The following is a 50,787-nucleotide window of genomic DNA, read 5'->3' as shown; positions in this document are numbered from 1 at the left end:
ACATTCCTGATGAGTTTTGTTCTTTTTGCTTCTTGTTAGTGGAGCAAAATTTGATTTAAGATTATATAGTGTAGCAATGAGGGAAATAGTTTGTTTTATTAACAATAAAGATATCTTGTTTTCCAAAACCTAAATAATTCTGAGCCATAAAACTGCATGGAAGCTGTAAGAAGATACCCCAAGAATAACATAAAATATCAACCTATGGAAACCACAAATGTGTCAAATCCCTGATGTTCTTAAAGTCTGCAATTGTTTGCTGAAACCAGATTATTATACATACAGGCTTGATCTGTACAGAATGCATGTGTGGTATGTCTGTTCATGTATTTACCTACAGCTTTCAGTACCAGCATTACAATTGGCTGGTGTCAAGGTTCCTGTTACGTAACTGCTGTTTGGTATGCATGTAGAAGCCTTTTATTCTGAAGTGCCAGCTGAGTCCTGCAATTCAGCAAACACGGCCAGCTGCTTTTTTTGTTCCAATTTCTTTTTTCTTTGAAGTTAAAGGGTCAGAGTAGCATTGAGGTCTGTGGGCTTACTTTGCCTACAAAAAACCTTGGGAGGACCACTCAACTACCAGCACAAATAATAAATATTACCAAAAAGTTTTATAAGTCAGTCTACAGAAGCACTGCCTTTAGTTTTTGCAAATTTCAATTGTTGTTTCTATTTTAATCGGTGCCACACTGGGATGGAAAGATGATCTGTGGTGCGTCCAACAGATTTGCCTCAAAGTTTGGTAACAGAAATGTTACAATCAGACCAAGAGACAGGAAAAACATTTATTTTCTGCTCACATCTGTTTGGCCTTTTTGCACTTAAACCAATGAGACAAATTTCCTGTGATGTTGTAAACTGAAATATTTATACTTTGACGTGTTCTTCCTACCATGACCATGGTGGAAAGATTTCATGTAATCCATGGACACCAGTGAAGATCACAAATCATTGAAGAAAAAAGGTTCAGAGCACTGTCTAGTGGGTCTAGATGACCCAACTCCCAATGGTAAAGTGCCTAGGATAGCACAAGGGTTACGTGGAGTCCTTGCAACCTGCTTTCATTAAATATTGTTTTCAGTATTTTTAAGGCACACAAGCCTCCAGTTTTTATTTAGTTTTCTCATTTCACAAATGATAAGATCCTGTTCGATTTATGAACTAAACCAACTGAAGGGTTGGACCTTCAATTGTACAACACTATAGTTGAGTAAATTTGGGGAACCCTTTACATGTACTTGACGGTACTGAATTTTTGATTCTTCTTTGCCCCTGAAGCTTTCTAATGCTCCTTCTATTTAGGAACCTTAGGGTAAACTTTGATTGACATTTTAAAGCCAACATCATTGCAGTAGTTCTGTCTAATTTGTGATTACTTGAGGCTAATTCATAAAGTGAAGCCATATCTTCCCTATTATGCCCTTAAACAAGGAATCCAGCCTGGACTTCTGCAACTGTCTTCATAGTGTACAGGGCAGAATACAGGGACGGAGTTATACACAGTAGACTTTTACGGAAAGTTCAGATCATGCTGATGTAGTAGGGTCTGAGAAATGCTTCTATCAACTGTGACATTAATGGTTAAATCCCTTTAAAAAACCTAATCTTCTTCATAATTAAAGCTGATTGACTATTGATTGATTACGTATGAATAACAAAAAGTCCTCTGTACTGTATTGCAGCTTGGAAAGAGCTTGCACAACATTGTAAAGTTGTGAGTTGAGTTGTGTTCCTCATTTATTCCCATCAACCTTTAGAATTTCACATACTTCAGGATTACTGTTCATTTACGGCCTTGCTTAATTTCATGACAGGGGTTCCCCGATTGTGGTGCATATTATGTCACTTCCTGTGATGTTTTTGCTCCTGGATGTCACTCCTGGTTTGTAAAATGATGCTTCAAGGCCATAACGGTACAGGCTCTACGGAGCTGTAACCATAGAAAAAACAAAGAAAATAAATACAAGCCATGTGAAATGTGCAAAATGTGAAAGTCATTTTTGTTATTTAATAACACAGACCACAATTTCACAATATCAACAAAATAACTTTATATAAAAAAATGAAGGTTTTGGCCCAAAAGTAGATCTGAAACAGTTTGCTTTAGTTTTAGTAATTCTTTTTAAAACTTCTTGGTCTTTGGCACAAGATGTTTCAGTGAGAGAACAGGGGAACAAAATATCCCGGAGGCTTAAAAATAATCTGTACTGAGGTCTGAAGTCATAATTGCACCTTTGAATTTTAAGAATTACTCACTACTCCAAAGCTCTTTCTCTGAAAGCTGATGCATGGAACAATAACACAACACCGATGTGCTGCTGGGAAAAAAAGTTAATTTGTTTCTTCGAAAACGTTGATTTTTTTTTAGCCCGTAAAGTGGAACCAAGTTAAATTGGCAACACAAACAACATATAGCAGATTAAATGTTATCATCACGGTATAGAAAAAAAAGAGCAAGGCTGTACATGTTTAAGAAGTGAGCAGGGATTTTAGCAACACATTCTACCCACCAACATGTACAGAATGAGATGATGTCTGCAGGGGTTTCAGAAGCTTGGGAGGATTTTTCAGAGGTGAGTGTTTGAAACTCATTAAACTCAGAGGTGAAAGAGGAACAAGTCTAACAACCTCTCAATGTCACCTATAGAGTCTGTAAAAGGGGCACCAGACCTGAGGGGTGAAGACACTTGAATAGTGGAAAACAAAACAAAACATTTTGAGGTCATGGAATTGAGAATATACTGCAGATTCATTCTGTCGTAATCTCAGATAAAAAAAGTAAGGTTTTACCTGAGATTACTATTCTATTCAATAATAATCTGAACTGTAGTGCATTTAAACAATGAGGTGTATCTAGATACAACCAAATGATCCCACAGATGTTTTTCTTCTTTGGTTGAGAAAAAAATGCATGAAAACACTTTAAAGTTAAAACACTTTTAGATGAAAAATCAAACTTTGTATGTTCCTAAAATCTATGTTTTGACAAAAAATAATAATCTTACACTGGCAGGAAAATGTATCCTTTCGCTCTGCATGTAAGCAAACTTGATATCTGCTGCTATCTGCTGGCTGATCTTGAAACCACAACAAAACCACAATATTCTCACACCAACTGAAGTCAAAGCATCTGGGCAGGATTTCTTTGTTGGTTAGTTTTGTCTTTCATTCATCTATTTCTATTGTTAATGTGATGCTCTCATAAATATTTGATATTATTTAGGTTGTGGCTGTTTTTAGAAAACAAATTGGCAAATGTGAATTTAAAATAAATTATTTAAAAAAAAGTTAATGTCTTTTACTTATTTTACTAAAAAAGAGGAAAAGTGTGTTTGAATCAGATTATTGGATAAAGTTAGCCTTCAGGAGCCTGGGATTGATGGAGAGGCACAGCCGGCTTTTAAATTCAGTGTTTTCATGTCCATTGGCAGGTCGTAACCTGCACAGGAAGAAAGTGAGCAGAACAGCGAAAGGCAGCTGAAAAGGGTTTAAAAAAGTTTCTACGGATGAATGAAAATGGAGAACATGGCCTCTGGAGCCAAACGCACTTACTGACCCCTTTGCACACACAACCTCATGCAGCCGTGCACACAAACTCACAGAAACACAGCTTTTTCTCATCCTCATTCTGTGAGGAGGATGTGGTATACACCTGACCCTTTTAAAGTTTTCATCCCGCAGAGCAAATGTTCACACAAAAATGTGATTGGTTGCAAAAAAAAAAAATGCTGAGTTGGGCTTTTCAATCAGCTTTTCAAAACCACCACACAAAAGATGAACATCTTCTTGCTCCTGATTGTTATCTTCTCTTGTGCAGGTTTCCTAAATATATTTTAATTTTTCATTTGCAGGAATTGCAAGAAACAAAAGAACAGCGTCATTCTGGTGCATCGGCTTGTCTGCAGAACTTTATTCTGAACCACGACACAGTTTTGTGTTTCTTACTTTCTGTAAGGCCCAGTTGGTACACAACTCCGTCTCCACACAAACTCTGCTCATTTTTATGAAGTACTTTGATCTATAAAACATATTTACACGGCAACAATGATGCCTTTTCTTATTAAGTCTCTAAATTAGGTTCTAATGCCTTATTTAAAAAAGAAAGTCCATTTAGCAGTTGTTTAACTGATAAAAAAAGATCAGGGAAATAATTCATCATTTCAAATTGGAAAAATTAAAACCTTATAGTTTGTACGGAGCCCTGAAATGGACAGCAAGGTAATAAAATAAATAAAATAAAATACGTTTTTTATAAGTTAACCAGCAGGTGGAGCAAACAAAAGCAGACTTAGACAAGACTTCAGCTGTGAGAGAATTCATTTTTCTGAACAGCTTCAGAAAATCTATTTTTTAAGGTTAAACCTCATGTTAGCAGAATACACCATGTTAGTAACGTGACTGCTCTTCTGTGTGTTGACACCGTTTTTTCTGCTTTTGGTTTGTAGCTGTGAACTCTCAGTTCTCCAGGATGGTTATCTAGACTCCATTTTTTAAGTTAAACTAAATTTAGACAACCTATTTAAAAATAAAATGTTTGCACTACTTTTAGTTTGATACATGTGTATTGACTTATTTCGTTTTTTTCTGGTTTTGGCTTTAATAAAAAGGAAGATGTGAATGGAAACAATGCAGAAAAGGAAACTTTGGGTCTTTGTTCTAAGCTCTCTATGTAAATTGTTCACAGATAAACAGCTGAATAATTGAAATAGAAGTTTTGTGCATTTCAGCACAAAAATGCACCTTTTGCACATCCAACAGCAGCAGATCAGAGAACAATAGATCAGCCCCTGTTTGAATGGCATCCTCTGCCACATCCACCTTTAATTCTGCTTCAGGACTATTAACTGAAGACCTTTCAACCTGGCTGTGTCACAGATACTCTTCACCACATTTTACCCACAACCCTCATTGACTCTCCCCTTTCCCATTAAATAGTGTTTTGTCACCCTCTCCTGAGGCAGAATAAGAAGCTGCATTCACCTCACGGCCGTCCTTCTTTATGTGATTGAGCTTAACAGGACGCTCTGTACAGATGCTCTTGGACACAGCAAACGCTGACCACAGAAACTGTGAATAAGGGCCTCTGTGGTTTCCTAAAAGAGGTTTTGTGTGTTTGCACAAGATGGGTTCGTGTGCATCCTGCAGGGGTGGTTGGTTAGAACAATTTGTTGCTGTATGTGCCCATGTCTGAGTGGAGTTGTGAAGAACAAGCAGCAAAAGCTCAGAAATCAGGATCTTTGCACTTGTACAAAGAGTCTCTAGGCACACTGTATACGTCTTTTCATTGAATGTCATTTTTTTGTTCTTCTGTAATAATACACAGTAGTCAAATGGTTGGCGGTGCGTTCATGGTGGGCTTGAGCTTTTAAAAAGTACTATATTTAAATACATGATGAAGAGAGGGCATCCGCCTCCACTCTCAGATTAAAGTACTTTGCTGACGTTACCTCCCAGCCTGTGATGCTCAACAGGAAGAAGTTGGTGGAAAATGAACGAATAGGTGTGAAGGTGTGCATTTCATTTCTATTTTCAACACCGATAGGTTTCTTCAATGTGTTTTACTGTCACCCCTCAATTCCTCCCACTGTCTCCCGCTTAGGGCTAAGGGGGTCAGCAGGTTCTCGTCTCTACCGTTTCTGGGTGGGAGGCAAAGTGGAGCTCATGGGGAACTCTTCCGTTTATCAAAGGAACTCCCACTTTTACCTCACAAGCTCAAAGCTGAAATTAATCCTCATAGCTCAGGTTTCATATGCGCACAAATGAATGCAGAGGCACAGTTTGTGTCTGGAAACAGAGGGGGCGGGGAGGGGCCAAGCTCTAGATTTTCAATCAACCGTTACATAATTTCCTACAGCTATTTTAGATTAAAGCAAAGACAAATTTTGGTGAATTTCCATTTTGATTACAGACTACTTTCAATATGAATACAGTAGAAATGTTCATTTATGTCAGTCGTCATCATTTCTACAGTTTTATGAAATTAAATTCAATGATACCGTCCTAGTTATGCATTCTAGAAATAACATACATATTTTGATTAAAGTCCTGTTCTGATTATCTTTTGATCTTTTTCAAACCCTTCCCAGTGGTCTTTTAACATGATTGTGCTGTTTTTAGCCAAAATCCAAAACCTGTGTCGTTTTCTAGGACGTAGTTCCTGCAGAACGGCAGGAGTTCATCAGAATTTCTCCTCTGAGTTGTGAGTGGAACTGTTGGCACAGAGTAAGCCCGTCCCCACTTCCCGTCACCCATCTGTTTAAATGCACTTCTGCTAGCTTACAGCCCCCCCCCCCCCCAACCTAACATTAACGGTGTAACAAAAATGGTGATCAGTATCAGAGCTATCCAAGTGTACAGTTTAGATCCAGATTCCAGCTCAGACAAGGAAAACAAAGACGTTCATGGATCTATTTGTCTGCAGGGAACTTGTGGCCCGCCGATTGTAGATTCTATGTTACAGCTACAAGCTGGGCGGAGGCCCCGGCGAAGTCCCAGGACACGCTGGAGAGACTACGTCTCTCTGCTGGCCTGGAAACGCCTCTGGGTCGCCCCAGAGGAGCTGGAGGAAGTGGACGGGGCGACGGAAGTCTGGGCATCCCTGCTTAGACTGCTGCCCCCGCAACCTGGTCCCGGATAAACGGAAGAAGATGGATGGATGGATGGATGGAGCTACAAGGTTTTTCAAATACCCTTTTTTAAAATCTTCTTCTGATTCACTATTTTGAAATACTAATATAATGAAATACTCAGAAATGTTATTTTAATCTTAGTCTTCTTTATATATGCCTTTCATCATCCAAAAATGCTACAAGAATGTTTTATGAACATCAAAACCACAATTTTCATCAAAGTAGGTCTTTTATACCCCATTACCTTAGTGCCCTGCCACTTCCTCAATCCCATCATTTTTGCCCACCTTCGTCTTCCCGCTCTTCTTCCTCTCTTTATACCAGATCCTTACCAATCAAATGTAAGGGTGTTACTATAGGATCCAGCAAGGAAATATTCAAGTATTTGGCACATTATTGTATTGTGATAATGAAATAACTTTTATTAATATTTTTTGCTCTAATCACAACTTTTTTTCACACCCTTGTGATTAAATTTACAATACATGTTCCTCTTTTGTTCTTTATGTTTTCTTTTATTTCATGTACTTTAGGTTTCTTTCTTACTATAGGTTCCTTTTTAAACTAATTCTTGTTTTAGAGAAAGACCGGGCGATCCAGTATCCCTCCTCTTCTTCATTATAATAATGCAGGGGCTTCCGCTGCATTTTATTTTTTTAAACCCACCAACCTCACTTTCATCTTCAACCTCGGAAAAACATGGTTTTTCAACCTAACTGAGCCATAGTTTCACCTGCAATTCATCCTTATCATTTGTTTAACCCCTTCTTCACTGAACATAGGCTCTGTTTTATGGAAACAGGGGCATGTGGTTGTTACTGGATACAAGTTATTTTGTGATATAAGATTTTATAACAGATTTTATAATTTCTTTTACTGTTACTGAGACTGTGAGGAGTGAAAATTAATTATTGGGCCTAAACTGGAGCAGGACTCAACAAGAATTCAGGATTGAGGGAGAGAGGGACACAGGGGGAAACCCGGAGAGGGAAGCCTTTTATAAAGCCAAGTCCGGCTGCCTTTGGAAGAATTTGCAGGCAGGGAGACCGGGCTTTGGGTCCAAAATGGTTGTCCGATGAGCCAATGACTGTCTTCATAATTCTACTCAGCGTTGTGCCACGTCGAGGGGTGCAGGCTGCTGAAATAACTCCTGCAGAATAACTGTCTGTTGTGAGCATGTGTATAGAAACAAAGAGGACATGTGGACTAAAGGCTGAGGCTTCTGGCTTCTAAACCCTTTCTGCAGAGGTCAATTAGATTGCAATCATCTCTAAAAAGGTAAGCAAAACATTTCTCAACAGGGAGCAACACCAACCAAAATTCAATCAAGAGTCATTCAAACAATAAATATGCTTATTTTTCACATTTTAGACAGAAAAATTGTTACAGAATTTGATAAATCAGATTCATTATTTGACTGTGTTTACATTTTTTAAATTAATTTAAAATGTGTCTTCTAAGCAGGGATTTTGTTGAATTTCTCATTATAAATACATGTTTTACCCTTTAAAAAAAATAAAACCACAAAGTCTTCAAATCCATCACTGTAAAATCTTCAAAAACATGATAAATTATTAAGACCTTAAAAATAAAGTTCCTTTCTTTTGACATGTTTTCAATTTTACTCTTCAGTGCAAGGACAAAAAAAAAATCAATAATACATATTTAGAGCATAATGTTATCTGTGCATGTTTTGAGTGAGTTTTCCCACAAAATTGATTCATTGGACGCATTCAGAGGCGTCTGCAGAGTCTGCATGGACTCCCAAAGGTACTTCATGTACTTCTGTTAATAAAGTATTTGTTGCTGATTGTAAAATTTTCTTAAGTTTGATGCTTTAAAAAAAATCTTGTAAATTGTAAAATCATTTCAGAGTTTCAGCTTTATTGCTCATTTTGCATTTTAAGAGAAAAGTGAGGCTGTTTCAGATTTTGTAGAGATTCCACATTATTTCATCACTGCTATGTTAAACATGTTTGCTGTGCTCTTTCATCTATTAAATGTGTTCTGTGTTTGTTTTTTAGTCAGGAAAAGAAGACATTTTTACAAACACCAGCAGATGAAGATGAGAAAGTCAAATTTAAAAAGACAGAATTTGGAGCGAATGCTGTTGTGTTTAATTACTTTAATGGAGGAAATGTTCAGTCACTTCTAGCTCCAATGTACCGAAGAGGGAGAAATAAATGTAAAGAATGACTGTGTGCGTGCGTTTCAGTGTGTGTGTGCACGTGCACGTGCATGCAGAAGGGGGAAACAGCGATGGAGGAGGATTACGCCTCCCTCCTGAATACTAATAAGGCCTTTTGTTACAGATCTCCCTTATGTTCTCGTCTTCCTCCTCTCTTTCATCTCTCCCTCCTTCTTTTTGTTTTACATGGATCTGTCAGAGCTCAGGACAGATGCCCGCTACTAACCTTTCCTTACATCCCCCCCAAAACAAGCTGCAAATATTATAGTTTTGCTGTTTCTTTACAGAAAAAAACTGTTTCTATCTTTTGTAACAGGACAAAACTTTCTTGCAGGCATCCTTTTTGCAGCTCTTGAAACAAAAGTTACAGATGCTGGCATGCAGTGATCAAAATGCATGTAACTGCAATCCCACTCTCACATAATCACACACGTCCACACAGTCAGATGGGCACAGAGTCGTTTTTGTCAATGGCATCTTTTGTTCCTTTTATCTCTGCCCTCAACAAAGCATTCCTGTGTACACAGAAAAGAGAGGGAAGGAAAGAGAGGGAAAGAGGAGAGTACAACCAGGGAGGAGAAGGTAGGGAGATCAGGAAAACATCCAGATTCGCTTTTGTCTGGCAAAGGAAAACTTTTGGTTTTGTTTTGGGCTTTGGCTCTCTGAGGCTGCAGGTCAATAAACAGTAAAAAAGAAGGCGTTGCCATGGAGATGGATTACTTCCGACTGGAGAGGTTGGTGAAAGCATTTCCGTCATGTCAGACCCATTTTCTCCAATTTTCTCCATTGGATATTTGATATTTAGGTTTTTTTTCCTGAAGGAAGTGGATCTGTGTGCGAGTGTGGGAATGACAATCCTTCATGGTGACACAGTAATTAAGAAGCCCACTATTGCATAATCCAAACACTGTGAGGTAATTAATTCTGATTGGTTACGTAAGATCATCAGACAAGGAAGGATTTAACAGCCAAACACACCTGGTTATCCTCTGAACCTAAATTATGTGGGCAGTAATTTAGGTTGGTCGAACCCAAAAATTGCGTTCTTTATTGATTTGAAATGATCTGAATATATAAAATCTTTTTTCAGCTATTTCTTTAACATGACAATGTAGCTTTGTTCAGTAGGCTACAGCTCGGTAAGTTTAGTATATCATTTCAATGTACAAACTTGTTTAAAACCCATTAATTTGCAGGATCCTGACAGAAGGGTCTTAACCCCCTGATACCTGAATTTATTTCCAGCTATAACAAAAAAATCACTTATGTTTTCGCTTTTAAGTAGACGTTAATTTAAGGAAATTTTAAAGCAGGTTAATGCATTAATAATCATCAAGGGGTTGAATATTTTTGGCACTATTTTAGGTATGAAGTAGGTTACTTTTATGAAAAACGCGGACAAACAGAAGTATATTTTATTGATACGTTTGCTACCTGGTGTGGTGTACATACAAAATAAGCACACATAAATATGTTTGTATGAGTGTATATATTTTGTGCTGTACTGCACACCTAAAATACCTTTTAAAAACATTTTCTGCTTCCTTTGCATCATCATCCATGTACAACAGTTTTTTACTGAACTGGCTTAGAGGCCTGCAATCTTATAACACAAAATAAAAACATTAATTTAAAAATATGCCGGAAAGTATGTAGCCATGGATCATTTAAAAATGTGTTTCCATATATTTTAACATGTTGTAAAAATGTCAGCAGCTGTTTTTTAACATGTAAATAATAGCAACACCCCTAAAACAGAAATCCAAAAGAGGAAATACTAAACAGCTGAGAAGAAAACCTGTAAAACTAACTACCCACTTTCCCTGCCGTCTCAAAGTTTCTCTCCCAAGTCTCCTGTTCTCCATTAAGGCCTTTTTGCTTAAACATAACAGTGAGCTTTCTTGAACAAGCCTTATCTTGATACACCTTAGACTTTCAAACAAAGCTTAGCACCTCAAAGGACTCATTCAAGTTCTTCTACTTTTGTCAAACTCACAATTGGGTCTCTGTGTATTTAGTTAGCAGAATGAATGCTCTGCATCGTCTTCCTAATTGTGCTTTCCTGTCTTTTCTCTGTTCTCATCTTCATCTTGCTCCTCTGTGGGCTTTCCTCTCCTTTGGCCTGCATCGTTTGTTACATGTAAGTGAGCGTGCCAAATGTGTGAGAAGCAGTGACGGTCTTTCAGTGTGTGACTGATTCATGAAGGCTTTCTACACTGTAAAAAAACAAAAGAACTGCTGAGTTTTCTCAAACATAAATGAATGAAGAAAAACTCCAAAAACTAAACAACCAACAAAAATCTAACATGACATCAGATACAAAGTGGTTATTGGATTGGATCATCCAAACTGATTTGTAAAGGTGCTTTATTCTGAAGCTCAAAAGAAAAACAACTTCCAAAAGAACAGTTTAGAACTGCATAAAAGTGGACTGATGAACTTAAAGAATCCTTTCTTAAACTACGGTCACGTATCCTAAAATGCCCCAGCACAGCGACCTAAATGCCGGTTTTTCAGCCAAATTAGCAGGTGACGGCACGGCAACATTTGAAATTGAGAAGCGGCATTCCCTTTTCTACTCTCCGCACGGCGGCCACCAAGGTTTTAAGAAAAAGATCAAATCAAATGGCGGCCAGATGACTTTTTGCCATCGGTCGGTGGTCCTTCTGGCACATTTGGAGGTTGCAAGGTGGCAGTCCAGCGGCAGGGGGGTGGCAGGAAGGCAGCAGTACGATAATTTACTTAAAAGAGAGTCCTGAAGTTTCAGCTACTCCTGTGCCGTCCCACTGCCACCATCCGATTGTTAGAAATTGTACGGTAGCAGCAGCGCAGCACTCTATAAGGGCTGTTAACATGGCCTGGGGGCCCGGCGACGACAATTTGTCGATCCTGGCCACTGTGGGTCCAAATGGGGAGACGACATCGATACACAACACTCACATGGCGTTGAGCACCACCGTGACTCAGAGACCTGCTTCTTGATGAACCGCGGTTGATGCTGAGAAGAATAGGAAGAAGACAGAACATTGTTCTTTCTCGGGAGGCATGCTGCCTGAAAATGTGTAAATTTCTAAATTGATAAGATTATAATGTGTGCTCAAAATCTGAGTTGGGAATGACCAGTGGTACAGAATGGCCCCTTTTTATATAACCCTGGGCTGGGCTGGCAGCCAGTGGCACTTGATTTGGACAGAGACTTTTACATGTCTTTCAATCAGAGCTGCTGGTGGCCGGCGATCCAACTGCTGCCGCCCAGCTGCCGCCCAGCTGCCGCCCAGCTGCCACCCGATTTCACAAAGGCGTCATCCCCACCTGACTGACGGCCACCGTCTACGTTCATGTCCATGACCATTCTGCGGCAGCTAGTCTTGAAGATTCTGCCACTGCCTCCTCATCGCGCAGTGGCATTTGTGTTTGTGGCCAAAGCTTAAGGAAAATATGCTTTTTTTGGGCTGATCAATGCCCACTGATCTGCTGACATTAGGTATAAATTTATGTGGCATGTGGTTAAGTTGACACGTATTACTTATAGTTTGCATCACAAGACTGTCTTTTATCCCAAATAGGAGATTGCAACATCCATAATTCATTCTAGCTTCATGTTAAAAAATGATAAGTGACATGAACAAAGTCAAGTTTTAGACGCAGGATGTTGCACCTAAAAGTCATAAATTTGAGGAAAACTAATGGTAAACCTTTTGCTTCTTGCAGCGAGCCCATCACATCTGCTGGCTTAGTTCTGCACTCTAAAGACCCAATATTCAGACCGAGATAGCTAACAAGCAGTAACAAACTGACACTATGTTGCGCACTGTTTGCACATGTTTGTATGTGCTTTACACATTTAAATGTTTTTTCTGTTTGACACATCTGTCTTATTTTATGGAAATATTATCAGATGCTCATAACTGGAGATTTTATTATGTTTTATTGCACAGAATGCACTGATGATGTCAATATGTTATTACAAACTTTTGACTTCTTTGAGATTTCCCAACGTCATCTTTCCACAGTGGCTGATATCGCCAAATTTTTGTCTGGTCATCGCCGAGCCCCCAGGCCACGTTAACAGCTTCTTTGTGTATCAGCTTAAAATCACATAGTTGCGTGTTTAGGGTTTTATAGAACTTAAGAATTCATTTAATTACAAGGGCATCCAAAGATTAAAGCAATCAAGATATATTTTTTTATTGCACTTAAAGTTTCAAAACTCAAGCCATTTGAGTGATGTACCTAACAAAACAGAAAATTTTTGATCCTCATAGAAATAAGAAAACTTACATCCAACTTCATCAACTCATCTAACTCAAAGGAACTTAAGCTAAAGCAGATACAGGTTACCAAAAGAAAAAAGGCCCTAAATCCCCAATAGAAATAAACAGAGTTCAATATTTTGACATTAGTCATGAATATGGTACACAAACAGAGTACATCATGTATTGAAAATAATCACCTCCAAAAAAAAAGCAGTTTTGTTGTTGTTTTCTTGGTAATTTGATTAATTGAAGTTGACAGATGCTGAGCGACCTCACAGAGATTGTGTGACCCCTGCAGCTCATCATTAGTGTTGAATTATCTTAGGATGTCAACCAACAAGAACGTCACCAAACACCAATAATAGAAAAAAATCATCGAAATCTTTGTGTAATATAATTCCAGCTGGACAAAAACTTTAATTGTTAATTTATTTTCCATTATCAATTTTTAAGTAGATGATACTCCGTGAATTAAATGGGACACCATCCATACGTCACTACCAAATCTGAATCCCTGATTGGTCAAATTTGAAGAGGTTTAACGTTCAGCGTGCTTTCCATGGCCGCGCGTTTGGTACGCAGAGCCCTTAAACGGACTTAAAACCCTCACAGTGATGTGTAAGCGTTAGAAGTGGAAGTGGCTGTTTGAAAGTGTGTTGCTGAGGCTGGTGTGAATGCAGCATCATAGTTATTCCGTCTCCTCTGACAGGCAGTCAGTGCTGCTCTGAAATGTGTTTCCTCCGTTTTGTTTTGTTCACTGTATCTCAAAAAGAAGTCACTAACAAATTCTGAAAAAAATCACTATTTGTTTCTGCTGTCGTTCACCAGATGACCTCTGCCACACCGCCCTGCTCCCGCAGCTCCTCCCCCCACAAAGTTTGCCACTCGCAGACGCAGACGGACGTTCTGAAACCATTACTTGGTGGCGTTTTATCCGGCGGGAGTGGGACTCTGCGGAAAAGAAGGCGCGTCTTGTCCAAAGATGGGCATAGCAACGTGCGCATCGAGCATGTTAGAGGCAGGAGTGCGCTCTACATGCGTGACCTGTGGACGACCTTTCTGGAAATGCAGTGGCGCTACAAGTTCTTTCTATTCACAGCCACATTTGCAGGAACATGGTTCCTGTTTGGTGTGCTGTGGTACTTACTGGCACTGGTGCATGGAGACCTGCTAGGTGAGACTCCAGGTGGTGCGGCACACTGAATGGCGCCAAACAAAGCAGATTTTCTGCCAAAACTTTCTAATGAAATATAAAAGCTACACGTGTAGCGCATCTACCTGTAAATTCTCACAAACAAATATTAAGTAACAGAAGAAAAATCGAAAATGTCCAATTAAGGTTAGAGGTTTTCAAGAAATCCAGTATTTTGTGGTTCACTTCTAGTTACTTAATGGTGGACTCTAATTGGCTACAGCAGCTATACCTCCCAATTGGGGACAGAATGTAGTGTGATGGAGTTATGTAATAAACCCCAAGAGGGTTACTAGCAGACCCCCATGTGGTAAAATGTGTTGTAACCCTTGTGCTTTCCTAGGTACTTTACCATTGGGAGTGGGGTCATCTAGACCCACTAGACAGTGCTCTGAACCTTTTTTCTTCAATGATTTGTGATCTTCACTGGTGTCCATGGATTACATGAAATCTTTCCACCTTTATCCACCTTTGTCATGGTAGGGAGAACATGTCAATGGAAGGGGGGGATCATCTAAGATAGCACAAGGGTTAAAACAAGCTTCAACCTGGATACAAAAATAATGTTAGAGAGTTTTGTTTAAAGTTTTCAATCATCTCCCAACGACATCTACATAATCACATCAAAGGCTAAGTAAATGTATATGAATGCATACATTTAACATACATATGCTGGTATAATTCAGTACCATTGGTTTCTGCAGACTTTGAATCAAGGCAGCATTTCTTTTTCTGCACTACGCTGTGGGTCTCTGGGTTTCTCTGACAGTAGTGCTAGCAGCATTATATTTTTAGGTTTCAACACAAAGGAAACTGTGATGACACAGCATCAGAGTGGTAAACAACTTCCTTTGTTCACATTACTGCTGGCTCTATAGGTGCTAGGTTAATTTTATGTAAAAACCTGCCATCTTCCTCTTTTCATAATCAAGAATGAGGACATCAGAAGAACAGCACATTAGGGGTTTTGGAGATCAAGTCAGAGAGGCCAGACTGAGATGGTTCAGACATGTCCAGAGGAGAGACAGTGAATCTATTGGTAGAAGGATGCTAAAGAGTAAAGAGCTGCCAGGCAAAGTGATCTAGAGGGAGAACAAAGAGGATGTTCATAGATGCAGTGAAGGAAGACATGAAGGTAGCTGGCGTTAGAGAGGATGCAGAAGAAAAAAAAAGAGGGGATGCAGAAGACAGGGTTAGATGGAACGAGCTGATTGGCTGTGGCGACCCTTGAAGGGAAAAGCCGAAAGGAAGTCCATATAAGGAGAACAAACTTCAAACTATTAACTCAGAATAAAAGTCAAACACATACAGAAAATGAAGACTATGTTCACACGAACATTGCGTGTCAAATTTGTCCGACCATTCGCTGCATGCGCCTGCCCTTTAATGTGTTCATAGACGCATGTGAGAGGAGCTACTGCAAAATGTTTTCAGCCTGATCGCTACATGGAGAGGTGTCTGCCGATGTTTCAGTTACAATGCATAGAAGACATGGATGATGTTTAACCCTTGTGCATCTTAGATGACCCCATCCTTACATTGACGTGTTCTACCTACCATGACAAAGGTGGATAAAGGTGGAAAGATTTCCTGTAATCCATGGACACCAGTGAAGATCACAAATCATTGAAGAAAAAAGGTTCAACACATTGTCTAGTGGGACTAGATGACCCAACTCCCTGTGGTAAAGTGCCTAGGATAGTACAAGGGTTACAGATCTGATTAATTTATTTTGAAGGGCATCAAAAGCATCGGTAATAATGTCTTCATGTCTGGGGTCATGAGATCATTCAGAGATTCTCCCGGTACGTCGAGCTTCCGAGGTGTTTCCGTCTCTCTGTGACCCATTTTTAAGGCTTGCCGTCCCGCATTGACCCGGGGGGGAAAATTAGAAAAAGAATAAGATTAGAGGACCTTCTTTATCATTGTTTTGGTGAAAATAAGAAACATATCACAAGGTCAGAAGACCCGAGCAAGCTGCCTCCCCAAACCACAGCGGCTGCCTAAGCGAGCAAGATCGCTCCGGCTCCATGGGCCCTGCGAAAGACTGTCCAGGGTGTACCCGCGTTCAACAGTAGCCCGGACAGTCTCTGGCAACATTGTTGCCTTGAAAAGTATACAGCTAAGAAACAGTTAAAAAATTGATGAATGGAAGTTCAGGAGAACAACTGTCAGATCAATCTAACATATTGAATGGGTATTCTAGCCGCTGATTGAGTCACTAAAAATGTCCCGGGCTTAGATTTGAGTCCCTAATTGTTTAGCGCAACGTGGCGACCTGTATTTGAACTCTGAGCGCACTGCGCCACGTTTCCCAATTTGCAATTTGTATCATTGACTTAACATTGAAACTGGCTGTGTCTGCCGCACGAATTGGTGGGCCATCACATTAAAGCTGCTTTCGGTGTGAACGCAGCTTTAATATGAGACAATGTAATGATTTATAAAAATATATTTATTGTAATTCTTCAGAAAATGTATATTATGAAATTTTTCTCAATTTACACATTTAAGCATATGTCACAAAATTAAATGTCATACCCTACAGCATTATGCAGCAGTTTTCATTCAATTAAATTACAGTCACTATGGTCCTAATAGTTGGCTTTCATTCTGATCAGGGTTTTCAAATGTATTTTAAATAATGAAATTCATGAAATTAAATGTTTAAAATTGTCAATTCAATGTATTGTACTTGTTGTTTAAAAGATTTATTTAAAAGTGTGAAGTGTCAAAGTGTCAGAATTGTCTTACACACACACTTCCTGTTAATACACACACTTCCGTTGTATGTAAAAAAAACAAAGGTAAACCAGAGCTCCAGCAAGCTTGGCACCAAAAAGAACAGTTTTGACTGCTGCACCAAAACCACACTCAGCACCACACGTTCCAATTTCTTCAAGATATCTGTTTAATGTCTGCATTTAACATACATTTCCTTCACCTCTGCTCTTCAGACAGCTACTGATGTGTAGAGAGTTAACGCTGGCACAGTCAGACACTCAAACCATAGCACTTTCAGAGGCTAATGGGCTTAATGGTAAAACTAAATCACATAATGAAATTGCATTATTTCATTATAATGCGGGTTTTGTCCAGTACAGACAAAACCCGCCAGTTTCAATCCTCCATAACAGCAGCTTTTTATTTATGTTCTCTAAGATTATTCCTTGTAGAAAATTATTTTCCTGCTTTTGACTCGTTTACAACAACGATATTTCATAAATAAGTTGTATATATATATCATCATAGTTTACCACATGTTGAGCTGTGGTTGTCTTTTTCATCATGTTCTCCAGAGTTTGACCCTCCATCGAACCACACACCCTGTGTGATGCAGGTACAGACTCTCACAGGAGCTTTCCTCTTCTCCCTGGAATCCCAAACAACCATTGGTTATGGTTTCCGCTGCATCACTGAGGAATGCCCAATTGCTATAATCCTGCTGATAGTGCAGCTTGTCATCACCATGCTTATGGAGATCTTCATCACTGGCACCTTTTTGGCCAAGGTAGCCAAATCGGATCCTATTTTATGTGTGAATACTGTACTTAAAAATTGACTGAAAAACTTGACTAAGTTTACCTTGATCAGGTGGCGCGACCAAAGAAGCGAGGTGGAACAGTGAAGTTCAGCCAGCATGCGGTGGTGTCCACTCTTGAGGGTCAACCCTGCCTGATGATCAGAGTGGCAAACATGCGCAAGAGCCTTCTGCTCGGGTGTCAGGTGAGTGCGGGGAAAAGAAAAGTGTTTGGTTTTTCAAACATCAACGTGCAGTATGTAACGTGCAGTATGCAACAAGCTCACTGAAGCTGCTGTGATATTGACACAAACTTTCCAGTCCATATAGGGGTCACCTTTAGTGTTTCTAAACACTACCCCTCCCTACTCCTACATGTACAGTCCCTGACAAAAGTCTTGTCGCTGATCCATTTTGTAGAAACAAAAGCGTATAACCTCACTTTTAATGAATCCATTGGTTTTAGAAATGTCTCATATGAAAGCTAAAACGCTCCCAAATTATGTTCAATATACTAAAATAAAATTGCTTCACTGAAGAAAGATTGATCATTTAATGAACACAGAAAGGTCACATTTTGGCAAGACAAAGGTTTTGTCGCCTTGTCATATGATGCACCCAATCCTAGATTACAGCCTCACCTGTGATCAATTACTGATCAATCAATTAGTGGGTGTGTATAAAAAGAACCCCAGCACACCAGGCCTTCACATCAACTGCAACTTGACCTCTGACAACATGCCTAAGATTCACCCTGAGACCAAAGCGTTGATTATCAAGAGGCTGAAGACCAGATCCACTGCTGAGGTGGCTGACACCTTCAATGTGTCTCAGCGTCAAGTACAAAGAATAAGGAAAAGATTTGAAGAGACTGGAGATGTTTTTGACAAGCCCAGGTCCGGCAGACCCCGCAAGACAACTGCTCGGGAGGACCGTTTGTTGGTTGGAAAATCCAAGGCCAGCCCCTTTTCCACTTCAGCAGAGCTCCACCAGGCCTGGTCACCTCAAGTCCCTGTGTCAACCAGAACAGTTTGTAGAATTCTGTCTCAAAATGGCCTCCATGGTCGAATCAGTGCCCAGAAACCAGCACTAAACAAAAGGCAATTGAAAAAACGTGTGGCATTTGCCAAGGCCCACAGCCTGCTAAAAGGATGGACGCTGGAAAAGTGGCAGAAGGTGGATTTCTCAGATGAGTCTTCAGTTGAATTACATCACAGCCGCTGCAAATATTGCAGGAGACCAACTGGAGCTGCATGGACCCAAGATTCACCCAGAAAACAGTTAAGTTTGGTGGCGGAAAAATCATGGTCTGGGGTTACATCCAGTATGGGGGTGTGCGAAACATTTGCAGGGTGGAAGGCAATATCAATAGCCTAACATATCAAGAAGTATTAGCTACCTCTTACATTCCCAACCATAAAAGGGGTCAAATTCTGCAGCAGGATGGTGCTCCATTGCATACTTCCATCTCTACATCAAAGTTCCTCAAGGCGAAGAAGATCAAGGTGCTCCAGGACTGGCCAGCCCAGTCACCAGACATGAACATCATTGAGCATGTCTGGAGTAGAATGAAAGAGGAAGCATGGAAGACCAAACCAAAGAATCTTGATGAACTCTGGGAGGCATGGAAGACTGCTTTCTTTGCTATTCCTGATGACTTCATCGATAAATTGTATGAATCATTGTCAAACCACATGGATGCTGTCCTTCAAGCTCATGGAAGTCATACAAGATATTAAATATGGATCTCACAGTAGCACTACTTAATTCATTGATGTTATGCAACATATTTTTGTTTTTGAATTAAATTATTTGTTAAACTTTCACATTACTCTCTGTAGGCGACAAAACTTTTGTCTTGTCAAAATGTGACCTTTCTGTGCTCATTAAATGATCAATCTTTCTTCAGTGAAGCAATTTTATTTTAGTATATTGAACATAATTTGGGAGGGTTTTAGCTTTCATATGAGACATTTCTAAAACCAGTGGATTCATTAACAGTGAGGTTATACGCTTTTGTTTCTACAAAATGGATAAGCGACAAGACTTTTGTCAGGGACTGTATCTCTTCAAATGGAAAGATATGGAAAATAGTATCTTTAGATTCAGACATGAGTACCACTTAATAATGTCATCAGTAGCCGCCTGCCGTTTACACCAACGCTCGGAAAATACATAATAACATTAATTTTATAACTTTAAAAAGTCATGCAAAAACAAGCGGGATAGCCAGCCCTAAGCTGCTAGGGCTCTTACTTAACCCTTGTTCTACCTTAGATGACCCCCCCCTTACATTGACGTGTTCTACCCACCATGACAAAGGTGGATAAAGGTGGAAAGATTTCATGTAACCCATGGACACCAGTGAAGATCACAAATCATTGAAGAAAAAAGGTTCAGAGCACTGTCTAGTGGGTCTAGATGACCCAACTCCCAACGTTAAAGTGCCTAGGATAGCACAAGGGTTACAAACGCACTTTCTAACATCACTACAGCTTCAAATGCCCCTACAATTGACGTGTGGGTTTTGGTTTTATTAGGGGATATAAAAATTTTTTTGAGCCCCTTAAGAAATTTTGCCCCCATTCATTTTTTGAAAGTTTTTCCTGCTGTGATGTCATCATTTTCGGAGGGTCGTTCACCATGCCCAAAATTTATTTTCAGCAGGTTCTAGGTGTGTGCAAATTTTGGTGAGTTTTTGAGTATGTGGCGGGGGCTAGATTTTGCTCAAAGGCACAGTAAGAACAAAGAGTTGCAATAACAATCTGGTCCTTGCCGTCCAGGACTGCTGCTGCAGGACATAACAAGTGTTTACTGTCCTTCAGGTAACTGGCAAACTGCTCCAGACTTCACTGACGAAGGAAGGAGAGACGGTTCGTCTGGATCAGAGGAACGTGCCCTTCCAAGTGGACACTTCCAGCGACAGCCCCTTCCTCATCCTGCCCCTGACCTTTTGCCACATCATCGATGACAACAGCCCTCTGCGAGCTTGGGCTGCCAAGGGTAAGCTTGCTATTATAGAGTAATATTCTTTGATTTTGGAAAACGTAATTTCCTTTTTGTAACATCTCATTGACTTAAAAACAAATTCTACCAGTTTAAACAAATAAAAATGTGTATCCATACTATTGAAATAAAACAATGAATGTTGGGTATGAAAATATATTTTATTGCTTCCCTGTTTAAAGCAAACCAAAATATAATACTGGACATCACAGAGAAGGTGAGGTTAAACCAGTACAGGCACATCCAGGCATTATTGGCTGGTGAGGTGCATGCTCTCCAGATGTCTGCTCTGATTACCTGGATCCGGTGGGACTAGCCAATTAGAACCTTCCAGTACAGGGCATGTTAAAACAAGCAGGAGAGTTGCCCTAAAACCATTATTCATTTTCTACAGATGAGGTACCAGTAGTTATGAAATTCTTTCGAATAATGTACTTTTTTCTATTTGCGGCTGGAACACATTGACACATTGATTATTACAATAAAAGCCTGCTGGAGATTTATCTTTTCATGAAATTCAAGAACAAATTCTATGGAAGCGTATTGCATTCAATTAAAATCAACAAAACGAGTGAACGCGCTTGACATGCCCAGTGTAAACGTAGCCTTAGTCTTTTTCACCTTCTACGGGTTTTGTTGAACATTTCTCTACCTCTTCATCAGGTGGTGGCTGGACAGATCCAGAACTGGCCGACTTTGAGCTCCTAGTGATAATGAGTGCGACAGTAGAGCCGACCTCGGCCACCTGCCAGGTTCGTACCTCCTACTTGCCGGATGAAATCCTCTGGGGCTACGAGTTCCCCCCCGTAGTCTCTCTGTCCCCATCAGGCAAATACGTGGCAGACTTTTCCTTCTTTGACAAAGTCGCCAAGACCAAGACCAGCCCTATCCTCACACCGTCTGGCCTCCAGAGTAACGGGGGCGGGCTGGTGTCTGAGGTGTTGGATCCTGACAAGATTCGCCTGGAGCAGAGCTACAGGGAGCAGCGAGGCGAGGAGCGTGGCCGGGGCAGGGACGGTTCTCTCAGTGTTCGTGTCAGCAACGTGTGAAGAGAAAAACTGTCAAGGAAGGCAACGTGAGATTACCATCAACAGAACATCCTTGAAACAATATTTCAAAATAGACTGGAAGACCAAACTTGGATGGAAAGGATTTAAGGGAATAATTCTTCTGGAATAATTCATGCTTTACACTGGTTTGACTGGAATCTCATGGTGATAACATCCAACTTAACTGCAGGAAGTATTTACATCTAAACATGCTTATTCATTTCTCATGTAGTATGAGCCCTTTACCTAAAACAAATTGAGAGAAAGCATGTACTAAACCAGGGGTGGGCAAACCTTTGGACTCGTAGGCCACAAAGGGTTACAAACTTTGACAGAAGGGTCGGAGCAGGATCAGAGTGTTTTAGGGACCCAGCTCATAAGAGAAAAAAATCACATGAAATCTGGACAGCAGCCATGCTTTAATTTGGACTCAAAATTGATATAAAAACAAAACCGGCTGGAGTTTTTATTTCAAATGTGTGGCTTTTTGTTTTCATTTTAGCACCAGTTGCACCAATGGGTGCAACAATGGGTGCAACTGGTCCCTCAGGGAAAAACGCAAACCTAGGCTGCGTCTTTCACTACTCAATTCTTAGTGCTCTATATGGTGTCTTCGCCATTTTGTAGTGCTGTCCAAATGAACATTTCCAAAATCCAGTGTCCTAGAAATGTCTCGGAGGTCTCTGTAGAAACCAGTGTGCATCAATGCTCACTAGATTAGTAATTATAGACCGCAGTGAGTTTGAATGATATATCATGTGAATAAACCATCCAAGTTTTCATCTTTAGAACACAGTAGTCTTTATAAAATGTTTATATTTATTAGGTTATTAGGGTTTTTGAAGTCAGCAATACATAGTCCCACACTATATCATTTTTAGATGGTAGGGAGGGAATTCGGACATAACCTTAGAGAAATGCTGCGTTCATGGGATGTTGGGAAGATTGGAAACATGTCTTTCAGACTGGGAAAACACACATAAATGCAAAATAACTTTCTGCACCTAAGCAAAGGTCAATTTAACTGTAGTGCAGCACCTATGAGGAGACACCAGAATTACACGGAAAATAAAACATTAATATGGATTATCAATTTCATTTATTCCAGTTTTATTAAGAGCCCACCCCTGCACTAAAACAAACCTACAAACAAAGCAGTGTGTGGAAAATAACCAGTTTTAGGCCTTTATGTTCATGTTCCATTGGGCTACATATAAAAACTGCAAAGAACAAATTTAATTAGTTCATCAAATTTTCCAAAATCTCTAAGTTGTAGGAAAATACAGGGTGGTTTGGAGATGCAAATGAGATGAAGGGAAACTCCCCCCACTTTTAGAGTAGAAATTTATGTCTGAATGAAATAAAACCCAAAAGAAAACGATATTTATCAAGACCAACTCCATTCATGGCGTTGCAAACAGGCAGGCAGTTCTGCTCAAGTTACTGTCAAAAACACACACACTTGCTCTTATGTTAGTATTACATTTCCTGTTGAAGCTCTTCAATAAGAATATATTCACTGAAGTGGTCCTCTTTATGTTATGTATGGCAGCAACTTTTTTGCACTTTAAAGTAGGTGAGTAACACTGTAAATGTGCACCTTTAGGAGGTTAGTTGACTTTTTATATAAAATTGTTTTCATTTGAAGTTAGTGAATGAAAACTTGCAATAACAGAACTACATTTCATGAAGCCAATATTTGCCTCTTCTGTGTCTCGGTGGCTTTGCTGAAATCCTTTCACTCTTTCTAAATGAGTTGGTGTAGAAAACTGTCAGAGATGCAGATTGTAATTAAACACAAATCTAGGAGCAATCAGATTTGAGTAACTAACACAAAAAGTAGCACTAAATGGCCTAAAGTCAAGCCCACTGATGGAAGTGATCAAGAACAGAAATAATAGATCTGTGAGAATGTGACAGCAAAACTTTGATGATTAGAAATGGCGAATGAAACCAGACAGACCGTGGTTGATGACAGATGCAGTAGAAACTGCACCTATCTTTGAAGTCTACTTGTTTAACAGAAACCTCTGGGCTTACCTTTGTGATCACTTTGCAAATGTTGAGCTCATCTAAGATTATTCTGTAGGGCATGAAATAATAAAGCTGATTTACATGTAAAACTTTGTGACTGGGTTTTTCTTTTTTGATCCCTTTTTTTCTGTTTTAAACACATAAATGAAAGCAAATCAGGTAGACAATGTGGCAAAGGCTCTGCTTGATCGTTTCACCAATATAACAATAAAAGTCAGATGATTATGCATCTATACCACAGACAAACATTTTTTATCTTAGCCTCTGATGGCAATTTAAACAGTTTGAGGAAACTCTTTATCATAAAGTCCCATTCCTCCACAATCCTCAATTATATCATTGCTTACTCTGATGTTACGTATGGGCATGTGTCACGTGTTCAAGGACGCGCTGGTTATAGAACACGCTTTCACCATATGGTGTTCATGCTGGACTGTCGCTACCCGACACTAGCGCATTTACTCACAGTTGGAAGAAGCTTGGAGCGAAATATCGATGTGATTGAAATCTTGTGACTTTGTGTCGTTTAATTACAAACCGTGATTTTTAATTTCTCCTCCGTGATCAATTTTCTAACAGGTTTGGGCATCTTAAAGTGAAAGACACATTTGAAGTCCTGAAATTTAGAAGAAATAAAACACATCAAAGACCGAATGCTCATGTGCCATTTCTGACTAAAAGAAGAAGTTTCACAACTTTAGCTCAGCTTTGATGGTAAACCTGCAAGTTGAGAGTTGAGGAAGGAGAGCAACTGACTGTGAGATGAAAGAATCTAGATAGATGAAGGGAAGGGACAGGTGACGTCAACAGATTTTAAACAAGGTCAGTTTATCACCTCATTATGTGTCACAAAAAAAACCCAAAAAATAAGTTTTTCATGTTGAAGCAAATCTGCCGACACGGCTACAGACGGAGCTGAATCACTGGACTGAAGCATAAATCTTTGTTCCCTTTATGTCTATTATTCTGGTAGCTCAATTAATAATTAGACATCATGATAACAACGACCAGATTAATGAATAGTCTTTAACTATGATTTAACAAAACATTTATTATCAAAAAGATGTCGTTATGGCATATGCATCTATTTATTTCATTTGTAGGTGAACATTGCTCTGTAAATAATGTTTTTAGTCCGTTAAAAGTCCTCCTTCAAGGCTCACAGACTAACATCATTTTGAGCACAAAGGGTATCTTACTTCCTTCTTGTAACTTCCTGTTGGGTCTCAGATTTATTCTTTCAAGCAGGAGTGATGACGGCTCTGGCTCTTTTGCTTCTTTTCTTTCTGCTGGATTCCAATGAAGCAAAAGGTAAAAAAGAAACTTTTTAAAGATAAGCAATCTAAAGTTTTAGTACAACATTTTTCTTATGAATTACAGAGTGAAGTGCGTGTTTGACATTATTTTTATGAAGGCTTGACTCCTGTCAGTTTTCCTCTGTTTCTTGTTTTCCTAAAAAAACACTCACTGGTGATTGTATGTGAGCTTTTTGGGGGCAAGAATCAGGACAGATTGTAGGGAAATAAAAGCCCATCGGTGAGTTAGAGACACAGAAGCGGAAAATTGAAGCAAAAACAGCTTTTAACTGTCACCGGTTTGTCTTGTATAACCTTTAATTAAATGCTGGAAAATTCTGTGATTTCATTTGCTGTTTTTTTTGTTTTAAAAATAAATAACGCAAATTGAGGCTGGTGAGATAAAAGTATAGATTTTTAGATTAAAACTCTCAGTTATGTTTTAAAAATGTTGCCATTCAATTGCATCCCTGAAAGTAATAGGATTTCCTTTATTTTCTTTGTTCTCTTTATCAATGATAATCATTTAAGGTGGCCCAGTGATGTTGTGGCTGATAAAGTGATAAAAAGCTTGTTCTGTAAGGAGTACTCACAGTTGCATATTGCCACATTGGAAATTATTCTGTTAATTTTAATCTGTATGTTATAACATCAATTAAGAAAAAAAAAATTCTTCTTGTTTTTAGGAAAATTCTGATCTTTCAAAATGACTTAAGCACTTAAGGCTGATGACCTCCGACTTTTGTAAAAGTATAGAATTGATCATTCTTATTTGGTCTTTAGAAGTGAGTCCTAATTTTAAACTATTGTTGGATCTTGTCTGTAAAAATGTTCATGCCCACATTTTGCATTTTTGTCACGAGCCCATAGGGCAGGGCTGCCAAGTCCCGGTCCTCCTGATCCACCACCCTGCCTGTTTTCCATCTGTCCCTGCACTTCTCTGTGCTGATTATCTGGATCAGATGTGTCCAGTCAATCAGAAGGAGAAGAAACCAGAGTCAGCTAATTTGCAGGAAGCAGATTAGAGAAAACTGGAAAACAGTCAGGGTGGGGCAGCCCTGCCACTGGGTTTACACTCGGAAGAATTACTCATGGCTTAGTCATGCACCCGTACGGGGGTTGCGGATTCTCTGATTGTCTGGGATTTGGAGGGTTGTAGAGAGGTGCATGTGTACATGTTTTAGGTGTATCATTAAGTATTTGTAGTGCTGGGGTTAGTTGTCAGTAACGGAGGAACATAACAACTTAGAGTTTAAATTTCGATCATTAAATTACAGTTACTAGTCTCATTATTTGTGTAAACATTCTGACATTTTCTCTTGGTTAAATGAAACAAATCTGAGGTTAAAAAACCAGATTTACTGACTGCATGAACGCTTATGCAGAGCTGGAGATCAATCAAAGTAAGACGGCGGAAGAGAACAGAAACATGAATGAATTCGTAGGAGCATTTGGAGATATTCTCAATTACCTCTAATTAGTTGAAAACAAAAGCTAAATCATTTCAGTTAAGTACATGTTATAACCTGGAGACAAACGGCATTCACTGTCGTAGTGTCAATGAGCAACCTGGCTATATTTAAGCCATGCACAATGTACATTTTCTCATGTTCACGTGATGAAATTTATGTGTTGATACTTAAAAACATGAAGGCTACACAAGGGCATCCAGGTTCTTTGAAAACCCAAAGAACTTTTAAAGTTAACATTTATTCTCAGACTGTGTGTTGTGGTTTCTTCACATCTCCCTTAGAGCCGTGAAACAGACCTTTTTGTGTTATTTTTCACAGTGCTGTGTGAATTCCAATGAGGGCAGGCTATTTCTTGAATTATGTTCATGCTTTGCTCCAGGTCATTGCTTTAAAATAAAGTTTATTGAAATATAAGGGGATCTTGTTTGGGCAAGCTTCTCTTTCCTTTAATCTGTGTGAGTGAAACAAAAGTAAAGTAACAATTAGGGAGTTACTTTTTAATTTAGGGAATAGTAAAGTAATTTAACAACAATTTTATCTAGCAACTAAAGTTAATAAGTTACTCTTTAAAAGTAATTTACCTAACACTAAGTATTTGTACGGGTGATGCTGTTGCACGGTACCCTTTATGCAGCGCTCCAGTCATTTGTAAGGTGCGTGCGCTGGCTCCTTGATGACTGCGTGCAAATGCTGCATGTGCCTGATGTGCAGGTAATATGTAAGGATGCCCACACAAACTACACTCTGACTGTCTGATTTCCTCATTTCTAACAGTCAGGCATAAGGGGGGTGCAGGAAGTCTGCACCAACGTACCTATCTTTACGGTGATGATGCACCTGCGTGCCCCATATAGATTTGCTACTTTTCTCTCCCGCAGACAGCCCCGTATCTATCCATAAGGGCAGTTGTGACTAAGGCATGAGCTGTACTGAACAGTGAGCGTAGCGGGTTCTGCTTTATGTGCTAAAGAAAGAACCCATCAAAGCAGCAGTTCAAACACTGAAATTCTTCAAACAAAAGTGATGCTTGGCACAAAAATTCACTCTATGCAAATTATAGTCAATTCAGAATAAAATGTTTTAAAATATGACTTATTTGGTATTGTAACCACTTTGTTTTCTGTTCATTCAGGCTCTGAACTGTTTATGGAGCAAGGAATTGACCTGCTTCTGGATGTGAACGGGTCTGTTGAACTCACAGATGAACATGATTTATTCTGGAAATACAACAAGGTCAAAATGGCAAAATTCAGTAGCAATTCCAAACCAGTTATTTATAATCCATATAAAGAAAGGGCTGAAGTGTTTCCAAATAACTTCTCTCTGGTCTTAAAAAATGTTCAGCACAGTGACAGTGGCATCTATAAAGCAGTTCTGAGTAGTTCAACTGATCACACAAAAGTTGAATACAACGTCAAAGTCCAAGGTAGGTTTCTTTTATGGACTTGTTTTTACACGATCATTTTGACATGTTGTCCCAAAACATCCCCATTCATTCAAATAATTCTTACCTGGTTTCATTTCTCAGATCCAGTGTCTCCAGTGAATCTGACAGTGATTGACAGCAACTCTACCTCCTTCCTCTGTGAACGCACCGTTATTTGCAGAACGGTGGACTCCACCATCACCAAAACATTTGTGTGCAACAAAGAAACCTGCTCTCAGGTGGACAAAGAACATGCAACTACCAATTCTTCCTCTCTTGATGTCTACATACAGGAAAAACACATAATTTGTAACCATAGCAACCAAGTGAGCTGGAAACAAGAGAGAATACCGATCAGCTCAGTTTGTTGGGCAGCACCAGGTACAACTCAAACATGTAAGAGATCAATTATTATAGTAAAACGGCGCGTAAATCACAGAAAAATTAATACAAAATTACAATATTTGTATTATTTGTTTGTTTAGTCAAAAACAGTCCTAACAAATTTTAATTTATTCCATTAACGCAGAAAAAAAATAATTGACAATAAAATATCTAAAAGAACAATCTTTGGTTTATGAATAAGAGTATCTATTCATATTTATTGTTTTAGGGGGGCAAGACCTGTAAGAGAAATACAAATTACAATGTTATTTCTGTTTCACCTCCTTGACATTACCCTTTTCCACACATATGGGGATATGACCTTTGAAACCTAAAAACAAAAGCACAGGTCTCAGAACGATAAAGTTTAACAGGCTGTGTGAAAGTTCAGTCTAAAAGGGCCTATATCATGCTTTACCTAAGCCTATCAGAGAAAACTGTGTCCATATATGTGATAATATATCACTTTTGGTGCATTTTTAAATGAAATATGAGTTAATTTTGCAGCCTTTTTTCCCACCTGCGAGTAAAACGACTTGATCTCTGAGGCACTGCCTTTCAGTCCTTGTGGGTGCCGCCCATCTCATGACGTCAACATTGAGATGGAGGGGATGCTAGTATAAAAGCGTTTTGCTGATCACACACACTCACTTTCTCCGCAGAGAAAGTGAGTGTGTATTAGCCTCGGGAGGGGGCAACACTGGCAGTGCAGACTTCCTGGAAGGGGCAGTTCTCCCACATTCACACATTTGGATATGGGGACCCAATCATTCTCAGGGATTGGGGAGGCTGGTGCTCAGAAGGCAGGGTTGGAGAGAAATGATGTGTGAATAGATCAAAATACCACTTTGAGGTTATTCTTTGAGTAATTACCATTATAATTCCCTTAAAAGCAAAAAAAAAGTTGATACAGCATGATGTTTCTATTTAAACAGCTGATTCTTTAAGCTTCAGCTTCAACACAACCTTATCTAGGACGTTCAGGGTGTGTAAAGTTTATCCATCTGAGATAGAAAAACAGACATTTAATGTCATGGCGTTGGTTACCTAGTAAACAGTAAAGAATTGTTTTTTTTAATCTATTTATTAAACAAGGAAACTTACAAGCTTTCATTTCAAGCTATCATTGTGACTCAGAGCCACTCATTCTGAAGTGATAGAATTCAATACAAACACTTGCCTGCTTCTCAGTAGTAGCACAAGTCCATACTTCTATTTCTATCTTTTTGGAGGAGAAGGATTGAACTATGTGTGATATGTGTTTACCTTTGATAAACCAATATTATTTCAACCCCTTGTCACTACTTTCCTCTATTCCAATACAATTAAAGACATTCAAATACTGTTATCTGTGGTTATGTTTTACAGCTAATGGAGTCCCGACAATAGCAGTCAGTGCAGCAGCTGTCGCTGGTGCCATTCTTGTTTGCATCATCTTCCTTGCTGTAAAATGTAAGTCCAAACGTGTGATTCTTAAATTTGCTCAACAGTTAAAATGTAGAGGAAGCCTAAATGAGTAAAACAATCTCACATTTAATACAAAGATCCCCCCCTATCTATCTATCTATCTATCTATCTATCTATCTATCTATCTATCTATCTATCTATCTATCTATCTATCTATCTATCTATCTATCAATACATGTTTATTTTCTCTGGTGGTTTGGTTTCTCAAGCTTGGGTCCTCTACCAGAGACCCGGAAACTTCAGGATTCTGCGCATTATCTTTGCAGTGAATGTTGAATATATTTGTCGTCCTCAACTTTTCAAAACCATCTTTTGTTCAAACTGCATGAAGGCACTGAAATATTATTACAGAATTGTTTTTGACAGCTGGCTGCAACTATAAGCAGATATTCCAAACTTATTCAACACAGAGGATAACAGTTATATTCAACATTGTCCGGTTTGTGAGAATTAATCACAGTAAACTCTGTCCTTCGTGTGTTGGTTCCCTTGCTCTGGTTGTTGACAGACATGATTTCCTAAAGCATGACGTGAAAATGGCAGCAGCACAGTCAATCTGCTCCCCCTACTGGGGAAGGATAAAAAGACACTCAGGGCCACACACAAACAGGGGTGGGGGGGTCTCCCAACGTTTAAATCAGGTGCACACATCAAAGCAGCTTTCTTTGCAGCTGAGGTGGACTCTTTGTTTTGTGGTTCTGGTATCTCCTGGTTCTGACAGATTACTTATTTTTTCTGTAAGGCCGTGTGGCTGGATGGCTCAGTTGGCTAAGCACAGGACCAGCACATCGGAAACCAGGGTTTGATTCCCAGGGGGTGCAATGTATCAGTCCTTGGGCAGATCCCGTCACACTACTGCCCAACTATATAGCCACAAGGAGGCCTAAGTCTGTGTAACCCCCATCCACAAATATAACACAGGTCTGTGTCAGGCGTGACATCTATGTGAAACCACCTGTGGAAAACAGTGTAGATTTGCTGTGACAACCCCTGAGGGGCTGTGTCAAAAGGTGAACTTTTTTTTTAGTGCTAGTTATTCAAGATCTAATCTAAACAATTAGATTCCTCAATAAAAGTCTGTGGTCTCATGTCAAACATTCGATTGACAGATTCTTCTGAGCCAACTTTCAAGTGGAAGGGGTGTGGCCTTCCAACAAGATCACTCCTGTAGGGTCAAAACAACCTGTATACTTAAATTTGTTCTCCGCATTTGACCCGCTGAGCCGCGTTCAGGTGGCAGCAGGGTTAAGGGTCTTGCCCACTGGGTGATGTTAATTCCTCGCCATTGATTCCTGTGTGGCAGCCTTCCACCTTACCAGCCGAGCTACCCAGCCGCGTTTTTCATATACATGTTTCCAACACTTACTGACTTTGTCTGGCTCCAACATGGAGGTGTCCATATCACAGAAAGAATATAGCGGCTGAATTGATTTTATTCCTTGGAGGCACAGGTAAGCCATTTTCTATGGCTGAAGTCACACTCATTCACTCCATATACAGTCATCATATACAGTCAATGGACTGAACCCTGCTGTCAAACTTAAGGCTGGGTCAAATTTATAACAGGGTTTGTTGGAACAGGCCTGACATGGGCTTCTCAACCATGAGCCCTAAATGAGAGTTGACTGTATAAGAGAACTGTGTGTCACATCACCTATGGAAAATACTTCTGGCTCAAGTGAAATAAAGTTAATTCAGTTACCATTTCATCGCCATGTTGAATTCAGAAATTCAGACAACAGTAATTGGCTCAATGTGTCTTTGGCAATGACTGTGAGCTTGTTCGAGTCCACTGAGAGCGGGCTGGGGAGAATTTGTCAATCAAACATTGGAGGTGGGGGCCAGCGGGCACTACATTATTTTACTGACGCATCTGATTGGTCAGTTTATAATTTGCATTACAGAAAAACTATAAAAGAAAAAAATAGGATTATCAAGAGCTTGTTAAGAAAATGGTATCAGAGCATGAATGGTTATTCTGACCAATTGAATGACTGAGTGATAGAACTCTATGGGATTTTGGTTTATTGGAGCCAGAGGGTGGCCTGCACGGTGGCACAGTGGTTAGGGCTCTTACCTCACAGTAGGAAGGCCGTCCGGTTTGGGAACCTGAATAAGAACACCAGCGAGAGTGGAGTTTGCATGTTCTCACCGTGCATGCGTGGGTTTTCTTCAGCTTCGTCCGAAAAACATGCTTCATATCATAGGTTAATTGGTTACTCTAAATTGTCTCTTGGTGTTCATGGGTGGGATTTGTGGCCCTACGACAGACTGGCAACCTGTCCTGGGTGTCCCCTGCCTTCGCCCACAAGTGGCTGGGATAGGTTCCAGCAGTCCTGTGACCCCAAAAGGGACAAAACGGAAGAAGATGAATGAATGAATGAATGGATGGAGCCGGTGGGTACTTCCTGTTTGGAATGGGAGAGGGGAGGGGTCACTCAGTCCAGTTGTCCCATAAAGACAATTGGTAGAATGCTGTTTGAGGCCAGACCAAAAAAAAAAAAAGAATGAGCATTTTATCGCTTTAATTTTTAAACATTGCCTTAAATCTCCTGTCATAAAACAGGGACCAAGGAGTCCAACAGTTTGTGTAAATCTTAGTATGTGTGTAGATTTAACTATAATCAGAACCATGGATCAGGTATGTTCTGTGTTTCCTATATAAGATAAGATAATCCTTTATTTGTCCTGCAATAGGGAAATTCCAATGTTGCAGCAGCATTATGGATCAAAATATAGAAATAGAGCAAGACTGTATGTACAGGTCAGAAAGATTAAACATGTCACATATTTATAAAAACTTACTGTGCGATTTGATGCTGTATTTATTTATAGGAAAGTTTGAAATGTCTTCCATCTGTTGCACATTACAAAACATTAATAACACAGCCTGGTTCCTTTTTTGTGATGATCAGAGTTTTTTCTCCTTTTTAAAAAAGGGACCAAAATTAACCGCTATGGTCATTTTACTGAACTATTCTGTCATTGTTTACTGCCTTTTCAATATGGCATCACTGTTCACGTAAATTGGACAAGTGTGACATACGGTCACTAGCCTTATGGAACTCATTGGGAAATCAGTGCAGGCTTACTGGCTAACAACAGTCCCACCCACAACTTAGGGGTGGATTTCTATTGAACTTCTGCCACTCTTTAGAAATTATGTCCTAGGAAACAACAATGTTTTTAAATTTTACCTAGAAACTGCATTATCATAATTAATAGACCACTAGAAACATTTTTACAATAGATCAAAAACAGATTGTTGTGAGGCTTTAAAGAGCGAGATGGAAGGAAGGGACTCACACCAAACAGAGAATATAAGAAAATAAAAACCATCCAGGAGTGCAGGACCAGAGACTGAGTCTTGGTTGGGGGCATACATGTGTTCAACAAGAGAAGAACATGGTCACCATGGGCACGGTGTTGACTAAACTATGTCTAACTGACGTGTTCCACTGAAAGAGGAATATCAGGACCAGAACCCAGATGAATAGCATGAGCAGAATTAGTGGATGTGAAGCCTGAAGGATCAAAAAGGGGCAAAGAGCCAAACTCCTGTCAGAAATCACAGGTATCATCTGTTGAATCAAGAATAAATCACGGCATTTGGCTCTCCCCCCAAAAATACAACACTGTGTCTTTAACATTGACCAAACCTATTTCAGAAGTTTTATATATTAGACGGTTAAAGTTTGACTAGAGCAGGGGTCTGCAACCTTTACCACTGAAAGAGCCAATATCCTAATTTCAATTTCTTACTGACCAAAACCCAGCGAGAGCATCGACCCCCCCCCCCTCCAAAAATAACCTTTTTTTTGTGCTTCATTTTTCTTGTACTTTTGATAGTATAACATACAAGTTACTTTCAAAATAAAATACACCATTGTGTCAAATCAGACCCTCCTGCTGCAGCAGATTTGCTTAAATCAAAAACCAACTCAGACATGGCATTTTCTATTGTTATGAAGCATCTTTTTCTCCTTTTTCTATCAAATATAAACACAACACCATTGGTGTAGCAGTAAAAAAAAATCTATTCATCTAAGTTTGAATTTCTTTCGGAATTAATAAAGATGCAAGATATTTGAAGAATGCATTCATATACCTGAGGAACTTTGCTTCTGAATAATATACACTGTAAGATTCTTTAAGTGATAAATATTTCTGACATTAAACCTTTTACCATCATTTTGCTCAGTTATATGACATGTTAAAAAGTCTAAACATCTAATTTAACTAAAAGAACTGAACCAAAAATGCAAAACCATTATTTATTCAAACTTCAAAGCCAAAGAGCCACAGCAGAGCGATAAAGGAGCCGCATGTGGCCCTGGAGCCTCAGGTTGTAGACCCCTGGACAACAGTGTTGTGCCAGGATTTAACTAAGAAGCTAGAACTGTGACAAAAAACTATTTTTTTTCTTGCAGACATAAAAGTGACATTACATTTTTCTGTTTTCGTGGAAAAATATCCAGTTTAGCACTGACACTGATTTAGAATTAAACAAATTGAAACTATATACATTTGATTTTCTATAACTGGCCTGCAGGTAAAAGACAGAACAACTTAAGCACAAAATGTGAAGGTGCCCAGGTAAGCATCGAACTCTTCTCTGAAAAAAAAACTCCCGATTTGCTTGACAAATAAAACATGTTTTTGCAATTATACAAATTTCGGGAAATGTTTCAAACATCAAAGTGCTTCGTTTGCTTCTTTCACTGTGATGATGCTGAATATGCTGCTTGTCATTTGTAGATGGCTGTGCTTTTCCTTGTTGGTGCTTTTGCTTTGGTGTTTTAAAGCTTGTCTTTAAAATGTGGTCTAACTTCACACAAAATAATCATGACAATTGTCTCTCTCTACTTTACTTATAGAAAAAAAGACAGGACAATTCTCTCTGTTCCACCCACTCTGCAGTGAATTTCCTCGAGGTAAAATCTCCAAAGACTGACATCACTCCTCAGACGGAACCTGTTTATGCAATGGTTAACAAAGTCAACAAATCCAGAGAACTTCCAGAAAACAACTGAGAACTCAGTTTTGAATCAAATCAATGTTTTGTGAAAGTGAAAACATGAGAGAATAATACATTTTTTTGCCAGTTATTGACATTTTTTGTCACATTTTAGTATTTTTCTTTACTTGCAGCTGCGCATGTAAAGTAGGATATCCAGAATAGCTTTGCTGAATGTGAATTGATTATAAAATATGTTGTATGCTGAGCTAAATATTTTAAAAATATTAATAGATTTGGCAGAGGGAAGTCTGAATTTTGCTATTCTTAACTAATTTTTCACACTTTTGGGTAGTTTTGCTTCTGGTAAACGTATTATTTTTTAAATACATTAGCTTTTAAAAATGTTGACATATACATTGTGATCGTCAAACTTTTTCTTAGTATGTTATTCTGAACCTATGATCCGATATTCAAGCTTATATGTAAGCTGACTCAATGTGAAAAGTAAGGACAAATATAACCATTTGAACGAGACTTTCATTTGTTGTCTTTTTTGATTATTATGGCTTACATCTTACAGCATCCCGAAAAGCAGTGACTCAGAAACATGTTAACATTTTGACAGAGTTACGTGTTGAAAACTAATGGTTTCACACTAATCAGCAAACACACTCAAAACACCTGCAAATATTTTGTGAGGCTTTAAACCAGAGTGCCCAAATACAGACCTTGAGGGTCACCGTCCTGCTTGTTCTCCAAATACCCCTGTTGCACCTGCTGCTGAACATGTGGATCAGGTTTGCTCCGCCAATCAGAAGCTGCCATATCAGCATTGTTTAGAATAAAAAAACAGGGGTCCCCTAGGCCTGAATCCCTGCTTTAAATGGTCTTTGGTTAGATGATTACGCAGTGATGGGAAGGACTGTTGATGCACAGGAGTCCAGAAGACTAACAACACCCTTCACAAGAAGGGCGAGTCACAACCCTTCTTTGCAAAAAAAGCTGTTTAGTCACAGAGTGCTGTAACCAAACATATTAACAGAAAACCAATAAGAAGCAACATTTTGAGGGACATTTTGAGGTATTTTCATTTAACCTGTGACACTGCAGCTCCTTGGGCTTCCATTATGGAGTAAGATAACCATCAAAAAGAAACGCATGGATAAAGACAAGAGTTGTGAAAATGTAAATACCTTGTGCTCAACTTTTCAAAAATATGAATACAACATTTGGTCTTATGTTTGACAAGTTTGTTCTGAGTATGTCTTTCCTTTGTTTTGAATACAAGATTTCTCCTTTTAGATTACTGTCAAAAATATGTCACAGCTAGAGAAAGATCAGGGCAGAGGACTCTTCAGGAATGAGAACAATCAGCCACTGAAGAACAGTTTATATGATTTTGTGTGTGCGTATATTATAGTTTTTAGCATTACGTTGTTAATGTTGTGTAAATGTAAATCACTGATATTTTATAATATCACCACCAACCTTCATGTTGCAGCAGTGTCATCATGAGTGAGAGGGACCCAGCTGCAGTTATAATGGTGGATCGCGCTCCGCCTGTGCCAGAAGCGGTTGGTTTTGTTCAAAGTGTTCAAATGGTTCTTCTAAATGTTATGACAAAGACACTGAACCAGATCAAAACCTTGCAGTGTTTGGAAGTTCTAGTTCTAATGGTAGCTAAAAAATGGATATTACTGGCCTGGAACCCCCTCCCCCCCATTTTTTTTTAAATTGGGTGTGGGAGAAGGTATATGTCATCCAGCTGGAGCATCATTGTTTGGATAAAATGAACAAACGGCAAAGACTTTAGACAATATGGGGACCCTTCTTGGCGCAGTGCCATTCCACCTCACCACCTAGATAATTGGGACGATAAACTTTTAGTACACTTTTACTATCAATATATAATATATGTAGTATATATGTCTTCCTATACACAGTCAGTTGCATGTTTTGTCATTTTTTCTGGCAGTCAATGTTGTGTTTTTGTTGTTTCTTTTTGTCAAAATTGAAAACTCAATAACAATATTAAAAAGAAAAATTCTCTATATAACAACTGCTATTTTCTTGCTGATATGTTGTATGAAGATGGCAAGTTCAAGGACTAGATGCCTCAAAAAGGGCTTTTTGTGTTTTTTCTGTTAAATACAAATAATAACAATAAAAATATGCATATGACATCTTCTCATCTTCATCTTCTATTGCTGTATCAACTGCTTCACTAATGGCTCTAATCAGCATATGCTGATAGCATATTGTTTCTTTCTCAGTTTAGATTTTGGTTTGAAAACACACCTCTTGCAGTTTGACCAACTTTAGCCGCAGCAGAAATTCACTCAGCTGGTCCTGTAGTTCGTCCAACTCCATCTTTGTGTGTTGTTCTCCAATCTCCCGGTCTTCAATAGCACAGCTGATCCCACTTCTGACACCAGTTTTTGTTGCACACTTAAAAGATGATACGAGCAAATCTGGGTTTTCAGAAAGTTAGCCTTTAGTGAGCACCTGGAACACAAACAGCACACAGTCAACTTCTGTCTCCATGTCTCATTAAACCGGCTCAGTAGACTGCTCAGTAAAGGGAATCTCCCTCTTGTGGTGAAACAGAAGAATCGCTGTACTCTATTCAGTATGCTGAGTGATGTTTTATAATTATGAGCATCACTGATTTTAACAAAACAGAAAACATACAGAAAAACATGTCACAAATATTTGACAAATTTGGCAACATTTATTCCTTTCCCTTACAATTGTTTAGGGGAGCGACAGAATTAATCAATTATATGAGGGGGAGTGAGGGATGTAGATCACATTTTGTAACAATGATAAGGCACTAAAACCACAGAGACGCTTACCCTTGTGCTATCCTAGGCACTTTACCATTGGGAGATGGGTCATCTAGACCCACTAGACAGTGCTCTGAACCTTTTTTCTTGAATGATTTGTGATCTTCACTGGTGTCCATGCAATCTTTCCACCTTTATCCACCTTTGTCATCGTAGGGAGAACATTTTGACCCCACAAGATAGCACAAGGGTTAATTAATGAGATAAGGTGCTTCCTGATACACAGTTTAAGCTGCATCAGCCTGCAGCTGCTTTTGAAAAAGTGCTAAAGCAATAAAAGCCACCACACCGCTGATCTTCCAGCTGGTACAGCGTAACTCCACCAGATCTTATACCGGTACACAGTATCAGATCGTACCAGCTTACTTTCAGGCCTGATCCTGAACAACTTCAATGTCCTTCTCTGCCACTCCAGCTTTCTTCATCTAAACTACAGCTCCTCTCTCTGGATCATAGACCTTCGATAAGCTCCTTCTGACCTCCTCTGTTCTCCTCCATCCTCAATCATCCACAACTGTGGTTCTCTTTTTCTGCATGAAACCAAACTGTTCCTCGCTAATTTTCACATCTGAACTTAGTCTAGTGTCCACTACTCTGTTAGACTCATCAGCTTTATTCATTTGTAGTTCTTTTATATGTACCACAACTTTGTAAAAAAAATGAGCACCAGTAAGTTAAGTTTTCATCAAACTTTCATGGAGTTGGATGTTTTTTGTTTTAGACTGCTGAGCTTCTGATTGGGCAGCAGCTATTTTTATTCAGTTATTTGTGTTGCAGGTATTTAGGGAGCCCCCACAGTGTCACTGATGTCAGAATGTTCCGATAGTTGTCCTGCTTGGCACCGGTCTCCCAGAAAATAGACTCATTGAACAAAGGAGTATGTGTTTATTAGCAGTGTTCATTTGTTTTCCACCAGTAAAATTGTAAAATTTTGTTTTCACATCTTTAAAATAAAAAAGGTTAGACTCTATTGTTATGTTTGCATAGCTGAAATATACTCACTGGCCACTTTATTAGGAACACTTGTTTAAATGCTTGTTAATGCACATTTCTAATAAGCCAATCACATGGCAGAAACTCAACACATTTAGGTATGTAGACATGGTCAAGACGATCTGCTACAGTTCAAACTGACCCTCAGAATGAGGAAGAAAGTTGATTGAAGTGACTTTGAAAGGGATGTGGCTGTTTGTGGGCCGGTCTGAGTATATCAGAAACTGCTGATTTACTGGAATTTTCTAGGGTTTACACAGAATGGTCAGAAAAAAGAACAGTGCAGTGTGCAAATGCCTTAATGATTTCAGAGGTCAGAGGAGAATGACCAGACTCGTTCCAGCTGATAGAAAAGCAACAGTAACTCAAGGAACCACTGGTTACAACCGACGTCTGCAGTAGAACATCTCTGAACGCTCAACACGTCCAACCTTCGGGCAGATGGGCTACAGCAGTAGAAGGTCACACCGAGCTCCACTTCTGTCAGCTAAGAACAGGAAACTGAGGTTACAATTCAGACAGGGTCACCAAAACTGGACAGTAGAAGATTGGAGAAACAGAGCGGCTGGATAGCTCAGTTGGCTAGGTGTAGGACTGGCGTGCAAGATTGCGGCAATCCTTGAGCACCAGTAACTTGCCTAAGGGTTTTCTTCCTTTAGGCAAGACCTCTCATACTTCTGCCTACCTATGTAGCCAGAAGGGTCCCCAAGTCCCCAGCCCGGATAAACTACAGGGTTGTGCCAAGAAGGACAGTTAATTTCCATTAAAAAAAAACAAAAAAACATCAGTGTTTGTAACATGTTTAGTTGCAAATGCACACATCGATGTGTCAAACAACGAACAACAACAAGATTGGAAAGATGTTTGTTGTGATTTTGTTGTGACATTCGGATGGTAGGGTCAAAATTTGGCATCAACAACATGAAAGCATGGATCCATCCTGCCTTTTATCACGGTTTAGTGATACTTTCTTTAAGCAATTGAGCATGGTTCTAGCGCCACACCCTACCTGAATATGGTTGCTGACCATGTCTGTCCCTTTCTGACCACAGGGGACCTCAAATTCAGAAGACTTGGCTTGGTGGTGGAAACATTTAATAAACAAAATTTTTTTGAAAAAATTGAAACATGACAAAACCATGGGGGAAAAAAAAGCTGTCCTGACCAGGATGAACTGAAAACCAGAGACTTGCATACACTGAGGGGAATTAACTGAAATGAAGACAGCTATTACTCATAATAAACCTGAAACTGGTGTGACTGACAAAGGGACAGTACAAAACAGAGCATGACTAAACCAAAACTGACAAAAACAAAACCATAGTTCGCAAACCTTAACCTCAGGACTGGTTTCGGATGTGACAGTGAGTTCACTGTACTCAAATGGCCTACACAGTCACCAGAACCCAATAGAGAACCTTTTGGGATGTGGTGGAACGTCAGATCGACATCATGGATGTGCAGCCGACAAATCTGTAGCAACTGTGTGATGCTGTCATGTCAATAAGGACCAAAGTCTCTGAGGAATGTTTCCAGAACCTTGTTGAATCTATGCCACCAAGCATTAAGGCAGTTCTGAATGTAAAAGGGTCCGACCCACTATTAGGAATAGCCAGGGAGTATCAGCAATATGGAAGCATATTGTTATCAATTAAAAAAAATGCTGGTGTCTTTTGTTCTAATTTTTTGTTTGTTGTGGAAACATTTTTGGGGTTTTTATGCTAATTTTTTTTCATGGTTTGGGTTTCCTTGTATTGGTTTTTGCTTTCCATTATCCTTTGCTTCCACCACCAAGCCAAGCTCTGGCGGGTCGGGCCAGTCGTCAAGCTCCGGCGGATCGGGCCAGTCGTCCTGGATGCACCATAGCCCATTCTTGTTCCAGTGGTGGTCCCGGTTGCACCCCAGCCCGTTCCTGTTCCGATGGTGGTCCCGGATGCACCCCAGCCCGTTCCTGTTCCGATGGTGGTCCCGGATGCACCACAGCCTGTTCCAGTGGTGGTCCTGGATGCACCCTGACCCGTCCCTGCTCCCAGCTGGTGATGGACGCACCTCATCCCGTCCCCGCTCTCAGGAGGGTGCCGGACGCACCCCATCCTGTCCCGGCTCCCATGAGGGTCCCCGATGAACCTATGCCCTACCCTGACTTTACCATGCCAATCCTGGACTCCATGTCTGACCCCCCCCGCCCTTTTTGCCATGTACTCGACTGACTCTGATGACTGACCTGACCCGCCAGCCGACTGCTGGCCAAACCCTGACTTTGCTATGCCGCTCCCAGTCTCCATGCCTGACCGGCCAGCTGACTTCATGCCTGACCAGCCAGCGGACTTCATGCCTGACCAGCCAGCGGACTCCATGCCTGACCCGTCGGAGCTCGACGACTGGCCCGACCCGCCGGATATCGACTCCAGGCCCGACCCTTCAGTGGACTCCGTGCCTGACCTGCCAGCTGACTCCATGCCTTCCAGCGCTTCTCTGTACAGCGGGTTTGCACTGCGGGCACGCGCAGTGCAAACCCGCTGGAATGTGCACGGACTTGGCTCTGGGCCAAAGAGAATGAAAGTGTTACATCACCTGTGTGGTCTAAACGCAGATATAGCTCTTCTGCAGGAGACCCATCTATCCAAATCATTGGATCATATCCTGTGCTGCTCACGATTTCCAGTCATGTATTCTTCCAGTTACAACTCCAAACAAAGAGGAGTTGCTGTTTTGATTAATAAAAACGTTACATTTACTCATAAGGATACAGTTACTGACTCAGAAGGCAGATATGTAATTATTAATATATCCATTTAGAATAAGGACTTTTGCATAGCCAGTATCTATGGCCCGAATGTTGACAACTCTTCCTCCTTTCACAGATTCTTCACCTCACTTTCGGTTCACTCTGACTCCACAATCATTATAGGAGGAGACGTCAATCTGATTCTGGATCCTGAGCTTGACAGACTCAGCACAGCAGCAAACCAGCGTACATGGCGTTCTGCAAGTAGCAGTACATGAATGATCTGGGTCTCTGCGACGCTTGGCGCTCATGTCACCCAAACACTAAGGGGTTCACCTTTTTCTCTCCAGTTCACCACTTACACTCCCGTTTAGACTATTTATTAATCAGTAAATCTCTTTTAAAAGATATTAAAAGTTCCAACATTCAACCAATTATTATCAGTGATCATGCACCATTTTTTTTTAATTTTAAGGAAATATTCCCACCCTCTGGTACAACCTGGAGGTTTAACACGTCTCTTTTGTGGGCAACCTTCTTAGAATTCAACAATACTCCGGATATCTCACCATGTCTTCTTTGGGAAACAGCAAAAGCAGTGATGAGAGGGAAAATCATTTCTTACTCAACTCATAAAAAATGCAAAGAGAAAGCAGATCAATTAGAATTAGAAAATAAAATCAAAACCCTGGACACTGCTTATGCTGCTTCTGCACAGGAACACATTCTGGGAGATCTGAAAAATTTAAAGCTGCAGTTAAATGACATCATCAATAAACAAACACAATTCCAAATACAAAGGCTACGACTTAAAAGATTTGAAAACTCAAACAAATCTGGCAAATTTGTTGCTAATCAGCTTAAAATTAATAAAGAAAAATCAACAATCACTTCCATCATTGACTAAAAAGGAGATGTCACTTATGATCCGGTCAAAATCAATACCGCGTTTAAAGACTTTTATAAAAACTTATACACATCACAGATTAACCCATCAGAGCAAAGCATTAACTCATTTCTAAATAAAATAAACCTACTCAGATTAAGTGAAGATCAGATGATAAACCTAGACTCATCGCTCTCATTGTCTGCGCTTCATGAAGTTCTATTACTTACGCCTAATGGTAAGGCACCAGGGCCTGACGGCTTTCCTGCTGAGTTTTATAAAGAATTCTGGGAACAGCTGGCACCAGCGTTTTATAGAATGGTCACATTTATTAAGGAAAGCCAATCAATGCCACCTAATATTAACTCCGCCTACATAAAAAAAATAAAACCAGACAGAGACCCCATGTCCTTCAAGCTATCGCCCTATTTCTTTAATCAATGCAGATGTAAAAATTATCTGCAAAGCATTAGTACAGAGAATAGAAAAAAATCACTCCTCACATAATTCACCTCGATCAAACGGGATTCATCAAAGGCAGACACTCGGATGACAATGTTCGCAGAATTGTTAATATAATTGACTTTGCCACCATTAAAAACCCGGTAATTACTATACTATCGCTGGATGCTGAAAAAGCTTTTGACAGAGTAAATTGGGAGTTCCTCATTGGTGCCCTCCATAGGTTTGGTTTTGGAGAATCATTCATCAATTGGATTAAAATATTATATCATAACCCCAATGCATCAGTTAGAACTAATAAACAGACTTCCAACAGGTTTTTTCTTGGAAGAGGAACCAGACAGGGTTGCCCGCTCTCTCCTTCTCTTTTTGCTATATTTATTGAGCCTCTAGCTGCAGCAATAAGACAGCATGAGAGCATTAAAGGAATTAAAACCAAACACAGCCATCATAAAATCAGTCTCTATGCAGATGACATATTGCTGTTTTTAAATAATTCACGTTCTGTAAATGAAACAGTAACAATTATTAATGAATTTTCCTTCATATCAGATTACTCAATAAATTGGAAAAAATCTGTTTTATTACCACTGAACTGAAGTAATGCGGAACAAAGACTCACGATACCAGTCAAATCAGGAAATATCAAATTTCTAGGTATCTATTTTTCCCCCCAAATTATCAGAACTGGTGCAGCTAAACCACACCCCATTACTGAAAAGCATACAGGACGATTTAACCCGCTGGGTCAGCCTGTCTCTGTCCCTTATGGGCAAGGTAGCCACACAACCGCCACTAAAATGGTTCAAAACATCAGACTCATCCATCCAAGCTTTCTATGGAACAATAAACCTGCAAGAATTAGTCTAAAAACTTTAAAATCTGCAAAAAGCTGTGGAGGCTTAGAATTAACAAAATTCAACAAATACTGTCTTGCAACTAGATTACAATACATCTTAAAATGGTTAAATAATAACCCAGAAACCAACTCATGGTTAGACTTGGAACAGGCGTTAAGTGGAAAGATCAACCCGTCAGATCTACCATTTATTAGCCAAACAGTTAAAAAACAGGATTAATATAAACGCCACTTTAAGAGCCTGGTGAAAATTTCTAAAAATATCTAACTCGTCAATTCAACCGTGCAAAATGGCACCCATCTGGAACAACCCGGACATCCTTATAAACAAAAAAATGATACACTTCCCAACTTGGCAAGCAGGGGGCGTAACACTACTAGAGCACTTAATTATTGATAAAAGATTCATAACTCCCCAGGAACTTCAAGAAAAACATGGAATAAATAACTTCTTGGAATATCAGCAACTTAAATCTATTTAAATCTTAAATAAAACATAAATCTATCTAAAAAGTTTAAATACAGAGACAACGATTTAAAGCTAGCAGAGGTAGTTACTCCTCTGATTAATTTTTCAATGAATAAAACTCTCTCCAAAATATACAAACTCTTATGCAATTTAGATAATAATATTTCACTTCCAATAACAAAATGGGATGCAGATTTGAGCATCAGCATAGATGAAAGTTTTTGGTCAGAACTTTGTCTAAACACTTTTAAACTGACAAAAAGTCCAAATCTGTGGGTTGTCGGCCCTGTCTTGTGGGGGGGGGGGGGGGGGGGGGGGGTTACTATCGGTACGGGACCTTGGGGTTTTGCTATGCTGGGGGGGGGGGGGCTGTTTGACCACAGTCTACCAGCTGTCCCCAACTTACCCCCTTCCTCATATAATCTCATAATAGGGAGAGGGGGTGGGGGTTTTAGCCTGCGATGCACCTGGGGGGGGGGGGGGGGGGGGGGGGGGGGGGCTACTTGGCAGTGTCCCCCCTCTCTCGGTTTTATTTGCACCTTAGACATGTAGGGTCCTTGGTAGGGGGGTGCTTGGACATCACAGCCAGCAGCAGATGTCCTCTTAGCGCCATACCCGCCAATTTTAACTGCACTTTAGACATGTGGGGTGGGTTCTGGTCCGGGTGCCCGGGTGCTAGGCCTCGCCAAACTTTTGGCCCTCCTGGGCGGGGGCGGCTGGCCCCTGTCTTGCTCCTTTCTGGACCATCCGTGGGCCTGGTGGGTGGCTGCCTGGAGCGCGGAGCAGGTCTCCCTTGGGGGGTCCTGGCTTGTACCTGGCGAGGGAATACCCAGATCTTCTGGGTGGTGATGAGGTGCTCGTCTGGGGCTATGGGCGCCCCTCTCGGGGGGCGGTTGTTCTCTACCTGCTGCCGTGTGGCGTTGGGGGCTTCTGGCTGCCGCGGCTGCTGCGGCGGGGGTCCTGGTGTGAGGGCGGCTGGTCACTCCCCTTCCTTCTTTTCACATTCCACCATCCATTTTAGAAGAACATGAACACTCACTTGAGCACAGCTCACCTTTGAGCTCACCTTTGCACTAATAGTTTGCATGATTGAATGAAATATTTCCCACTAGTTGGTTTGAAAGCATAAGTGTGTGAACACTATCTGTATTGTGTTCATGTTTACATGTAGACATTTTTGCAGGTGTGTTTATAACATTTGAGTGTGTGTGTGGACAGGCCCAGCTCCTTTGAGATTTGCATTACATCTGAACCTTACCGTAATGATAAACACCAAGCAGCTTGTTGCTCTATGCCGCTTCATGGTTTTACCCCCCCCCCCCCCCCTCCTTTGATCACCCTCCGATCCCCCCCCTCTCTAACATCCCTCTCTCTTCTCCCCTCCTTTCCTCTTCCATCCGGTCCAACACAAAAGATTTTCAAAAACGATCAGAATAAATAAAGTTTGGCCCCTCGATTACAAAAGGGGTTTGTTCAGACATACCTCTGGTTTGTCAGAAGATTAATAACCCTTGTTGTTAAAGTAAAATATGTCCAACACAAGAGGCCTTAAGCTCTCATCTGTCTCCCCAGCTGTTGGACAGGACAAGATAAAAAATAAAATAAAAAGAAACAACAGACCACAACAAGAATCAAGTTTCTCAAGCACGAGTGAGAAGAAGCCAGTGTGACAAGACAACCACCACACTGCTCTTCTCAAAGGTCTGCCTCTCCCAGTGCACCTTTTATTAAGAACACAAGTGGGAGGATAAAAAATTCAAGACAAAGAGAAAAGTTCATTGGGTTCATTTGGTGGATTCTAAGTTCAAACAGTATTCCTTATCTGCTAAGGACAGTGTGTCGTAAAACCCCCTCATCCTTGCCGGGGTCGAGAACCAGATGAACACACACACAACTGTTTTATAAAAAGGTAAAAAGGTCAATCTGAATTATCATTTAAACAAATACATTTAAACAATGATAATTATAAAACAATTTCCTTCACATCATGCTACATTCAAGTGCGCTGGGAATTTGCAGATTCGCTCCCCCCGACCTACTTAACAAAACACATACTCGGGGGGTGTATTTAGTATTAAAGGTAAAGATTTGGCCTTGTTGTTTAACATCTTTTACTGACACTATATTTAAACAAGTTCATGTTTAGAACAATAGTTACAAAAAGAAGTGAAGTTGTGAATAATCTATTATGTTTAAAAAATGAGGATAGTTGATTGATTTCAAGCATTGCAGTCAAAGCAATAAAGATTTCACAGAGATTTATCAAACTCATAATAGAAATGATTAAATAACTAAAATGTTCTTTGTACTTTATCTAAGTCATTGTGCTTTTTATGTTCATTTGAGCTTGTATTGTGTTTTTTCTTGCAGTTACAAACCCTGAAGAAGTCCTGCACCGTTATCAAACTCTGCTGAAGGGATTTAGATGGACAAAAAGCACGACCCCACATGTCACCAGCGTAATAGAGACAAAAATACAATTGATTTGACTGCAGCTATCGCAGAAATGACTTTGGCTGGAGAAGGTGAGGATCTGGGGCCATTCCCCGTTGGAAACATGGAAACATCCAAGAAATAAATGACGCTATGACATGAAGACGTTAATGGACCAGCACAAGAGGAAGGGAGAGACGAGACTTAAATACAGACAGGGCAGACAAGACACAGGTGAACATGATCAGGACAGATAGGGACAAGGAAGTAAAACTCAGGAACATGACCAAACAGAACACCTTTCAAAATAAAACAGGAAACAGAACCAAACATGACAGAACAAGAAATAAATCAAAAACCAAGACAAAAGAAGCCCAAACCATGACAGTTTCTCTTTATATTTGCCTCATGTTAAAAGAAGTAGGAATATGTTTTTACAATGCAGTTACTTCACCTTTACCAACAAGTTAGCATTGTCTCATTTGGTAAGGTCAGAAGACCAAGTGTGTATGAACACTGTACAGGAAGTTAATGCGGGAACAAATCCAGCATTTACTACTGAATGTACCAAGTAATAGAGTGGAAATAGGGCTGACTTTCTTTTACAGCCCAGTTTCATTGTACTTAAGGGGTAGTTTCTGTGGTAAGTTTGTGGTAAATACCATAAAACATACAGGGAGTGCAGACCTAAAGGTCAAGGTACTTTATTTGTACTTACCTTGTTCTTACATGTGGTAAGTACCACAAAAGACACCATTGCACAACATGTAAATACCCAGTAAGTATATTATAAATACCCAGTATGTACCACATAAGTATGAACCAAATAGTACAACATAAATACAAAGCAAGTACCATGTAAGTACCAAGTAGACACAAAAAAAGTACCAAGTAAGTACCCAGTAATTCCCAAATAAAAGTACCATTTAAGCACCCTGTAAGTACCTAGTAAATTCCATAAAAAGTACAATGTAAATACCACTTAAGTACACAGTAAGTAATGTGCTGTGAAAGAAAGCGTTACCAAAATGTAATGATCCATAGAGTCAAAAAAAAAATTGGGTGGGAACGGTGGCAAAGGGCCGTGCTGGGTGGCTGGCTGATGAGGCGTGGGTTGGGGGGGGGGCTTGGGATTCTGGGGCCTGGCCGGTGTTTTGCCTGGTTGCTTGGCGCTTGGCCTGCCCCCTGGGTCACTGATGCACACAGCAGAGGGGTAAAGGGGTTAATTTATTGCATTTATTTTTGGGTTTCTCTGGGCAAAGGGCTGAATTTATTTATTTTCATTTTATTTAAATATTTTTACCTTTATTTTAATTTTATTATTATTATTATTTGTATTATTACTGGGGACGCTCCTGGTCTGGCTGGGGAGGATATGGTTCCCCTTATGATCACATGGTTCACTTTGTAATAGTAAAACCTGTACAAGACAAAAGGCCTTCAGCTGTCATCTGTTCCCTCAGTTGTTGGACAGAACAAGTAAAAAATTAAATAAATACATAAATAAATACATAAAAAGAACAGGGTGATCCCATTTATTGAAAAATTATGACTATAAATCATTTTCGGCATCACAACAAACAAAAATAAACAACTCATACTGGTTAATATACCTAATACTTCCCTAACGTTTTGCTCTGTAATGTTTGAGGATAAAGTAAGTAAAGTATATTTTTTATGTTGATCAAAATCTTACACATTGAAGTTATTTACCGTTGAATGTTGCTTGATGTGGTTTGTTATAGAGGTTAACTGTCACGGTGGAGGGGTGGCTCGAAAGCCGGTAGGACCCAGAATGCAGAGGCGGAGGCACACGGTTCAAGGGCAAGGGGTTTAATGCGAACAAACAAAAGGCGCTGCAGAGCAGGATGACAAAATCAAAACAAGACTCACTGTGGCGTGGCGAGGGACAAGAAACGAGGAACATGGCATGACATGAACACCAGACAGGAATAATGGACCAATACAGGAGGAAGGCAGAGACAAGACTTATATACAGACAGGGCAGACATGACACAGGTGAACACGATCAGGGCAGATGGGGACCAAAGGAAGTAAAACTCAAGAAACATGACAAGACAGGAAACCTTTCAAAATAAAACAGGAAACAGAACCAAACAAGACAGAACAAGAACTAAAGCGAAAAACAAGACACAACAAACTGAAACCATGACAGTTAACTACCTTAAGAATCCTTCAACTAAAACTTTTTAAAAAATATCCATACATAAGTAAATTGACAAATATGTAAAATAAATAGATAAATGGGGTTAGAGTAAAGAACACTGCATGCTCTTTTTTTTTTTTAACATGCATACAGGATGTGTCACTTCCTCTTATTATCTTCTTCCGCTTTAGATCACTCGCTAAATGTGTTTCTAGTATAATGGAGATGGTGTCCTTTTTATCTGCATTTTTTCTGGTCATTTTGGTTCAATGGCAAGGTAAAAGTATTTTTGTATAATAATTCAAGCTTTTAGTGTTTTTTAGAATACATTAACCCTTGTGCTATCCTAGGCATTTTACCATTGGGAGTTGGGTCATCTAGACCCACTAGACAGTGCTCTGAACCTTTTTTCTTCAATGATTTGTGATCTTCACTGGTGTCCATGGATTACATGAAATCTTTCCACCTTTATCCACCTTTGTCATGGTAGGGAGAACACGTCAATGAAAGGGGGGGGGGTCATCTAAGATAGCACAAGGGTTAAAGAAAGTTTTGGCTCTGACAAAATGTGTCTAAGGAACCAGGGTATTTTTTTCTTCCTGTTGTACCAAACTTTTATAAATGTAAACGTTTAGTTCTGCAACCTGAGGCCTTGGAGGCCCAATTGGCTCCTTTATTCCTCTATTGAGGCTCTTTGGTTTTGAAGTAAAATGTTACTGTTTTAGATGGTTAATGGGTTTGTAGTTCTGGTTCATTTTAGCTTATTAAGTTTTATCATTTTGATTTAACCTGTCAGATTATAAAAACATGTTAAAAGGTTTAATACTGTCAGAATGGTTTATTATTAGAATGACTTTGAAGCATGTTTGTGTCTTCAGGTTGTGCAACCTAAGCTTCCAGAGCCACGTGTGGTTCTCTGTTTAAAGTTTTTAATTTAAAAAAAGTTACTTTACAGTAAAAAACAACGTAAGTAGAAAAGTTAAAGTAAAGTAAACAAATGCAAACATTATTCAAGTCATTTAAAAACAGTAGAAGGTCAGTGCATCGAGTTAAACTAGAACACTAGGACAGATGTTTGTGCGCTGTCTACCACAGAATATTAGTAAAGGTCAGTAAATACAACAAGAATTAATGCACTCCAAATTATAATCACACTGATTTTGTATTTTTGAATGAAAAAATGAATTTTATGAGAGAATTTTGAAAAATTCTGTATGGGTCATCCAAATAGCTCTTAACGAATTTCTGTTTGTTGAACAGAATTTGATTGATTGGTTGATTTATAGTCTGCTGACATCACACTACCTACTACAGAGGCCAAGTTATTGAACAAACCTCCTAAAGAAAATAGTTTTTTGTTTTTAATAAAAACATTCAAACAGACTGTTCCACATTATGACACACAACAGAGATTCACAACATTTGATATATTCTAAAGAACTAAAAAATGGTAATTTGTTGAAGTTGCTGCATTTTGAGGTTATATTTACTGAAATCAAAAGCTATTCCGATCAAAAACATCTTCATAGGTCAGGTTACATTTGAACATAGGAGCCCTTATCTTGTAGCAGCTTCACATTTCTTGCATCCATGGCACTTGTGAGATTTTGGAGAGTTTCTGTTTTGCAGGATGTTAGAATAGCCTCCCAGAACTGCTGTTTGGATGTGAACTGCCTCCCACACTCATAAAGTGGTATGAGAAAGCTTGGGCACCCCTGATAATTTCCAAAAATTTTCTTCATAAATCATTGGTTGTTTGGATCATCAATTCCAGTTAAATATTTCATATATTTATTTATTTATTTATTTATTTACTTATTTATTTATTTATTTATTTATTTGAGAAGTGAAATGAAGTTTATTGGATTTAAAGAAACTGTGCAATAATTACTTAAACAAAAATAGGCAGGTGCGTAAATTTGGGCACCCCTGTTTTATTGATTTGACTACCTTTAGCAAAAATCATTGGAACATAAAATTTGTATTATAAGCTCATTGACACTTGACCTACATACACATGAGAAGAAGTATTTAAGGTGGCCAAGAGCAAGTTTTTCTATTCTTTG

General features: G+C 39.5%; 3 protein-coding genes across 9 annotated transcripts in view; all 3 read left to right on the top strand.

Annotated features, from left to right (window-relative positions):
* Window positions 1-7,592: 7,592 nt before the first annotated feature.
* LOC101162710 (potassium inwardly rectifying channel subfamily J member 10) lies at window positions 7,593-23,963 on the top strand. 4 transcript variants are annotated; one of them, XM_004078576.4, is made up of 6 exons: window positions 7,593-7,907; window positions 13,902-14,247; window positions 17,565-17,776; window positions 17,860-17,991; window positions 20,611-20,788; window positions 21,455-23,963. In XM_004078576.4, exons 2-6 carry the CDS (start codon window positions 13,902-13,904, stop codon window positions 21,838-21,840), a joined length of 1,254 nt encoding a protein of 417 aa, XP_004078624.1. In that variant the 5' UTR covers window positions 7,593-7,907; the 3' UTR covers window positions 21,841-23,963. The 4 variants fall into 4 exon arrangements, with proteins under 4 accessions (XP_004078624.1, XP_078790339.1, XP_011484308.1 ...); XM_078934213.1 differs by having other exon boundaries at window positions 7,652-7,907; window positions 13,934-14,247; XM_011486006.4 differs by lacking the exon at window positions 7,593-7,907 and adding an exon at window positions 9,339-9,551.
* A 1,069-nt stretch (window positions 23,964-25,032) lies between these two features.
* LOC105356101 (uncharacterized) lies at window positions 25,033-35,412 on the top strand. Of its 4 annotated transcripts, XM_011486008.4 has the most exons (7): window positions 25,033-25,185; window positions 27,774-27,874; window positions 27,986-28,067; window positions 28,170-28,463; window positions 29,820-29,903; window positions 34,471-34,514; window positions 34,796-35,098. In XM_011486008.4, the coding sequence occupies exons 1-7, from the start codon at window positions 25,128-25,130 to the stop codon at window positions 34,949-34,951; spliced, it is 819 nt and encodes a 272-aa protein (XP_011484310.1). In that variant the 5' UTR covers window positions 25,033-25,127; the 3' UTR covers window positions 34,952-35,098. The 4 variants fall into 4 exon arrangements, with proteins under 4 accessions (XP_011484310.1, XP_020566321.1, XP_011484309.1 ...); XM_020710662.3 differs by having other exon boundaries at window positions 27,774-28,067; window positions 28,170-28,448; XM_011486007.4 differs by having other exon boundaries at window positions 27,774-28,067.
* A 13,466-nt stretch (window positions 35,413-48,878) lies between these two features.
* LOC111949075 (uncharacterized) overlaps window positions 48,879-50,787 on the top strand; it is an 11,611-nt gene continuing 9,702 nt past the window's right edge. The window contains exon 1 of the mRNA XM_023965303.2: window positions 48,879-48,998. Coding sequence (XP_023821071.1) covers window positions 48,941-48,998 — 58 coding nt within the window. The 5' untranslated portion in view covers window positions 48,879-48,940. The remainder of the gene's footprint in view (window positions 48,999-50,787) is intronic.

Source organism: Oryzias latipes, chromosome 17, assembly GCF_053564925.1.
Source record: "Oryzias latipes strain Hd-rR chromosome 17, Olatipes_Hd-rR_3.1".
NCBI lineage: Eukaryota > Metazoa > Chordata > Actinopteri > Beloniformes > Adrianichthyidae > Oryzias > Oryzias latipes.
This window is presented reverse-complemented; position numbering and strand designations above follow the sequence as displayed.

Excerpts from the sequence above, each read along its gene's own strand:
- LOC101162710 (XM_004078576.4), top strand. The coding sequence starts at position 13,902 with ATGACCTCTGCCACACCGCCCTGCTCCCGCAGCTCCTCCCCCCACAAA. Across the intron at positions 17,777-17,859 it reads CTGGCACCTTTTTGGCCAAG|GTGGCGCGACCAAAGAAGCG; the intron begins GTAGCCAAATCG and ends TACCTTGATCAG. Across the intron at positions 17,992-20,610 it reads GCCTTCTGCTCGGGTGTCAG|GTAACTGGCAAACTGCTCCA; the intron begins GTGAGTGCGGGG and ends ACTGTCCTTCAG.
- LOC105356101 (XM_011486007.4), top strand. The coding sequence starts at position 25,128 with ATGACGGCTCTGGCTCTTTTGCTTCTTTTCTTTCTGCTGGATTCCAAT. Across the intron at positions 28,068-28,169 it reads ATACAACGTCAAAGTCCAAG|ATCCAGTGTCTCCAGTGAAT; the intron begins GTAGGTTTCTTT and ends TTCATTTCTCAG. Across the intron at positions 34,515-34,795 it reads CAAAATGTGAAGGTGCCCAG|AAAAAAAGACAGGACAATTC; the intron begins GTAAGCATCGAA and ends CTTTACTTATAG.